At 36.4% G+C, this 72,089-nt stretch overlaps 4 protein-coding genes and 1 non-coding gene across 6 annotated transcripts; 1 reads left to right on the top strand and 4 right to left on the bottom strand.

Annotated features, from left to right (window-relative positions):
- Nucleotides 1-20,707: 20,707 nt before the first annotated feature.
- On the top strand, nt 20,708-23,160 carry LOC110726318 (transcription factor TCP17-like). Of its 2 annotated transcripts, none has more exons than XM_021905773.1 (2): nt 20,708-21,141; nt 21,524-23,160. In XM_021905773.1, exon 2 carries the CDS (start codon nt 21,554-21,556, stop codon nt 22,745-22,747), a length of 1,194 nt encoding a protein of 397 aa, XP_021761465.1. In that variant the 5' UTR covers nt 20,708-21,141; nt 21,524-21,553; the 3' UTR covers nt 22,748-23,160. The 2 variants fall into 2 exon arrangements, with proteins under 2 accessions (XP_021761465.1, XP_021761463.1); XM_021905771.1 differs by having other exon boundaries at nt 20,709-21,141; nt 21,527-23,160.
- A 22,346-nt stretch (nt 23,161-45,506) lies between these two features.
- Nucleotides 45,507-45,578, bottom strand: TRNAT-CGU. The gene has a single exon. It is a non-coding gene; the product is annotated as a tRNA-Thr (tRNA).
- A 1,377-nt stretch (nt 45,579-46,955) lies between these two features.
- Nucleotides 46,956-53,740, bottom strand: LOC110726317 (protein LONGIFOLIA 1-like). Its single transcript, XM_021905770.1, has 5 exons — nt 52,168-53,740; nt 51,589-51,656; nt 49,096-51,120; nt 48,838-48,985; nt 46,956-48,018 (listed from the first exon to the last, which is right to left on the bottom strand). The coding sequence occupies exons 1-5, from the start codon at nt 52,328-52,330 to the stop codon at nt 47,198-47,200; spliced, it is 3,225 nt and encodes a 1,074-aa protein (XP_021761462.1). The 5' UTR covers nt 52,331-53,740; the 3' UTR covers nt 46,956-47,197.
- Nucleotides 53,741-59,711: 5,971 nt separating this feature from the next.
- Nucleotides 59,712-63,381, bottom strand: LOC110726316. Its single transcript, XM_021905769.1, has 6 exons — nt 62,530-63,381; nt 62,338-62,419; nt 61,865-61,931; nt 60,813-61,001; nt 60,606-60,666; nt 59,712-60,312 (listed from the first exon to the last, which is right to left on the bottom strand). The coding sequence occupies exons 1-6, from the start codon at nt 63,344-63,346 to the stop codon at nt 60,122-60,124; spliced, it is 1,407 nt and encodes a 468-aa protein (XP_021761461.1). The 5' UTR covers nt 63,347-63,381; the 3' UTR covers nt 59,712-60,121.
- Nucleotides 63,312-68,412, bottom strand: LOC110726314. Its single transcript, XM_021905768.1, has 2 exons — nt 68,039-68,412; nt 63,312-66,339 (listed from the first exon to the last, which is right to left on the bottom strand). Exon 2 carries the CDS (start codon nt 66,165-66,167, stop codon nt 63,348-63,350), a length of 2,820 nt encoding a protein of 939 aa, XP_021761460.1. The 5' UTR covers nt 66,168-66,339; nt 68,039-68,412; the 3' UTR covers nt 63,312-63,347.
- Nucleotides 68,413-72,089: the final 3,677 nt, after the last annotated feature.

Here is a 72,089-nt window from a genome sequence, read left to right as displayed (position 1 = left end):
AATAGGTACGTGGGGAGTATATATAAGGACGAATGAATAAGATTTGTTGTAGGAAATAAATGATACAATTAGAGTTTACTAAATGATCAAATGTAAAAGTTTTGGGAAATAAAATCTATGTTAATAATCCCAAATTAATTAAATCTATCTTCTACCACTTTTAATAATTCCTGCACTCTAAAGCTATTAGATATTGTATGACATGGTTAATTTATTATTTACGGTTAATCAAGTTAGAGTTCAGAATTTTTTCCTTCAAAGAAAAAAAAAAGTTAGAATTCAGATTTTATTTATTTATTTATTTTTATTTTCCTCTTTATGTGGATTTGTTTCGTTGATTTAGCTAATCTTATCCTATTTGTTTAATTTTTTTTTTTTTTTTTTTTTTTGTAATAACTACTATCAAAATTTTAGGTGTACTTTTTTGTACAAAAAATAGGTTATGTTTTATCTCTCTAATGTGTAATTTTTTTTTTTTGTTTTTTAATAGGATCTCAAATGTGTAATTCAATTACTTCATTTAGTTTTTTGTTTCGAATTGAATGAATGGTCTCTAATTATATTGATATCATTAATATCTTATTAGGTTGTGTATTTGTAAAATTTTACCCCCAAAAAAATGATATTCCTAAAATGCATATATTTTAAAAAAAAATCGAGGTGAATGAATGAATGAATTAATGAACGAGAAAAGGTAATGAAATTAAGGCCATGTTCTTTGGAATAGAAATAGAGCCAAACTGAGCTAATGAGTAATAATATTACTATATTGAAATGAACTCAACTGAGTTGAATTGAACTGAATGGGGCTAAGCTTAGTTGTACTGAACTAAACTAAACTAAACTAACTGAACTACCAAATAATCTAGTTCAAAAGATTGATCAGAGCCTAATTCTTGAAGGGGGTTTAGGAATGGATGGTGCATGAGTTTTTTTTTTATTTATTTATTTATTTATTTTTATTTTTATGGTGTGAGGAATTTTGATGGATGAAATAGTTGGGTAGTGTATCTTTTCTTAATTGTTTGATTTTATTTTATTTTTGTAATTATTACTACCAATATTTTAGTTGTACTTAATATACAAAATTGTGGTTTATATTTTATCTAAAATGTGTAAAAAAATATAGGATGTAAGTTACTTGATCAATTAGTTTTTTTGTTTTTGCTTTTTTAGGGTGTTTAGAGAGTCACAAAGGCAAGTGGTGAGAATCGATCCCAGAATCACCTGAAATTGGGAGGAAAGTTTTAACCAACTGAGCTATTCCTCACTCTCAATTCGTATTTATTTTTAAATGACTGCTTGTCTCTAATTTATTCTGAACCACTAATATCCTATTAGGTTGCATATTTGTAAAATTTATCAAAAAAGAAAAAAATTGATATTCCAAAAATGAATCATTAAAATAATTGGGATAAGAGAAAACACCATAAAAACACGTTCTATATTGAACGGAGATTTGATTTCTAATGGGTCCTCATTAAGGGATTAAAATTGTATCTCTACATATATTAATTGTACTAGGGTGCTAGTGTTATTTGTTACATATCCTCTACTCCACGTGTCATATTTGGTATATGCAAGCATAGACACAGAGGAAGTATAAATGAACCTTCGATATGCATGAGGAAATGAAGTTCGAACAGAATGGGGCTTGGAGAGAACGGAGTGGGGCCCGTTTGGCAGTAAAAAGTGAAGTACTTGCAAAAAAAAGGGGAATCCTCTGTAAAACATTAACATTCCATATCCACTTAGGATTAGAGGTTGTCTCTTCATCCTTCAGCCACTCATCATTGAAAAGCGCTCTATATGCAGATCGTACTAAGTATATTCCATCCTTCTCCAAATCCCAACAAAGGGAATCCTCTTGCAGACGGCTACTTATAGGAATGCTCATGATTTTCCTTGCTCCAAAGGTAGAAATAGGCCTAAAATTCAATATACTCTCCTCATCCTTCTTCATCGGAATAAGAGCTATAAACATTTTATTCAAATATGAGGGCATAGGCATACCTTGTAGAATAGAGAGCACAGTAATAGACACTGAAGGTCCAACAATATTCGATGCCTTTTGATGGAAAAATCTGGTGTTTTTGTCCCCCGCTTCCAACCACAAAACACGAGATCTTTGGCGCCAATATATCTGTAATACCCCGTATTTTTGAAAGGTATTTTCTACATTAAAGAGTATTTGGTCTCGTATTTTTGACGTATTTTCTAAATTAACTATTTTCCTAAAAGAGTATTTTTGTTTTGGAGCCAAAATGATATTTGAATTTTGGCGCCTAAATCATTTGTCTTATTATTTTTAAATAATTAAAATGGATAATCTAATAAATAAAACCATTTTATAGCAATGTTATAAATAGTATTTTCGAAAATTAAATAAATAATAAACCGAAATTATATTCGATTAAAACAAATTAATTAATTTCTTAAACTAATGATATTTCCGGATTTTCATATTAAAAATCTGATTTTTCTTATTTTCATAAAATAAATTAATTTCCTAAACTAATTAAATGTTATTTTCGGATTTTTACAAAATAAAAATTTGATTTTATTTAATATCCTTCTAAGTAAAGTATTTTCATGAAATAAATCAATTTCCTAAACTAATTAAATGATATTTTCAGATTCTTCATAATAAAAATATGATTTTATTTAATACCTTTCTAAACAAATTATTTTCGTGAAATAAATTAATTTCCTAAACTAATTAATAGTATTTTCGGATTCTATATAATAATAATCTGGTTTAATATCTTCCTAAATTAATTATTTTCATGAAAAATATATTTATAAAATATTTTATCTAACCTTTGAAATTGACATAAGAGATCCGAAAATATTAAGCAAATATTTTCGGCCAATCATAGCTTTTCTAAATAATTTTTTAACTTATTTTATTAAAAATAAAAATCCTTTAATATTCCTTATTTCTACTCCTAAATCAAAAATTTATTTGATCTTATTCTATACTTGCATTCCGAGCTCAAAACTTGCCAAACAAGAATTTCATGACCAAAATAAAATCTAATATTCTTCTATACATTTAATTATTTCCTAAACTCTTAAAACCTTAATTTCCATTCTTTGAAATTACCATAAATTATACCACCCTAAATTTCTATAAATTCATCACCTAAACGCCTATAAATACCCCCTCATACCTCTCATATTCTTCACACCAAAAACTAAATTCTCTTCTTCTCTTTTACTCTTCTTTTCCCTCAAACTTTTCTTAATTTTCTTTTCCTCTTTTCTAAAAGAAAATCTGCCCGTATGTCTTTGGAGCCAATTTTCGGGAACTTCTGGTCAGTTTTGGGATTTTACTATTTCACATAAAATTGTTCCTATTGAAATATCCTTGAGTTTAGGCTCAAGAATCACCCAATTCGGAGTTGTATCAAAGGAGTTATGACCTCTTAAAGTTCTACCTATTCTTTCCAACGCAAATTCAATTCTCTTTAATCATATTCCTTTATTTTTTTCATGGTTAGTTTTCTAAAATATAAATACCTATTTCAAAGTTATAATTTTATATTAAAGTATTATTTTAAAATAGTTTTATAGTCCACGCACATTTAGATTTGAGTTTATGTCTAAAGATGTTGTGATAACCGTATGGTTATGTTAATTGCAAGGTGTATTCGTGATTGAATTTTGAAAATGCGAAGTGTTGATTGATATTCGGAATTAAGGTACGTTATATGGTTTGATACCTTCGAAAGTTAATGAAATTATGTTTTAATGAAATTATGTTTTAATGAAATTATGATGTTTCTTGCGAAATTATGACTTATTATGAAATTATGTTTATTAAATTTCTTACGAAATGATGTTTTATTATATTTCATAGAAAATTATATTTTATTATGTTTCGTATGAATTTATACTCCGTATGAAATTATATTTTATTATGTTTCGTATTAATTTATATTCCGTATGAAATTATATTTTATTATGTTTCGTATGAATTTATATTCCGTATGAAAATATATTTTATTATGTTTCGTATGAAATCATGTTTTATTATATTCCGTATGAAATTATGTCTTATTAGTTTTTTATGAAAATTATGTTTCATTATGAATTATGTTTTACGATGGCTTAAAATAGTGATTTTGATTAATCAAAAGAGACTTTGAATTGCAATTAAAATTGTGAAGAAGATTGGATTAAGAATGATTTACAGGTTTCTTGATATTCAAGAATAATGGATTTTAAAAGGTGCTTTTAAGCAAATCAATCGATATGGTTATGAATCCCACTTAGGGAATGGAATAGAGAAGACTATGGACTTTGCATGACCTAGTCTTTCCCCAAGAATAGCCTTGAAATAGTAGGAGACTAGCTTGGGGGGTGTGCACACTTAGTGAGGAATTGGTTTTGGAACGTAATCGATTGAGTTTTAAACTTGTTTTGAAGGAAATGAATTAACTCTTACATGAGTATGGTGATCGGAAGATTGGTTTGGAATTATTGGAATTAAACTTAAATAATTTAAATTGTATTTTACTTTTCTTACACATAATCTAATTAGCATAATTTGCTAATGTGTGCTTTTGTTTTGGCTTTGCCCTGTTTACCATTATGGTAAGCAGTTGAACTTTTCAGGTGGAAGTTGATTGATGCATATGGGAGTCCACGGGAGTTTCACCTAGTTTAGGAAAGAGTTTGATTTTGTTGTGTCAAAATAATGAACAAGTTTTATTTAAAGTTTTATTAATAAAGAATAAAGAATTTCCGCTGCAAAAGTATTTTGAAGAATAAGCCTTGCGTTATCACACGGCGGTAATACGCCCAAGTCTATTTCTACGGTATTTATACGTATTTTTCTACATTTTCCGTAGAAGGAGATTTGGGGGTGTTACAATATCTCTTCATTATACACAAGATTAGCAATGTCACGCATTAGCCTTCGACGTTGCTCAAGCTGGGTAGCAGTTAGCCGCCCCTATTTAGCTTGTTCAAAAGCTTCATCTTCTTATTCAGCTCCCTAAACGCCTCACCAAACTTCTTAGTAATCCACTCCTTCTAGTCTGCCGCACACATACCCAACTTTGACTCAAGAGAAAAGCCACCCAACCAAGCGTTCTCGATCACACCTTCACAGGCCTCATTAGTTTGCCAAATTTGTTCGAACCAAAATGGTTTGTCTTTTGGTTTGTCACTCCCTTTATTGCAAAGCACAAGTTTAATTGGAGCTTGGTCGGACCAATCTCTATCAATGCGGAATAAATGAGCATCTGTAAAGCAATTCATCTAATTTTCTATCACAAGGGCCCTATCAAGCCACCATTGTATGGTTTCACCCTCCTCTCTACCATTATCATAAGTATATTTGTAGCACGAGAAAGGAATATCCCTAAAACCACACACTGCTACAGCCCTCCTAAAGTTCTCCATTTGCCACTCCGCTATATCATTTCCACCCAATTTCTCCGAATCAAACAAAATCTCATTGAAGTCACCCAAGCATACCCACGGTAATTGAGATTGTGAGCAAAGATCCTCAAGTAGCTTCCATGATAAGTGACGATTTTTCACCTTCGGCCAACCATAGAAACCCGTAAGTCTCCACACTCCATCCCCTAGTCCATCTCTAACTTCCACATCAATGTGATGGACAGACATCGTTCTAAGCATAACATCACCACCCTTCCGCCACAACAGATCCAAACCTCCAGACCTCCCCATAGAATCAAGCTCTAACCCCTCAAAATCACCAATCCTCCTACGCACTTTATTAAACTCACTAGAACTCAACTTCGTCTCTGATAAAAAGATCATAGACGGGGACTCTCTCTGAACAAGATCTCCGAGACCACTAACTGCAGAGGGGTTGCCCAGCCCTCTGCAATTAAGGCTTAAGATGCTCATTGAGCTTGGCGGGGTTGCTCATCGGCAACCTCCGCCTCTAGCCATCCATAGAGAAAATTATTCAATTCAACTTTTTGTTCACATTTTGTAAATCATCAGCCTTTTTTCCACCTTCTCTCGCGCGTTTCCCCAGCTCAACCGCATTGTGAACCTCAGTCATAACACTATCTTCCTCCCCTGCCAGCCTCGACACCTTTTTCCAAGTTCTACCCTTTACTGCCGCCTAACCCTCACTTCCTATCTTCCCCGTGAATATGAACGCATCACTATTATTCTTCTCGGTAGTATTAGCTACCACCACATTCTAGGTTACATCCTCCCTACTACTCATCACCTCAGCCAACACCAAAGCACTAGAGGTATGCTTCCAATCCTGCACTTCATTCCCTAAGCTTATGGGCAAACTCTCAACGGTAGTCGATATCTGGTCAGATTATTTTGTTACAAATAGAGCCTTCTTCGCAGAAATAATTTCACCAATTTCCTCCATGTATCTGATTCTCCCCTTTCTCAAGGAAGCCCTCATTTATCTCCCTCATCCTAGCCTGTGTTCTTTGCTTTCCTCCGAGACCAAATTACAATCCCTCTTAGCATGTCCCATAATACCACATGCGAAACAAAAAAAGGCAACCTCTCATACGCAAATTCAACGTGCACCTCCTTCCCTGATTTAACTAGCATACTCTGCGATCTCCGTAAAGGTTTAGTCACATCAAGCATAATTTTCACCTCCTAGAACGTTCCAATCCGAACAAGTCTTCCTCAATTTCAATAAGATCACCCAAATTTGCCACTAGAGCCTTCACGTCATTAAATTATTTGACCTGCAATTGAAAGAGAGATTTTTTATCCTAATCCAGAAAGGAGAATGAATCAGGGAAATTTGGTCCAATTGCTCATTACCTTCGATCTCCTTCAAAATGATTAGCATATTATCGAAACACCACGGACGTCCATTCAATGCCTTCTCCTTATCGCGCCAATGGAAAATTTGTATAGCATACAAATTTGGTCCAAGAACCCTAATCACCAAATTTTTTGAGGGAGCCCAGACTTTCTCCTTCGCCGCCCTAAATGCTTCCACATTGTAAGGACGATCAGTTAAAACCTTCCCAATTAAGAGAAGATCAAAATTACTTATTTGATCAGTTAATTCTACTACTCCTAGATCCACAACTCTAGCATCATCATCTTCTAATCTTAAATTCGAATACTTTGCAATAATCTCCTCTGCCATCTCTACAACAATGCAGAAAAATGATAGAAAAGCCGCACGGGAAACGGCAACAAAGCCCTACTTTCTAGAGAGACAAACCCTTTCTTCCGAGGTGTTGAGGGCATTAACTTGTTGGTTCAGGTACTGGTTTCTGGTGCATAAATTTTAATTTGTTTTAATGGTACATGTATTCTGCTTCATTTACTTGCGGATATATTCTAGAGCATATATTGTTTTTATTTTTTGTTGACAAAAAGCAAGAAACACCTTTGGTTCCAAAAATATCACCAAACATTGAAAGAATTTAGAGAGGAACTATACTTAGCTAATAGGTAAGCTGCATTGTTCCCATTTCTCCTGATGTGAATGAAAGAAATGGAGGGCCCTGCAATACAAAGCTTCTAATATCAGACAGATCACCCCAATAATTGAGCTCTCCTTTGTACTCTTGCATAAAGCAGAACATCTCCCAGGCCATCTCTAAGAATCACTCCAACACTAATATTATGAGGTGTTAAGCAATATCAGCATCTGTAATTAGCTTTATAGCTGGTGCATATATTTTGGTGCTTGTATAGTGTGGTTTCCAGATTTTATGATTGTTGGTCCTTATCTATTCTGGCTGTTACAGTCGTTACTAATGTGCTCATGTGTTATTGTTGATAATGTATCTGCTGAAATAATGTATGTCAACTTTGGGAACAGAACGTCTCACAAATTTGCCCGGTTCCTATTACATGACTGAAGTTTATTTTTGTTGTTTTGTTCATTTTTTCTATGCTTGTATGATGAACGTTATATGTGGGTTCCCGCTTTTGTGAAACATCTATTTTGGGCTGTGATGAAAACAACTCAGCGGGTTAAGAGTATTCACAGGTTTTTCGATGGGTATTTAAGCAAGCACACTCTGTTGTCCGAGTTTGTGAAGAGGTATTGTGATTCCTTGGAGGTTAAATGCACAAGTGGATGACAATAATGATAGGTTTTTGCGTCAAGCATATACTGATTTCCCGGTTGAGTTGTTATTTCAAAAGATATACAAGGATGCCAAATTTAAGGAGGTGTAACGAGAGTGCAGCCGTACTAACAAAGTTATAAAGTACCCGTTGCCATCCTTCACCTCAGCAAGAATCTCCTTTTCTTCTGTACCACCAATCCGGCAAACTTGCACTGGATTTTTTCATAGTAGGATTTCTCTAACAAACAAAATAATAGAAACCAAGATCCAAAATGTAGAAAATCTAAAAAAACATAGCCGATTCCGGTAGGTATTAGTCCTAAAGAAATCTCTAATGATAGGCCCAATCACTTGCAAATAATTCCAACAGGCAGTCATACCATTCCAACACCCATGTCCTACATACCAGCACCCATGTCCTAAATATTGAGCAAGAAAAATGCCCCACTCTCCCACAAAATTCAAGCAAAACAACTAGCAATTGAGATTAAAGCTTCTACGCTTAAATTGAATGTGGTATCCATTATCTAATCTATTTCCTTATAACATAAAATAAACATGTATTACTTAGCCTTTACATTTCATATATCTAGTAGGATGACAGTATTATTTATTTCTCTTCACATATCAATTCTTAATCACATTATCCCTTACACACTGGTTATATGTATACATATGTATATATATATATATGAGTTTTTGTCTTTTTGAAATAACATCCAACAAATATTAAAAAAAATACTCAACATTAAAAGGTTACCAAAAAAAAATGAAGCAAAATAGGAGTATAAACAAAGAGAAAGAAAGAGAGAGAAAGAGAAAGAAAAGGAGTGACCAGTAACCAATGTGTAAGAGTAGATACTTTTATAATAGTAATATAAACAAGCTAGTGAGAGAAAGCATGAGTAGCTGATTGCTAATAGTATAGTAGTGATCACTAATCAGTGAAGTCAAAATATAATTGAAGATGATTGACAAGCAAAAATATTAAAGTATGCTAAGTTGCTAACACACATATTCATTGTTCAAACATAAACACCTTCAAAAATCTTATAAACTTTATTAAATTACACCTAGTCATATCAGTACCTAGCTTTAATTTAATATGATTCAACGTTATATCAAATGCACTCAATTACAAACAATATAAGCAACTTTTCCTCTCTAGCTTCTTTATTGGATGTAACATGTTGATTTTTTACTAGTTTCACTCATAATGTCAGATATTTAATGAAATGAAATAAGTTTAGCATTGAAAAACAATCAAGAAATTATGATGCACAAAATGGCAAATGCAAAAAATTATTGCAACAAATAATTTTTGTTGCCCGTTAGATCTCTAATATTATGGTTGACTGGAAAAAAAGGAAATTCTTGACATTTGCTACCAGTAAAAGAACCTTGGTTGACATTTACTTTACTACCACCCAAATTCCAAAAAAATATATATCACTATTTGCTGCCTTATGTCGTTACTGTTTCTGTTAGTGGGGTTCACTCCAACGGCTAGTTCATAATTCTCCCCATTTAAATACGTTTTTTCAAGCTTTGCTCTGAATCTTTGCTCTGCATAATCTTTCTCATAACAATTGCGTCAAAGAATAACACAATTTCATTCCTACAATCTACTGCGAAATTCATTGAATAAGGTAGTTGGAATTGGCTAGGTTTGATTTGCGAAGGAATATCCAACGGAAAAAAGGTAATTACTTTGTTCAATTCGAACAATTTAGCAAATTAATCTTCAATTAACGGTTTAATCTGTCTGAATTTAGTGTTTAGGAATGATGTATTCTCTATAATCAAATTTGTATTGAAGGAATTTTGTAGTTAATTATAGTAACATAAATTAGGGTTTGTTGTGTAAATTGAAATTAGTTGTTTTTTGTTGGGTGTGAGAATCATGAAATTGATGTTGTAGGTTGGTAATTAATGTATTTGGTAGTGTATTTGTTCATTAATTTGGTCTATTTGCAGGGAATTATGTCTTTGATTAGGTTTTCACCCTCCAAAACACAAGAATTGTGACTGTGGCATTCCCATGGCTAGGCTGACCTCATGGACAAGAGAGAACCCTGGAAGAAATTTCAAAGCATGCAAGTTTTAGTTTTATGATCCAAAAATAGAAACAAGGGGTTGCAAGTGCTTTGAGTGGGTGGATGAAGATGATGCATGGGAGTGATTGGTAAAGGGATGTGATCAATCAATTGATATTGGACAAAAACTAATGAAGGGTGAAATCAACTCACTGAAAAGAGAAGTAGAAGACCTTAGTGGCCAAAGAAGGTGCTTGTTGACTGAGAATGATTATATGAAAGTGAAGTGCAAAGCTCTGACTACTGACAGGAAGAAATACAATAGGGAAAGGAAACAGATCAATGTTGGGGTTAGGTCTGTGGTGTTGGTTTTTGTCATATGTTGTGCTTTGATGATGGTAGAAATGTTAGTCGTGCTTAAATAAGTGTAGGGTAGTTGTTGTTAGTGTTATGTAACTCTACCCAAATAAGTTGGCAGTTTCAACTTGTTGACCTTCAATTATGAATGAAAAATGCAAGCTTTATGAGACAACAAACATAATTTCACATCATTGCAATGTTAACTAGTGCATTACTTACAAAAACTAGCTCAAATAAAGTACTTAGAGATTACAAACAACTATTCATACTTAAAGTTCATAATTCACTAAAACATAAGCTTCAAAAGGTACATAATTCACTTAAACTACTTACTTTTTGCCCTTTGACCTAGCCCATCAGCAACATTAGCAAGATCCTTCTTCAAACACTCCAAGAACCAGTCCTAGGTTTCTTCGTTTTCCACCTCAACTGTGGCCCATGCATATGGAAATATTTTATTATTTCCATCCTTCCCAACAACTACCAGTATTTGACCTGGATAGGCTACTTTCAAATGACATCCATCAAGACCTATCAGAGGCCTACACCCTTTGTTAAAACCAGCCCTCAATGGAGCCAAACAGATTTATATCCTTATGAAGAGAGGAGGTTCTGGTTTATCAACTCCTTCAACAACTACATAAACCCCACTCCCCATAATCCCAAACCATAGAATATTGCTCTAAAGCTGAACCATAAATCATCACCTTAGCCCTGGCTCTTGCTAACCAAGCTTTAAAATACCCAATTTGTATTCCCAGGTCACTCAAAACCCTAGCCCTGAAATTCTTGATTTTCCAGGTGGGATTGCTTCTCCATTCCTCCACATACTTCTCTTCCAAATACTCAACTGTAACTCATGAATTCATCTTTGATCTCATGCACCTGTACTTTAGCCTTAAGTATTTGATTTTCCAAGCACAGCTGGCAAATAATCTCCTTGCAGACACCTTAAATTCACATCTTTTCACTTCTTCACTGCAATTGCATAAAGGCAAGTTGCTTCTCTTAGGATTCCGCTCACAGTTACACCTTCTTCTATAGAAAATAATTATCCTATCCCCTCCATTGTGTAGGTAATAGTACTCATAGTTGTTCTCTATAGCATGTGTTCGCAATGCCTTCCGTAACACATTACTGTTGTTGAACTTGAGCTTGTCAACAAGGACAACTGGCTTCTTAAAGTCAGTGTCTTCTCTGAACCAGGGGCTAGCATCTTCTTCCTCATCTGACCCATGAAGACTTTTGAGTTCATCTGAGTCACTTCCCTATACCTGCAGCTCTAGATCCTTGCAGCCAATGTCTTTCACAAGTTGTTTATGCTCTGAGTGCTTAACTATTTGCTTTGAATTATCACCTTGCTCAACAACCTGTAAACTCTTTTGAACCTCTCCTAATATACCATTTCTTTTTTGTATATTCCATTCTTCCTCTTCCTCTTCACTACCACCCAAATCTTCTTCACCAGCCTTCCACTCAATATCTAAATCACTAAGATCTGATGAAGATGATCCTGATTCTGATCTAGATTCCTCACCCTTAAACAACTTCCTCTTACACTTTGACAATGCTTTTATTTTTTCCTTACCCTTCCCCTTTTCACCCACCTCACCAGATACACCTTTCCCCTTTTCACTCACACCACTCACACCCTGCCCCTTTCCAAAATCTTTGATAAATCTAGGGCTTCTCCTAACCACAGACTGAATTGGCTTTTTTGTTTTGAGTTTTGGCAGAGGTTGGGATACTTTAGGTGGCTCACTCTCAGCACACTTCACAAACCTTGGGCTCCTCCTATTCACTGGCACAATGCTTAGATATGGGGTGTTTTTTGTTTCTGGTGGGCCTTTTAAATTTGATTTAAGCACTGTTGTGTTTGAGATGGGTTGGATTGGGTTGGGTTTGATTGGGATGCTTGTGATCCATTTTCAGTTTCGCCAGGCTCATTTGGTTTTGAAGGGGATGGTTGTGACCAAGATTCAGCAGGGTTAGAATTGGGTGGGTTTGAAATAAGGTCTGTTACGCTAGAATTCAATCTATCCTACTCTTCTAACCCCACTATTTGAAAAAGCTCCACATACCCATCCTTGTGTTTGGCCTCTACGAACCCCCTAACATCTTCCTCATTCACAATCTGCCTTTTCCCATTCGTCCAAGTCTTTCCCTTTTCCTTATACTATATGCTAAATATGTTAGGAACCTCCCATCCCATATCTACAAAACTTTCTGCACAAAGATATCTTAAGTAACCTACTGTTATGTATGACAGTGGGACAAAATATTTCCAATACACAAACCCAATTTCATACACCCAATACTGCCTTCCCCTACAATTCTTTGCCACAAACCCTCCAAATAATCTAAGCTTAATGTCAACAGTTTCTTCATCACCTTCCATATTATTCTACAATTAAAGTAGGTCAAACACACAAATCAACCAATTTTAAATTCAACCATCACAATCCACAAATTAACAATTAAAAACAAACAAAGCATACCACATGATTGTATACCCACACATGATTAATTAATTTCATAATTAGGGTTTAATTAATCAAAGCGCACTAATCTAGGGTTTACAATCAACTTTTTTTCCAAAATTGCCCAAAATTACATAACTTTATTGCAAATAAACCACCATTGTTGGACCACTACAAGTACAAAAGGAGTTCTTACCTGTCAACGAGTGTCAGAAGATTCTTAGACTTCCACTTCAGCAATGGAGATGACGCTAAACCCAGTTGGACCTCCTCTTCCAGTCAAATGCTTATACGCACACAAACCCTAGATATGAGGATAAGTTAGAGAGAGAAAGAAATGGTGCAACTGACAGAGAGAGAAAGAAATGGTGCAACTGACAGAGAGAGAAAGAGAGATTCGTGGATAAAATGGGTATAAAATCTTCAATGGAGTTAATAATGGAGGTTGGGAGTATTGAATGGGAGGAGATAGAGTGAGACGGGGGTAGATACGGGGAGAGAGAAAGTTATGAAGGCTAGTAGTTAATTAGGTGGGCCCTACTAACAACAATATTGACAGAAACCATTAAATGGTAGTGAAATATATATTTTTGGGATTTGGGTGGTAGTAAAGTAAAATAAAGGATTAAACAGGTAGCAAATGTCAACCAATTAAGGTTCTTTTACTGGTAGCAAATGTCAAAATTTCCGAAAAAAATTTCCAAGTCAAAATTTAAAAATAATAATAAAATAATTTAATAGCTACTATCTTCATTGAACGTTATTTTTTTTAGCTTTCATCAAAAGTTACCTCAAAAGTTACTTTACCACCGACAGCTACCTCAAAAGCTAATTTACCACCAACAGCTACCTCAAAAGCTACTTTACCACCAACAGCTACCTCAAAAGCTACTTTACCACCAACTGCTCGCGTCAAAAGCTAACTCACCAAACACTCATATTTTGTAAGGTAGTGCTTTGACTAGGTCCAAAAGCTAAAAGCTACCCCAAAAGCTCTTGACGAACACGCCCATAGTCGGGTGCGTATATGTTGATAGATATTATAGCATGATAATATTTGTCGTAGAATTAGGATATATTTTGTATTCAATTTGAGGAGTTTTCCCAAAATCTAAGCTAACATATGTTGAGTGGGAAAATTTTAACCTTAGCTTGAAACAATTTTATTTATTTTTTGAGTGTGTGTGTGTGTGTGTTTTGTGTGTGTGTCTGTGTGTTTGTGTGTGTGTGTGTGTGTGTGTGTGTGTTCAAATTTAACTAACATAGTTGTTAAAGCTTAAGAGTTTTGATGATGATGAATAAAAGTAAACTTCAACTAATGCAATTTCTCTAAGTGTTTGATTAGAACAGGTGAAGTTGACTTTGGAAGTGGAAGAGTAACCTATATAGGAAGACTCTAGGAGATCTAAAGGAAAGTTAAAGAAAATGGAAGAAGAGTTCCTCACTGGAACTGGCTGTGATCCTTATTAGGAATACGAAGAGAAGTTCCCTAATAGGAGCTTGACAGCAAGCTAAGGAGATTGGCTTGGTCTGTGTTGAAGACACCAAGTTTTATAAGAACTTGGCTTGCGAAGTTCCAGCTAGGAGCTGGAGACTGAAGGACAACATGAACTTAGTTCTGGTCTGCGTGAAGCCCAAGTATCCTTACAATACAACATTTGATAAGATAATCCAACTATAGAAAATAAGTCTTTTTGTTAAGTTTATTTTTCTAAGGATTATTGTAAATATGTTAAGAAAGTTTATGCATGAAATTCATTAGAAGCGTGACAAAGCTTGGCAAGCTTTAAATATGAAAATTTTATAAAAGATAAGTTTTAATTTTATGAAAAGATTTTATTATATAAAATTCGGTTTTACAAAATATTATTCTTTTCATAAATTATATCTTTGATAAGTTTTCTAAAAAGATTTTCTTCTAAAAAAGATTTACATAAAAGTTGTAATTATGAAAACGGTAGTTTTATAATTTCTATCTTTTGAAAACCCTACTTTACAGACGAGTACAACTTGTATATAAAGGAGAATTCATAATTTTCACAACTTGTGAGTTTATGCTTGAAGAATCTAAAGAGTGCTTAATAGTGTAAGTTTGTCAAGTCTAAACTTTGTCATATTAGTTTCGGATTTCATGTGTAGCTTTTTAGTCACATATTAGAGTCAAGAGTTTGTATTGTTTTGGTATTGAATGAGTGTTAAGCATATTGCATGCAAATTGTAGGCTTCAAGGTTGAAGCTGAGTGTGTGAGCATTCAGGGAGTGCTGAGTGAATCTAAGTCAGGGATTTAGGTTGGGTAGAATAGAGTTCTACTGTGTAGCAAGTTCAGTCTGGAACTTGTGAGTAAAGGTCTGATTATAATAGGTTGTAACTTGGAGTGTTTGCCCTATTATAGTGAATTGGTTTGGTGTTTGAAATCCCTTGGAGGGTCGAGGTTTTACTTCCAGTTGGGCGCTCGAAGGTTTCCTCGTAAAATCATGTGTGCATTGTAAGTTCCTTTTATATTCTATTTTAATTCCGCAAAAATAGTCACTAGGAACTCACCTACAATCCAAACCCCCCCCCCTCTTGTATTGTTCGTCTCAACTAACAATAGTAATTGCCTTTAATCTTGCTTTATTCACAATCTTAAGGGTTGTATGTATTTAGTGAACTTCCAAGAAGATCATCAATTAATTGAATCATACATGCATGCATAACATTAAAGATGTGGATTCAATATCCTATATCCTATATATATATTGATCTGCTGTCCTTTAATGTTATGCATGTATGATTACATTTATTGTCCACAATTAACCATTATTGTACTGTTGAATAAGATCACATGTCAAAACATATTTTGTTAGAACTTATATTTAATATAAACACACTTATTTTATCAGAAATAAGACAAGTCGTCGAACCTAGTCTAATTAAGGTGATACAATTCGACTAGAATAGACCCATACCAAAATGTATAGAACCAATTGACTTATTACAAGAACATACATCACCCACAAAAAGAAAAAACCTAAAATCAAATTCAATCCGAACAACTCAGTTGTCACATGACCTGTATAACAGTTAACAAACCACATAAATCAGATATACATAATGGTTGTGATTGACATGGAGTGAGTCATAAATAAAAAAAATTGGGCTAACATAGTAACTATTCATAGTAGCAGAAGAGGGCATCATTCAGTTATGAAAAAACCATGCATGCTAATGCTGCAATTAATCAGAAAAAAACAGTTGAATTGTGGATCTCTGATCATCAGTCAATAATAAGGATGAGAAAGGGAAGACTCAGACAGACAAAGAGAAAGCTGTTTAATTGGTATTCAACCCAGCCCAGGCCAGTAAATTTAATGTCGTCTCTCCCTCCTGCATTCTAAGGCTGCAACTCTCAGTACCGTCCTTTTCCCCTCCTTACTCCTGCTCATTTTACCCCCGCCCTCTAAACATCATCATATCTTTTATGCGCCAAGATTTGAATTTGACTCGAGTTATGCTATATGTAGCCTTAAGGGTTGTGTTATGCGCGAAGATTAAATATTGTTTACAAGTCTCGGTAACTGATAGAGTATAAAATCGAACTTCTACCATCAACTTAACCTTTTGGTTAAGTTGGTCATTTAACAATAATATTTCTATGACACATGCACATGCATTGATGGGTGAGTCGCTATTTATTACTAATATTTCTAGTTATAACATCTTATATATTGGTTTAACTACTTTTATACTATATTAGCTATGTTACTCGTACCTTTTATTTCCCACAAGTAGTACTCGTCTTAGATTTCAACACTCAAATATAATAAGTAGGACACTTTCACTTATGCTGGAGAATTATCTCAAAATAGCTGAGTCAGACACTTGGATATGTATCCATGTCAGGCCAATTTTGAGGGAGTAACAAAATAAGGTAGTGTGAGACAATTTCATCTAGTAAAAAAAATGGTTCTGTTCGTAATTTATGTACATAACAGTTATTGTCTGGGGATCTGGAGACCATTAAATTTGATGACTAAGAGTGTAAGTAGTAGGGTGAGTAAGGTCCCCCCATTGTCACCCCCACCATTTTAGAAGGAAAGAAGAGAAAAAGAAAGAAAAGTAAACAAAAGCAAAAACAACGAGAGCAGCAGTAGCAGCATGGCAGCAAGGTCAGTACTACTTCATCTGCAACTTTCATTTTCTGGGATCTCGAGTTTCGATTAAACGACAAAACATTTCTTCTTTCTAAACACATTTTGTTTACCACCACAATAATACTATCTTTCATCCTTTATTTTACTTTCTTCTCTCTTTTAAGGAAAATTAATTATTATATATATGGAGTATACAAACTATACAGTACATGTTATTTTTAATTAGGGTTTGGTCTCCTTTGAATAGCATAATACTTAATTTCTCTGTTTCACATTACTTATGGTAGTTTGTTAAGAACATTTGTCAATGCATAATTTTTTTTTACAAATTCAATGCATATATAAATAACTTAGATCATGGACGTATATTGCACAATACATAGCATATGATTTTTATATCCTATGTAGGAAATTATGGTCAAAATTAATGTATGGATGTATAAAGCAAAAGTTGAATGTTTCAAGTGTATATTCTTAAAAGAAGGGAATATAAACTAAGCTAAGAGTACGTGTTGCATATATTTAAAAAGAAATGTTAGCTTGTGAAATAATTGAAGTTTTTCATCAAAAGAAATGTTAGCTTGCAAAATAATTGAAGTTTTTCATCAATTGATACTAGTACTATGTAATCTTATCTTTCTTGTACTCTTTCCCTGATCACTAGATCACTTTTTCCCAAGTGAACTTTCCCTCCTTTTCTTTGTGTTGTAGCTTTCTTCCCAAATTTTAACCTAGCAAAAACTGTTTCTTTTTCTCTTCATTTTCTTCTTTATTTTTCTCCATGAACTTTATACTTTTCTTTTTGTTGGGTTTAGGGTACGTATTCTTTTTGAAATGCAGAGTAAAACTTAACGGACTATATGAGTATAATTTTTGTGCATTGTTGTTGTAAGTATCACTTATTCCCTTCGTCCTACAAAAACTTGCTTGAGCCATTTTTGTTTATTTACATACATGTTGTCTCACAAAAAAATACTTATTACTCTCCTAGATTGAGTCTATTTATTAAACAGAACTAAATCACTAATAATATTCTAAAACTATATAATGAGCTTAACGAAAAATGAGAAGTTTTTTGTTGAAATGGATGAGAAATAATTTATTGCCTCGATGGTATATCTAGATCTAGATAGTGTGCGTATGTACATCCGCCACAATATGATTATTATGACACCAATTTTAGCTCATGTGCGATTTATGCCATCGGGTGTACCTTCCTCCATGTATACACACACATAGTACAAACTAATAGAATTGAGAATATGAGTACTCTTTTGGTAAATTTGTCTCCAACACAAATTTGGACACCACTCATATCAATTATTTCACAAATGGTTAAGAATCTATAGTACAACAATGACATGAGATAAGAGATTCTATCAAAATCACACACGTTTGTGGCAAGAATCGTTTTGTACGCTAATTTTACTAAATTATAACTGAAAATATATTAAAGTTTAAATTAAATTGGCCATCTTTTAAAACCCTAAAAGATAAAAATTCCATTAGTCCATGAATTAAATTTCATTGTTATCAATAAAGAAAATTATTATATCACTAAAGGTTTTAGGTTACATCCAAAACCCACACACACCACCACACACAAAAAAAAAAAAAAAAAAAAAAAAAGGAGGAAGAAGAAAAGAAGATAACTGAGTCAGGCCGAGCCTGGATTTCGAGCCAAAGAATTATGCCCAAACCTAGGCATTTTCCAGGCCGGGCTTAGCCAAATCAGCCATTCTTGATCAGCTCTACTCTATATCTCGACCTCATCTCTAAAGCACAAATACAATCTTAATTAGCTTCATCCACATTCTCTATGTACGTGAAAGTCCAAAACCAAGTCCTCTAATTTTAGGGATAGGTTACATTGTTAACATGTTATTGTTATTGTTACCTAGATGAAACTATAAAAGCATTGACATGTTACCGTTGTTATTACCTAGATATATGAAAGATTGAAAGCGTTAACATGTTATCTTTGTTGTTACCTAGATAAAAGCATTATGTTATGACATAATTCTTATCTTGTGCACAAATAGACTCGGAAAAAATATATGCTTAAGTGACAGTTGGATATCTCTCTCAAGTTGGTAACATCCATCAAACTTAGCACACATTTCACATAAAATCCTTCATTTTCTTTTGGGTCCACAACTATCATATCAACCCTTAATATCCTTCCAATTCAATCTTATTGAGAAATCTCTTCCTTTTTCTCTGCTTCCAAATTCAGAAAAAAGGTCTATTTTCTTCTGTCAAATTAGCAAATATATATACAAGTATAATAAAGCTTTGGCATATACATAGTAATTATTATTTAACAATATACATACATTTATAATATATGGTCTGAAGAATTGAAGCTTATTAATAGTAACAGCACTGCATCAAATTGCAAGCTAACTGACACTAATCATTAATGATACCTGAAAAAATATATTAAACAATAATTACAAGTGCTAAACATAGATTGGTGCAACCTAAAATCAGTACTATAACACTATAGTTTAACTCAGATTATGTAGACATAAATTAGCTGCTTGCATGTATACATACATACTGAAATAATGTCATCAACTGCTATAAAGAAAAACAAAGTGGTCCTCTAAAACACTACAAAAAGGAAAGAAAAATACTACCAAAGTTTAGTTTGGTCCCAACTCTACCTACAAAGGTCTGTAAACTGTACCTCACCTATATCTCCTACACCTCTCCGGCTGTTAGCCGCCTCGAATATAATCACAAGCCATGGCTTTAATTTTCCGACCTTGGTAGCTAGCTAAGCTAGCCGCGTATGGGTATGTTATTAATTACATGAGTTAATACGCGTGATTAATGAATTGATTAGCTCGGACGTGATAATGAAGCCAACAAAAATTAAATTCAACAAATTAAAACCAAGAAAAATTTCAATGTCATTATATTATAGTGCAACCAAATTTGAAGATAAGTTCACTAACATCTTAATATCAATAATGTGTGTAGGGACATCCTAGATCTTTCACGAGGAGTCAAAATAATAATTTTGGATGCCAGTGATATCACTAATAAGGTGGGATTTTGAACATTTTTGATATTGACATTTATATAACCAAAAAACAAAATTAGGGTTTTAAAAAAAAAAAAAAAAATAATTTCTTAAATAATCGCCTTTTTTCCTTTTTCTTTTCTCTTTTTTTTTTTTTAATTTTTGGTTATGGGAAGGGTTTATTAGTTATGATGCATAAGTTTGTTCCAAAGAGGTTTAATTAATTGGAACGAAAAAATTAAATAAATTAGTTGTGTAAATTAATTAGAGTCAAGAAAGCATTAGTCCATTATGGTCATTTTCGGTACTACAACATGCATTTGTAGAACGGTCCCCCTAAATGAAAGCTCAGTAACTCTTCCTTCGTCTCTTATAATCAATCAGCAATCATAATGTGAACCATTTTTAGACAAGACATCATACAATGTACACACATTTATATATAATAAATATATACTCGTTTAATTTTGTCCATATATAGCTAGGGTACGTATGTAATCCGTATTTTTACATACGCGCATTTAATTTATTAATGGTAAATAAATACATTATACTATATAGATAGAAACGCGTAAATACAGATAGAATATACGTTACATACCTATACATACATATATACGCGAAGATTAGCTCGCGTGTCAATGTAGACACCACTTGCCACATGGTGGGTATGTATGCCATTCCTTTTCCTTTTTGGACGTGGTAAAAGAATTTTAGGCATCTTCATTCTTCTCTCCTCAGCTTTTCACAAGAGCATGATTTTCTTGAATAATTACCACCTCATCATGACTCTTCTTCCTCTCTCGTTCTTTGTACAATGATAGGAATATTTTGCAGCTTTAGAACCCTCTCCATCTTTCTTTAGTCTCCAATATATATTTACATCACCTTCACTTAGCTTCTTACTGTTATCTCATCAACAACAATTCAACCTCTTAAGTTTGAAGCTCTTCAACCATTTTCCATGTTCGAAGAGCTAGAATCGAGATTCATCGAGATTTTAGTCTTCAGACTGTACAAGTATAGCCTCTACATTTTATGTAAGTTCATCTTTTTAAACCTTAATCTTATTGTACAAAAAGGAAACTTTTGAAGCATATATAAGACATGAATTTTTTATTTGTTTTTTTAAATTTTATTAAAAGCTACATCTGTGTTTGATTTCTTTATGTTTGTTTTATAAATGTAGAGAAATGTTCTTATGTTACTTCAAAGTAATTGAATTATAAATTTATAAACCCTAATTACTGAATTTCAAAGAAAAAAATAGTTTAATTTATTGATTGTGAAGTTCAAGAGCTTAGTTTATTTCTTGTAATTCATTTAAATGCTAATTCTATCTAATTTTCAACTCAAAAATCTATAAATTTGTACCAAAAATGAACTATATAATGATTTTTTTATTTTTTGTTTTCTGGTTAGCAGCATTATGATGAGGAATCATACAAGGAGATGATGAGTTTAAGAGATAAAGACGGTCCTTCGTACACAACGAAGCAAGAGCTAGGAGACTCAAGCAAACTAAGTACAGCAGCTTCTTCAAGTAGTTCAAGGCAATGGTCATCAGGGTTCAAGAATCCAAGGATAGTTCGAGTATCTCGTACCTTTGGAGGCAAAGACCGGCACAGCAAAGTTTGCACCATCAAAGGGTTAAGAGATAGAAGGATTAGGCTCTCGGTACCTACTGCAATCCAACTCTATGATCTCCAAGATAGGCTCGGGTTAAGCCAACCGAGCAAGGTCATTGATTGGCTACTCGATACTACTAAGCATGACATTGATAAGCTCCCTCCATTGCCGGTTATACCAGGAAGTTTTAACCCTTCTCAAGGAGCATATGGAGTCCCACTTTCTTCTTCTTCACCATTTTTTGATGCTAGTTTGTTACCTTCTAGGAAAGAATGTGACATTAATATTAATAGGACTAATGAAGACGTGGATGTGGATGTGGATGAGGAGGATGAATCGCTCGTTGCGAAATTGAAGTATTGGGATTCGAGTTCAATGATGAGATCTAAACAAAAAGGAGTAGATCATCATCATAATGATCAAGGTACTTCTCAAGTTTTAGCTCAAAATTTATTCCCAATTGCAAGTTCAAATAATAGTACTAATAATAATAATAATAATAATAATAATAATAATATATTGCCTCCTCATCATCCTTCCATTTTGAGCAATAATCCTATGTTCAACTATTACCATTTGGAGCCTTCAAATTTATCTTTGTCTCAATTAGGAAGTCTTGGACTTCCTTCGTCTCATAATAATCACCATCAAGGCTCTTCTCAATCAAGCTCGACTCCACAACCTCCATCCTCGCTATCTCTTTCCTCAATGTCTCAATTTTTTCTATGCCCTTCCATGCCAACCACATCGTTTTTCCCTCCTCATCAACAAGCCTCTTTCATGAATAATAGTCATCATCAAGTAGAGAATGACTTAAGACAATTTAACCGTTTCCCTTTGTCAAACACTAGTCCTTTCTCTTCATCTTTCCACAATAACTCGAGTGGATTGGATATGAAACCGGCCTTCCCTTTGAGTATGAATCATGACCCTCATTTGCAACAAAACGATGATCAAAATCGCCAAGGGAAGAGTAGTAGTGGTCATAACCCTTGGAAAGAATCCTCAGGGAACTAATAAATTCGATCTTATGGAAAGAGAATGAGAATGAGAACAAATAGTTATATCTGTTTTTGGATCTCTTCTTGCTTCTAATTTCCGGTCTTCAATAGTGAAGAGAAATGAAATGAATCGAAGCAATTTGTTCTTGGTTGATCATGGTTTATCTCATGAGATTTGCTAGGGTGACTACATTATATGCAAAGATAAGTTTGATGCTTGAAGAAGCTAATAGCAACGACTCCTGTGCTACCAATGCTAAACTCGAAATACAACAAGTAAGTTTTTATTTTTGATCATGTAACTTACATTTAAGCTTTTGTACTAGACATGTTTCTTGAAATTGTGATACAAACTATATATATATAGGTGGAGATCAGATGAGCTTCTCTCTTGCAATGTTATAGACATTACAAGTCATATTTTTTAAAGCAATGTTTTTCTTATATTAATTATTAACCAATGTTTTCTTATAACATGAGTAATGATGTATTGTGATATTGTTTTGACTTATTTGATGTACGTTCGTATTTATATGTAAAGAGATGGACCCCACGAGATATATTAGGGGATTATTATATTTACCTAATTGGGAAGGGTGCAAGTGAAACCTAAAATTATGCAAACACACTAGGTTTCTGATATGCCAAATGAACCATGGTCCATAGGGTTGTTAAAAAAAGTCAAGTCAAGTTTTAAGTGTTTGTCTCTCTGTTTCATTTACTTTCAATCAAATTCAAGTCAAGATTGGTATAAAAAAATTCCGATTCAAGTTTTTTTGTCTCTCTGTTTCGTTTACTTTCAATCAAATTCAAGTCAAGATTGAAACTATAGACACATAATTTGACTCGTGTTTTTCTCACAAACTTGATATAGTGCTTAGGTGAATGAGCTTGATGAGCTTGTTCACGAATTTAAACATATTCCAAAAATAATTAAGAGTTATATATATGAAAAACAATATAAGTATGCATAGAGGAAAACTGTATGGTTAAAACACATCTCATGAAGTTTATTGTATCAAACATTAACTTATATATTAGTCATTCAAACAATTGAATTATCAAATTAAAGATATATATACATGAAACTTCGAGAAACTTCTTAGGAAGAGCTAAATGATATCTTTTTCTTCTTGCAGTAGGTAGTTGCTCAAATCTGTACACTATTTACATAAAGTAGTTTATGGTATTCAAATTTGCTTATTCTTTTTAAGGAAAGAGCTTTCAAATTGTCTTTGTGTTCATTGCTTTCTTCATAACAAATTCCAGCTAAGTTCATGGACTTGTGACATTAATATAAATGTTGACTTTTTTTTTTTTTTTTTTTGAAGACATATAAATGTGGAACTTACGTGCATAAATTTTTATATAGACAAAGCATGCATACTTTGATTACAATCCATAAGCATTCTATTTGTGACTATTAATTGGATTTGTGAATTATTATAATTTGATGGTATTTTTTGCTTTAGTTGTTCTAATAACTCGTATTGAAAACTATATAACAATACCATACATTAAGTAATTTGAAAATTCTAGGGTGATTAACTAGTTTATAAGCCTATAAGGCTATAACTTGAGTTTAGTTTAAGTAACTCTCCGATTTTTAAGGGTTTTTTATGTTTTAATAATTTTCACTCTTATTCATACTCTTTTAATTTAATTAGTCTCTCAGATATTATCTTTTCCTAGCTTCCTTGGTGCATAATAATTAATACGTGGGACAAATTTTCGACCACCTCGATCCTTCATACGTACTCCTTATACAAATACAACCAAATTTAATGTCCTGTTAAGTTTGTTACATGGAAAAGCTCAACCTAAGAAAAAGCATAACTTAATATGAGAAAAATATTGCATACATAGAAATGATAGAATTAATACATTTTCTAGCTGATGTAAAGTATGTAGTTTAATTTTGTTACTTGAAGATGATAGTACTTTCTGTTTATATGTATCCACACTAACACTACTCCCTCTTCTCCCTATATTGATCTTACTACTTCATAAAAATAAAAGTTGTTGGCTAATTAGCTAGTCATCTATATATTGTTGATATTTTATCGTTTTATGAGTCAAATCATTTTTATGTTAAAAGGATATATATACTCCGTATTAGATTACTGATGCACCATAATGGTGCTTACAGTTTAGTTTGTCCCTCAGCTCCCCTACTCGTAATAAAACCATCCATGGCTGATAGCAAGTTAGGGTTACAACACCATACGTAATAGTTTTCTAGACATAATTGACATGAATGAATATTACAACCATTGGGAATCGATTGTAGGCTCCGAGTTCACCCTAATTTGTTGAAATAGATGCAATATTATCATATATATCATTTATTCTTAGCCAACCAGTTGAATATCCATATTTGAAGCTTCACATGTGTTTCGGTTGAAAACAATGGGACCTTGCCGAAGGTCCACTGAAATGGAGAAGACTGGATTCGATCCAAGCTGTGTTGGGCCGAAGGTTTCCTGCACAGTGAACACACGTAAACTAGCCTCGGGGGTGTTTCCGAGGAAGGCCCCTCCGATGCTAAAGTCAGTACAATGTGTAAAAAGGAAGACACTATGCAAGAGAGTTTGTAGCTTGAGGCTTTTGTGGAGTATTTCTCAATGCAAGAATGAGCATATGAATTGGAATAATCAGTGTATGAGATAATGTATGTGATGTTGTATGTGATCTTGTGTCTGATCTCCTTTGAATGTGTTAATATGAGGGCTTTTATACCTCATCATACTTGGAGAGGTTGGGCTTTAGCCCAATTGGCTTACTTTGTGGGCTGACTTTTGACTTTTGAGCAATTGGAGAGTTGAACCTTGACCTTGGGCTTTTAATTGGATCATTTAGTGCTCAGGCCCAATTTTGACTAAATTGGACCCAAACAACTTGCCCCCCAGACCCGATTTGGAAGAATGACGGGTCGGGTTTGATTTAACTCAGAAAAGGAGGGAAGTAAATGATTTAATTGATCCAAAAATTTGAATTTAAACCGTAATTAATGAGATAACAACGGTTAATGATTTGCGGAAGTTGGACGGATAATGGGCGGTTTAATCACAAGACGTGTGTTTAATGGTTACTTAGTGGGTACTTAAGAGAAATTAAAGCACAGACTCTTCGTATCCCGTACCTGGAGATATAAACAGAGGCGCGTCATTCTCCTCACTTATTCACCAACACAAACCCAGAATTCTTCGAGAGAGAAACCAAGAACCCGCATCAAAACTTCGCAAATTCCCCCGAGCATTGAGCTTAGAAACTGAGACTTGCCACTACGAACTCGTAAATCGGCAACTTTCGCTTCAGATTAAGGTAAATTCCTTTGATTTCAGTTTATTTTTCTTCGAATTCGAACTCCTTCCCCTTTTCTTTCGACTTTTCTCTTCGAAATAATCCATGGCAAGAGGAGTTAGAGGTAGAGCCCGTGCTCCAAGAAGAGCAAGGCCGATTCCCGATCCTAGGAATAGGATTGGGACCTGGAATGGTCGAAGGCCGGAGTCTGACCCTGCTGAAGGGATTAGGGCGACTCCCCTTTCCTCGGCTCCTCCTCAAAGAACGGATGAGCCGAGTGCTTCTGGACGGGATGATGAAATTCCCGCTGTCCTTTGGGATATCCTCCCTGGGTTTTCAGAGTGGGAGAATGCCGAAGTCGCTTCGGCCATGATAAAGAACCGCCCCTACTCATGGTGGGTAGAGAACGCCGATCAATATCGATTTGCTGAGCAAATTGAGTTGCACTACGGCATTTCTGAAGCTGATGGATATTGGTGCCGAATGCCCTCAGCATCCGATAGAATCCATCGTCCACCCCCGGGGTATGTGGGGGTGTACACGAGACAGCTTCAGTATGGGCTGAGGTTCCCTTTGGACGTTTTCGTCCGAGACTTGCTGATCCATTACAACATTTCCCTATGTCAGCTAACCCCCACCAGCATCCGAAGGGTGATGACATACTTATGGGTCTGCAAGTTCTTCAAATACGTGCCGAACCTGCACTGCTTCAGAAAGCTCCATCGGCTAGTGCCAAATATTCAGAGTGGGCACGGAAGCCATGGTTCTGGGTGGTATCGGATTGAGTCCCGGCCCCAATACTTGACCATGTGGCCAAATGACTCTTCAGACAAGGACTGGAGAGGTCAATGGATTTGGGTTAGGGCACCCATAGATCCGGGCCACCCTTGCGTCTTCAGCGCTCCCCGGTACTTAGCTGAGCCTGATCCCGAAATGGGAAGTCTAGGTCCCCCCGCAGATAACGGGGCGGATCCGAACCTGGATCAGCAACATATCTTCGGCAAGCTGCCGAACCCGGGGGGGAGTGGTCGAATGCAGCATATCCCGGAGACTTGGCTCCCCGATACGCATTACGTTTTCCAAGAGAATATGCTAGCAGCTGTTGGCCTCAGCCGAAAGTTTAAGGATGGTAAGCTTCTTCGGCTGGGGCCGAGGCTTTTAACTACCTCTTTTTCTTCTCTCGCTTTGCTTTTTTATGCTGTGCCAACATATCTGAGCTAAACTTTTTCCCTTTCCTTTTTTCAGAGCGGGACGAGACCAACGTTGGTATTAACTACGCTCGTCTTGGTGTTAACCGAGAGCGAGTTGTAACTGAACGGGCCCCGTCTATCACTGAGCCGAGGCATAGGGAAGTTCATCTGGATTCTTCCCACTTCCAGATTGAGGCTGTTGCTCTGTATCAGAGGCAGAAGCCTTGGTGGAAGAAGAGAGACCCTTGGTTTCAGCTGCTGAACGAAGAAGCTGAAGCTGCCCGCACAGCCGAAGAGGTTGCACGGGTACTTGAGGCTTGTGAAGGAGGAGAAGGGTCCTCCAGAGCTGCTGAAGCCGAAGCTGCAGCTAGAGCAGCTGAAGAAGACGAGGCTTTGCTGAAAACCTCGGTGAGTTTTCATTTCTTCTTTTTCTTTTCTTTTTTTTTTTTTTTTTTTTTTTTACTCACACTCTTCTTCCCCCCTGTCTGTTACAGTCTGAAGAGAGTAACAGACACAGAGAAGGCAAAGCTCCTGTTCGTCCCGAAGATCAAATACAAGAGTCTTCAGACTCAGATATGGACGAGCAGCCTCTTCTGAAAAGGCGCCGAAGGATGGCCATCATCGGCCCTCATGACTTTCAGCAGAGGCCGATGACCATCGGCGTCGCAATAAGGGAACCTGAGGAAGGCAATGGATCGCCGAGGGTTCCCCAGCCAACACCCCAATCTCCTCAAAAGACCCCTCCGCCACCTCCTGAGATGGAGGTGGATCAGAGAACTCCCGAACCTAAGGGAGGGGTCCAAGAAGAAATCAAGGAGAGTGCTGCTGAGCACGAAAATAAAGATGCCGTGATGTCCAGTGCTGAGGGCTTCACGGCAGATATCGCCAGAGAGGTTGAGGCTTTCGTCCTCACCCCTGAAGAAGAGGAGGTCATAGTACTTGACTCCTCTGAGAAGGATGATGCTGAGACAACCAAAGCTAATCAAGCTCCATCGTCGTCCTTCCCTTCTTTCCAGACTCTGCATTCTGGAGAAATGGGTTTCTCGGCCCCCCGAATTCCAATCCCAGATCACATCTGGGACCTCATATGGGGTCAAAACCGAGAAGGAGCTGAAGCCTACTTCGGCAGTTTTGCTGGCATGTCCGAAGTAGACAGGGCAAGGATCTGGTCGCTGAAGGCCACTGCTGGGATGGGCGAATCCAGTAGATCAGTTCCTGACCCAGCCAGGTCTAACCAACTGCTGATGATGCAGGTAATTTTCCTTCATTTCCTCCGAAATTCAGCTCTATTTTTTTTTTTCTTATTACTTTTTTTTTTTTTGTCTTCCTGTTTTCAGTTCGTGCACAATCAGACTCTCACTGTAGAGCTGATAGATACCCTACAAGATAGGGTAGACGCTGCTGTGCACGAAAGGAAGGTGGCTGAAGAGGAAGTTAAGCTTGCTAAGCTGAAGCAAGCAGCAGCTGAAGAGAAGCAGCAGGAGGTTGAGGAGTACGGTAAAAAAGCTGCCGAAGCTCTGAAAACCTTCTGCGATGCTATGGAGATGGAGGTTTTTCCCCCACTGATGGAAGGGGAAAAATTCCTCCAGGAGCATATGGGAGTGGACGTCTCCAAATTCAAGGCTGCCGTTGAGAGCCGAATTCAAGAAGGAACTGCTGCACAAGCTGAAGTGCAGCAGCGTCTAGAGGCTCTTGAAGCCAGCCGAATGGCTGCTGAAGAGTTGCTCCTGGCCAAAGACGTCCAACTCTCAGAGGCTGCTGCTGCTGCTGAAGCCCAAAGAGCTAAATTCCAAGAGGCTGAGGATCAACTGCTGATCCAGAAAGTTGAAGTGGCCCAAGCTCAGACAAAGGCTTTCCAAATTCAGCAAGAGCTGAATGAGCTGAAGGGTTCCTCCTCCAAAGTCGCTGATGAGCTGAAGAAATCCAAGGAAGACTTGGAGGAGACCCAGAAGAAGCTGGCTGATGCTGAGGCTTCACTCAAGGTCCGTGTTTATACCCAAGAGGAATATGAGATGGGTTTCAGAAACGGATTCCGAGTATGCCGAAGAGTCTGCCTTCATGCTGAGCCGAAACTGGACTGGTCTAAATGTGCTGAGTGGGTCCAGAATCCCGAAGACCCTCACATGAAGTATGCAACTCCAGCTGAAGCTGAAATTCTTAAGGCTGAGGAAGCCGAAGAGGAAGCTGAAAGACTGGAGTTGGAAGCTGAGCAGAGGGAAAGGGAGGCTCGGCAAAGTGCAAAGCCCGCCTCTTCTGCTGCTGGGGCTGAGGCCACCATGGGACTCAACGCTGATCAGTCTGATCCCCCGGCTGAAGCATAGGAACTCGGGCAGTCGTCTTCAGAATCTTGCGGTTCATCATGTGCTTAACTTTAGACTTGCCGCTTTCTGAGTTTTTTGCCTTGTTTTTTGCTTCAGCTTGCCTTGTCGTACAGCAGTTTTATTTTTTTTGCTTATGTACGTATTTCGGCAGCTGTTATTTTCCGCTTGTGGGCGGCTGCCGATACTGAATTATTGAACTTGTAGCTCAATTTTTTTTTTCTTCAGTTGCTTTATTTTTGAATGCTTTACTGTTTCTTTTCTTCAACTCTGCCGAACATAGCTGCACTGCATGCTTCTTGCCCCCACAGAAATTGAAGTATGACTTTAGTTGAATAAGCAATTTCTGAACTTCTTCAAAATGGATATCCGAAACACAGGGCCAACTGAAGGCAATGCTTCTGGGATACAAGTCTTACTGAAGATTGACTGTCTGAAAGTTGGATATCCGAAACACAGGGCCAACTGAAGGCAATGCTTGGGATATTAGCTTTCTGGGACTAACCTCTTTAGAACAAGTCTTACTGAAATTTGACTTCAGCTGAAAGACCAGCGTTCTTAAAGAAGACGCATATCCGAAACACAGGGCCAACTTAAGGCAATGTTTCGGATAATGGCTCTCTGGGATACAAGGCTCAGTTAAGGCAATATCCCAGGATTGTCCATGGACTCATGTCTTTGGAGAACAGGTCTTACTGATGTTTGATTTCAGCTGAAAGACCAGTGTTCTTTAAAAAGACTGAGTTTTGTAAGCCATCTGAAACCCAGTTACCCGAAGGCAAAGGTTTCAGACGAGGCTGATTTAAAAAGGCTGTTATCCTTGATTTTCTGTCTATCTTTGAAAAATGGATACCCGAAACACAGGGCCAACTTAAGGCAATGTTTCGGATAATGGCTCTCTGGGATACAAGGCTCAGTTAAGGCAATATCCCAGAATTGTCCATGGACTCATGTCTTTGGAGAACAAGTCTTACTGAAGTTTGACTTCAGCTGAAAGACCAGTGTTCTTTAAAAAGACTGAGTTTTGTAAGCCATCTGAAACCCAGTTACCCGAAGGCGAAGGTTTCAGACGAGGCTGATTTAAAAATTTTCAACTGTTGCTGTTATCCTTGATTTTCTGTCTATCTTTGAAAAATGGATACCCGAAACACAGGGCCAACTTAAGGCAATGTTTCGGATAATGGCTCTCTGGGATACAAGGCTCAGTTAAGGCAATATCCCAGAATTGTCCATGGACTCATGTCTTTGGAGAACAAGTCTTACTGAAGTTTGACTTCAGCTGAAAGACCGGTGTTCTTTAAAAAGACAGGTTTTGTCAGCAATCTGAAACCCAGTTACCCGAAGGCGAAGGCTTCAGACGAGGCTGAATAAAAAACCCTCAAAGAGTAGATAGAACAAAGAAAATTTTGAAAGGATAAAAAGTTGTAAATTTTATATAAATGGCGGCTCCAAGGCCTGTCATTAGTTCAAAATGTACTTACAAAGATTGTTCTGCCCCGAAGGGTTTACACATGGTATTTTTTCAGTACATCAGCATTCCAGTGATTCTTCAACTCAGTTCCATCCAACTGCCGAAGTCGGTATGTCCCTGGCTGAAGCTCATCATAAATTTCATAAGGTCCCTCCCATGTAGCTGAGAGCTTCCCATGGATTCGGCCTTTCTGAACTGCAGCAGCATTCCGAAGGACAAGATCCCCAATTTTGAGAGGCCTTGCATGCACCCTTCGGTTATAAAATTTGCTGACTCTCTGCTTATAGGCCGCCATTTTATCTCGAGCTGAGTCTCTTACTTCGTCGAGGAAGTCGAGAGATTCCCTCATCAGTTGCTCATTCTCAGCCGAGAAATGGTGCACTCGAAGGCTCTCAGAGCCAATTTCCACTGGAAGGACGGCTTCGGCACCATACACCAGTTCAAAAGGTGAGTGGCCCGTTGCCTCTTTTTCAGTTGTCCGAAGGGACCAAAGGGTTCCAGGGAGCTCCTCTAGCCATTTGGACTTTTGATCTTCCACCCTCTTCTTGAGGGCACTTAAGATCTGTTTATTTGCTGCTTCGGCTTGTCCGTTACTCTGCGGGTGGCATACCGCTGAAAATGCCAGTTTTATGCCGAACTGATCTGTATATCGCTTCAGCGGTAAGTTGTCAAATTGCCTCCCATGATCGAAAACAAATACTCTCGGGATGCCAAAGCGAGTGATGATATTCTGCCAGATAAATTTTCTGACAGTTTGCTCTGTAATGTTCGAGGCTGCTTCGGCCTCGATCCATTTACTGAAGTAGTCGACACCAACTATCAGCCATTTTTTCTGGTACACAGCCTCTGGAAATGGTCCCAGTATATCCAGTCCCCATTGGGCAAACGGGAGTGGATTAAGGATCGGCTGAAGATCCCTTGCTGGCTGATGGATAACTGGAGCATATTTTTGACATTTTTCGCATTTCCGAACCAGCTCCTTAGCATCTGCGATCATGGTGGGCCAGTAATATCCAGCCCTCAATGCCTTGTGGGCTAAGGTTCTTCCCCCAATGTGGTTCCCACAGATGCCGAGGTGAATCTCCCGCAGGATATAATCTGCATCTGTTGGTCCCACGCATTTCAGCAATGGGGCTGAGAAGGACTTTTTCAGAAGTTCCCCCCTGAAGACAATGAACCTAGAGCTGGTTCTCTTCATTTTGGAGGCCAAAGCTTTGTCCTCAGGAGTTTCTCCCCGAAGCTTAAAAGCTAAAATGGGTTCCATCCAACTAGGCTCTGGGTCGGCGCAGCACACTTCAGGTGCTTCGTCGACACTTCTTACTCGACGCACTTCTACATATACAGACCTGTTCAGCTCGGTAAAAGATGAACTAGCAAGTTTGGAGAGTGCATCGGCCTGAGTATTCTGACCCCTTGGGATCAGCTGAACCTCAAAAGTTTTCAGCTCTGCAATGACTGATTTGATCTTGGCAAGATAAGCTATCATGGAGGGCTCTTTGGCCTCATAGCTGCCACTGATCTGATATGCAACTAGCTGAGAGTCTGTTTTTAAGCAGACATGATCGGCTTCCAAGGAGATGCATAATTGTAGGCCGGCGATTGCTGCCTCATATTCGGCTTCATTGTTCGAGGCCTTAAAAGAAAATTTTAGTGCATACTCAAAGGATTTGCCTTCGGGAGAAGTTATCACTACTCCTGCCCCCGAACCGTTTTCGGTGGAAGACCCATCCGTAAACACGGTCCAGACTTTCTTTTCACTGTCCAGCACTTCTTGGTATGAGCATTCGGCCAAGAAATCCGCCAGGGCTTGAGCCTTGATGGCAGCCCTCGGACGGTAGCTGATGCTGAATTCGGTGAGCTCAAAAGCCCACTTGGCTAGTCTACCGGATTTTTCAACCTTGCCAAGAACTTTTTCCAACGGCTGATCAGTTAAGACCACTATCTGATGGCAATCAAAATAGGGCCTCAGCTTCCGAGCAGCTACCACTACCGCGAAAGCAACTTTCTCGAGTAGAGGATAGCGGGTCTCGGCATCCGTCAGTGTATGACTGACGAAATAAATCGGTTGCTGACTCTTACTCTCTTCCCTCAGCAATACTGCGCTGATGGTGGCTGGGCTAACGGCCACATATAGGTATAGAGTTTCTCCTTCAACTGGGCTAGCCAGCGTTGGGAGTTGAGCCAGATGCTCCCGAAGCTGTTGAAAGGCGTCTTTTTGCTCTTCCTCCCAAACAAGCTCTTTTGTTTTCGGGAGTTTCAGGGCTTTGAAGAAGGGTAACCCCTTATCCGAAGCTCTAGAAATGAACCTCGAAAGGGCTGCCATTCTTCCGGTGAGCCGCTGAACATCCCTCTTCGTTTTCGGCTCAGGAAGGTCGAGCGCCGCTTTGACTTTAGAGGGATTGGCATCAATCCCCCTTTTGCTGACCATGAAACCCAGGAATTTCCCTGACTTCACGCCGAAGACACACTTCTTCGGATTCAGCTTCATTTGATGCTTTCTCAAGGTGGCGAAAGTTTCAGCCAGGTCCTTTACATGGTCCTCTAGTTTTTTGCTTTTGACGATTGAATCGTCAACATAGACTTCCATGTTTCGGCCCTTTTGATCGGCGAAAACTTGATCCACCAGCCTTTGATAGGTTGCCCCCGCATTTTTCAATCCGAAGGGCATCATTTTGTAATTATACACCCCAGCGTTCGTGACGAATGCTGTCTTGGCCCGATCGTCGGGGTGCATAAAGATCTGATGATACCCCGAGAATGCGTCCATGAAACTAAGCAAGGCATGGCCACTTGTCGAATCGACTAGCTGATCGATTCTTGGCAAGGGATAGAAATCCTTTGGACAAGCCTTATTTAGGTCCGTGAAGTCAACGCACATCCTCCAGGTACCATTGGGCTTCTGAACCATCACCACATTTGCCAGCCATTCCGGATATTGGCAAGGTTCAATGAATCCTGCCTCCAATAATTTTTTGACTTCGGCTGCGATGTCTCGGTTCTTATTGGCGGAGTAATTCCGCTTCTTTTGCTTAACTGGTCGACACGCTGGGTCAACATTAAGCTTATGGGAGATGAGGTCTGAACTTATCCCGGGCATATCAGCTGCCGAGAAAGCAAACACATCTCTGTTATCCCGAAGGAGCTGAATAAGTTCACAACGGGTGTCAGGATCGAGGTCCATCCCGATTGTTACACATTTCTCAGCATCTCCTTCGGCCAACTCAACTGTTTCAGTCTGTTGGTCCATGTCCATTGCCGATGGACTGGACTCTTCAGAATCTGGTCTGCTGCCAATGTCAGCAGGTGTCCCAGTCTTTGTGTTCTTCGGCTGGCTCTCTGAGTCTTTCGGCTCAGATGAAGAGTCAACCTTTTCCCTTTCGGGACCTTTTTCTCTGGGCACTGATCCTTGGGCCGAAGCACTTAGGCCTTTCGGCTTTTTTGCGCTTGGCTCTCTTTCTTTTTCTTTCTCCTCCTCATCCTTGTCGTTATCTGGGCGACTACTGGATGGCTTGAGGTAGTTGCACCTTCGGGCGTCCTTCTGGTTGCCCTGTATCCTTTCGGGGAAGCCGGCGTCTGAGACGTAAATCATCAGCTGATGATAAGTTGAGACGACCCCTTGGATCTCGTGAATTATGGGTCTCCCCAAAATCACGTTGTACACTGAAGGAGCGTCGATGACCAAAAACTCAATCATGACGTTCCGGGCTGCCTCATCGCAACCGATGGTGACAGGAAGTGTCACCTTCCCATCTGGATAAGTTGAAGCCCCATTGAACCCGGATACCGGATAGGGTACCGGCGTAAGGTGTTTGGGCTTCAGCTTAATTTGGTTGTAGGCCTTTCGGAACAGAATGTTTGCTCCGCTGCCACCGTCAACAAGGACCTTACTGACGTCGTGGTTGGCCACCGTGGCGATGATCACCATCGGATCCTCGTGAGGGAACGTAATCCCCCGGCAGTCGGCGGCTGTGAACGTCATGTTCGGCACCGGCGACTGGGGAGATTGAATGTCAGCGTTGTTCACCTGGTGAGTCAAAGCTCTAAGGTGACGCTTGTGCTCCCTCCGAGAGTATATTCCTCCCGAGATAACATTGATCGGAGGGAATTTCCCCTCCGGTTTTTTACTGTTTTTCCGAGGGAAATCAAGGTCCTGCCGAGGGTCCTTTGCTAACCTTTCGGATTCTTTTTTCTCGCGGTGATCCGCGATGTATTTTTTCAAGTATCCCTTCCGGACCATGTCTTCTATCTGGTCCTTCAGCTGGATACACTCTTCAGTGTTGTGGCCCGAAGACTCGTGGAATTCACACCACTGATTTTTATTTTTTCGCTGATACCACTCTGGGAGTGGTCTCGGCTTTCGGTAACTCTGCTCCTCCTTCGTCACACTGTAAATTTTGGCGCGTGGAAGAGAGAGCGGAGTGTAGGACTCGTATCTGCCTGTGTATGAGGCAAACCTGTCCTTCTTTAGGTCGCTGGCCGAAGATGGCTCCGAGGCCTTTGATTTTCCCTTTGCCTTATGGCCTTGGCCTTCAGACAAGGGTATTTGCCTCTGTTTCCCTCCCCCGGATTGAGGTTGGGTTTTTGCTTTATTCCATTCTTCGGCTCGGATGAACTTATCCGAAGCACTAAGAGCTTCCTCCAAGGTCTGCGGGGTATGCATGACCATGAAGTCTAGGAATTTTCCTGGCTGAAGGCCATTTTGCATTGCAAAAACAGCTAGCCCCTGGTCCAGCTGAGAGACGCTTGATGACTCGTTACTGAAACGGGTCAGGTAGTCTCGGAGGCTTTCAGTTTCCCCCTGTTGCAGACCCATGAGCTCTGCGGTAGTCTTCTCTCGGCGGTTTGCCGTGGAAAACTTGCTCCTGAACTTGGAGGACAGATCATCCCAACCTGTTATGGAGCCTTGCCTTACTCCCTTGGAGATCCACGCTTGCGCGACCCCCTTGAGAGTGGTTGGGAAATATTTGCACCAAGTCGCCTCGGATCTAGGGCAAAGATGCATATGAGTCTCATACGAGGCCACGTGGTCCTTCGGATCCGTGGTCCCGTCATATGTGATATGCGACGGTATTTTAACCGTGGGTACGCGCTCTTCCAGTATCCATTGCTCGAATGGTGAACTAGCGGGAAGCATAATGGCCTTGCCCTTGTTCCTGGCCGAAGGGACCGCGCTCCGCCCTCTTAGAGAGGTAGGAGTGGTTTTCGTCCCTGGCTGGGAAGTCTGGGCCTCGGCTGCAGGGAACGTGAGGCGACTACGCACGCTCGGTTCCTGGCCGCCGAGTCGGTCAAGGACGCTTCTGCGAGCAGTCTCAGGTTCCCGGCGAGTAGATTCTGGCCGAGAAGCTGAGCTGCTGCTCTTATGCGCTGCTGGTCTTGAGGATGAGGATCCTTTAAATAATTGAGAGTTCTTCTTCCTCTGTTTTTCATTTTTCCAAGAATCCTCCTCCCACTCTTCCAGTTCCCGGAAGGAAGGAAGCTTCCCACCGTCATGGTCTAACTTCCTCCGCTGATGCCGGGTATGCGGAGGAGTTCGATCACGAGGCGGTGGCATATTCTGTGCCCTCATTGCCTCCATGAGTACTGCCAGCGCTCTTGCCACCTCTTCCGAACTGGGCCCCGTCAAAGGGGTCCCCGGCCGAGTGTGGGCATGAGGCCGTGCAGCCGATGGTTGGCTTCGGGACACCGAATATGTCCTATGATCAGACTGACCCCTGCTAGACCGAGAGTGGTCCGGCCTATATTGGGAGTCATGCATTATAGGAGATAGGGAATCCTCCTTGTGTGATCCTCCCCCCGAGCCGGCACCCTTGGGAGAGTTCCGGTCCGGCGTGGGCGATGGTGTAGGGGTTTTAGGCTTTTCGCCCGCTCCTTGACGGAGGCTTTTGCTCTTGCGGTTCTTAGCCATGGCTGCTAAGACAATTGCAAGATGATCTTGGTTAGGAATTTGGCTTAAAGATTTTTGAAAGTCTTCCCCACAGACGGCGCCAAATTGTTTCGGTTGAAAACAATGGGACCTTGCCGAAGGTCCACTGAAATGGAGAAGACTGGATTCGATCCAAGCTGTGTTGGGCCGAAGGTTTCCTGCACAGTGAACACACGTAAACTAGCCTCGGGGGTGTTTCCGAGGAAGGCCCCTCCGATGCTAAAGTCAGTACAATGTGTAAAAAGGAAGACACTATGCAAGAGAGTTTGTAGCTTGAGGCTTTTGTGGAGTATTTCTCAATGCAAGAATGAGCATATGAATTGGAATAATCAGTGTATGAGATAATGTATGTGATGTTGTATGTGATCTTGTGTCTGATCTCCTTTGAATGTGTTAATATGAGGGCTTTTATACCTCATCATACTTGGAGAGGTTGGGCTTTAGCCCAATTGGCTTACTTTGTGGGCTGACTTTTGACTTTTGAGCAATTGGAGAGTTGAACCTTGACCTTGGGCTTTTAATTGGATCATTTAGTGCTCAGGCCCAATTTTGACTAAATTGGACCCAAACAACATGTATGTTGTGGTAACTGCTAAGCATAAATCCTTTGACCTATGATGAGAATGAAAGTAATAACATACATATATCTTTTTTGTTTCGTTCTCTCTAAATGATCTAATTTAATAATTTTAGATTATTTAAGCATTTGACCCCCTTTTGTATTGCACTATTAAGATTACTTTGTACTTCCTATTAAATACCAATCAATTTTAAATTTATATAAAAAGAATCTTATAAATTGAACCGGCACACTAATGATAGTAACTATATTACCCTCCTGTGTATAACTAATAATTGTCTTGTTATTATGATTTAAAAAGTATTGTGACTTCTAAATCTATAGCTAGACCGAGAATAGAGGGAGTATATTTGTAGTCTCGTAACATTTGTTTTGTTGCAGTATCATTACCTGTTTGAGTTGTTTATTATTTTCTTAAATTTTTTTATATTTATAACTATTATATTTTGTTTTTGTCAAAGCTACCTTTGATGTCTAGGACGCCGGGGTAGATTTTAAGATTTTGTCACATCACTACCGTATCATAACCATGACAGCATGCCACTCGTCTTATATCATTAAACTTGTGATGTCGCCTACATTTTTGCCATGACGTTGATGTCTAAATTGTTTGTTTCACTCTTCAATTAAATTTTAGAATATAATATAATTGAGGTAAAACTTAGGTCCATAATCAAATCTACATGCATGTTTTGATTAATATAAAATTCTAATTTGCCGTTAACATGTGCATGTATGTATGTATCATATAGATCTAATCAACTTTTACATCTTATTCATTCTAGGTTTATAACATTTTACTTTAGTGAAGATATTTATAATATTTTTCATGTTAATCTGGTGAAGAATAAGCTCCAAACCTACTTCTCTAAATTTTGATCTTTACTTATATATTTTGAAAATAGGTAAAGAGTTATAAATTTATAACAATTGCAAGTATGGCACAATATGTATAGTCAAATAAGTCAATATATAATTTATGTAGTCTTTTCAAGGGGTGTAAACTTTGATGGTGCATAGATCACATGCGTTCGTGTAAGATTCAGGTTGATCTGTGAGATGTTATATAAAGTACTACTTTGTATTAGTTATGCTAATATATATACGCAATTACGCATGCAGAATGTAGATCTTGATTGTCATCTGATCTTTGGATATATAAAACATCCTACGGACACTAGTACTTACTATTAGTGTTGATAATAATGAAACAGGAATATATACAAACAAAAACAAATTAGGTAAAGATAAATGTCTAAACATTTTTGGCGAGAATTTAAAAGTTACGAAGTACCCTATTTACTTTTGTTTGGATAAAGTTGAGAAGTTTACTGCATAGCATGACTAGCTAGTTACAATCATTAGTGCTGATAATTGGTTCTGAACTTTGAACTTTATTAGTTGTACTATATATATGCATTATAGAGTACGTCCTAATGAGTGGAACGTGTTAGCTTAGTTATGTGGCTAGAGTATCTACGAGCATACCAAGTACTGTACGTATGTTCAAGGCTTCAAGCATATTACTTGTACTCCGTAGTCCGTAATAATGATTATTGTAAATATTATTATTCCTTATTTGCCGAATTTAACTTAAAAAGCTCTCATAAAAAATTAAAAATATAAGTCAGATAAAACTGATAAGAATTAAGAAATCGATTTAGGGAGTACCAGACATCTGAACTTAAAACCTCGGCTCGTTTCATCACTTACCGTACACAACTTTTTCTAGCCCAAACAATCTTCGGTTTTGATACCACTTCTTTTGGCAAACTCAGATAGAAAAATAAGGCAATTTAAATATAGTCGAAAAAAAATGGATAAGAAGTATGTGTAACCTATTCACCTAATATATACTTGTACTCCATATTAATTATTAGTTACCTTATCGCTGTTCTTTTGGCGCAGTAGGACAACCTTTTTCTATACACATGAGAAATTTTTGCCAATAAATTATCAATATTCATTCACATGTAAGAAGATAACATGCAACATTATTGCCAATCAGCTATAAATTTAATGAGGCCAATGTTTTACCAACTGCAAGCTCGCTCGTATATTAATCCTATCTAAAGAAACTGGTGATGACAAGTCTTGAATCAGGTGCTGTCGCTCGCATGCTTATATTTTGTTCGAATGTTGTTATCTACGACAATTTTTTTACAAGTTTATATAAGTGAAAATCATATGAATGTATATATAGCACACCCGACCTTTAACAATAATAAATACTAAAAGAGTATGTATGATGATCAATACATACGAATATTCGATGAAAAAATAAAGACATAGACATGCATATTCGATCTTAACTAAACCTTAAGTATCACCAATCAATATCTTAAACATTAAGCTAGTTTGACATCTATATATAAAATAAAACATTTATAAATGAACATATTGGGATATATGTTGGGAATTCGATAATTGTGTATATTATGAAAAGATATCTTAGAATATATTGTGAATCATCTTAGGAATATTTGGCCTTGCCCACCAAGCTTACCTAGCTATATATATATATGTATGCGGTCATTTTGTGATGAATGAGAAATACAGTGAAATATACGTTGAGAGTAATTTAACATGGTATCAGAGCCTGAGTAAGATCCAAAAATTTTTCAACGTTATTTTTCATAGACATCGTTCATTACTGTGAGTTTTATTGCGAGGGTTCACATATTCAATTTTTTTTTTTTTTACTTTTCGGTGTGTGTATCTTTGAGTGATGACGGGTGGAGATGGAGGCAAGCCGAAGGTTGATCTAACCTATCACCTAGGCTTTATATATTGTGAAAGTCAGTCAACTTTATATATTGCACAGAATATGTTGTTCCACGAACGGACGAAACATATTGAAGCAGATTGTCATTTTGTTAGGGATGCGATTACTGATGGAACAATTAAACCTTCGTATGTCTCTACGACGGTTCAGTTGGCCGATAATTTTTTTTACTAAGGCTTTGGGAAAATTCAAGTTCGAGTTTCTTTTCCGCCAAGTTGGGTGTCCGAGATCCGTACGCTCCAACTTGAGGGGGTATTGGGATTATTTTGGGAATATGATAATTGTGTGTATTTTGAAAAGATATCTTCGAATATATTGTGAAATATCTTAGGAATATTTGGCCTTACCCACTAAGCATACCTAGCTATAAATATATGTATTCGGCCGTTTTGTGATGAATGAGAAATACAGTGAAATATACTTTGAGATTAATTTAATAGAACGAGTCAAAAGATAAAATTAAAGGTTTTTTTTTTTTTTTTTTTTTTTTGACAAGATCAACATCTTTATGATTAATTTGGTCCCTAGCAATTTTGAAAATTGACAATATATAATAAATGCATTTTGAGCATGTATACTCGTAATACTTTGATTCCAAGTAGTTGAGTTATCTCACATCAACAAGAAAGCGTAGATTCGATATCGCCGACTATATACAACAAAATTTATTGAGATAAAACCTAATATTGAAAAATAAATACTAAAATAATAATATCATACAATATAACTAGCTGAAGATATGATCACATAACCTGATATACATTTTAAACGTGTTTAGGCTTTCAGTGGTGTAAGATTCAAGCTTGGTCTGGTTAACTAAAGTCAAGAATTAGGTAAATTATTTACATAAATGTCAAACCATTCTGATCATAAAAAAGAATATATTGTAATTCATTTAGGGTCATAGTATGTAGCCAATGTATTAGGACATAATATGCAGGAGTGTTTTCATGTTTATGTGTGACATATTCGACAAAATTAGTTGTTCTGTGTGTTTATAATTGTTTCGTTTTTTGCATATCTAGTAAATTATTAGGAATTTTTCAAATTATGAAGATAAAATTTGATTTCAAATCTACCCTCAAGAACCTCAAAGTAATTACTCTCATAATTTTAAAATATAGAATAATTATTTGCCAATTAGGTCATAGTAATTTAATTATGTATTTTTTGGGTAGATATAGTAATTACAAGGGAACTATTAGACTTAAACCAAACATAAATGCATTGATTCCTAAAAGGAAAGTAGACACTACCACTCCCTTAATACCTTTAGTTCCCAATTTGTTTTTCTTGTACAGTTTTCAGTGTGATATTGTAACTAAATTATCTCAAATCATGTATTCTCTCTATTTTATAATGTTAGTCTCATTTACATATATCGATACAAATCTTTGATCGCAAATACCTTTAAATATTAGCAAAAATTATATATAAAAAAAATAAAAAATAAAAATTTAAATATTGATAATGTACTCTCGAGACGAATAAAACTAGATATCATATGAATATGTTTATTCTTATATATAGAGAGATCGAAATGGGACTAACAAACAAAAATGAAGATTTTAAATGTAGAAGATTTTTTCTAATTTTTAATAGTCAAAAAATTTTACATGAGACTAACTAACAGAAATAAATGGAGTATTACAAAATATAGAATTATTATTTGAAAACTAAAATCAAGATATATTTATAAAACGATCCCGCATGACTATGTTTTGAACAAAATATAAAAAGAAAACCGTTAAAATATCATATTCAATTTCCATTGAAATCTCTTAGAATCGATTTTACAGGTGACAAATTAAACAAAGAAACATGGACAGAGCACGTAAACTACAAGTAAATATAATTTAAAAATTACTCCCTTTGAATTTTTTTAAATTCAAAATTCATAAAGTTATATATACTACCTTTACCCCTATAGACATGTATTTTGCCAAATGCCCATATCAATCTTTTGAACGGTACATCTATCTATATATATTAAAAGGCGTTTTTTAAAATTGTCTATATGTCATGTGTACTCCTTCTTACACAAGTATCACGCCACATCATCATTCAATAACCTTTAGCATCAATGCACAATATTAAATGCATACAAAGAGATTTGAACCCCAAACCTCATTGAATGAAACCATATGTATGTACCATCTTAGCTAGAAATAAATCATGCTTAATTAATCCACATTAATGTTTAAATACATACAAGTATTAGAATGTACAATTTAAAATATATATATATACATATATATATATATATATATATATCCAAAATAAGTTATTATTGTCATAGCATTCTAATTTACTTAAAAAAAATCAACAAGACTTTTAAAACATCTAATATAAAAGTAAAAATAAAAAATGAAATTATTCAAAGTATCACCTGGAACAAAGCCCGGGTCACACACTAGTAATTGAATTAAATGTATATAAATCTATAACTTATACTAAAGTAATTATAAATGACATCACCGCTGCCATGTGTTAGCTCCTTATAAGAAAATTTCCCTCCAAAATTATAAATGACATCATCCTTTTTTTTCTCCATTTTGAGATAAAGCTAATGTTTGAAAAAGTAGATTAAAGCCCTGTCTTTTGAGCTTCTAGGTACAGCAGAGCAGGGGTTAGTAGAGAAGACACACTGCAGAGTAGAGTAGAGCAGATTTCAGCAAAGTAGAATAGAGCAGAGCAAAGCAGATTTCAGCAGAACAACTCAAAAGAACAGGGCCTAAAAACTTTTATGACTAAATTTACTAACTACAAAATTTCCTATGGAGGTAAAAAAAAAAATAATAAAATTGGTTATTGGTCTCTTCCGTTTTCCTTCTTTCTTCCTATATAGATTTTTTTTTCCTACTTTTTATTAGTGATGGTATGAGTTTGAATTTTATACTCTTTATTAATTTTTCAAATTTTATATAATGAATCAAAAACCACTAAACTGATAGATGCTAACATTTCTTTAATTTTATTTTAATAATGAAGTTAATTAGAATATTTAACGTAATTTTTTTTATTTTAGCTCAATTTTTATTAATAAGAGAGATCATTATTTATTATGTTTTCTCTTATATTATTTATATTACGCTTCCTCAAAAAAAAAATATTTATATTGCACACATAAGAGCAAAAGTTATATTACTAAAAGCGTGTATCGCACTGGACTAACCTAGTTTTATAAGACTTTCAACTACATAACATGTGAATATTTAACATAATTTCCCAAAAACTTAAAATTTATAATTTAAAAGAAAAAATATATATCTACAGTGCTACACTCTCAGTACGTGGGACTGCTCGGTTGGTTAAGCTTCTTCTCCAATTCTAAATAATCCTGGGATCGATTCTCATCACCCGCCTTTAAAACACTCTAGACACCAAAAATTAAAACACTAGTACATACACTCTCAGAAAGCAATCCAAAGCATGCCACCGTTCTGTACTTGCCTGTTGCCTCACATACGTAATGCAGTACTATTGCTCACTGGAATAAAATGGACAGTTTAGAGTTCCGTGTTCATCTAACATCTTCTCTCCTCCGCCGAAATTTAGAGGGGCGGGGCCGCGGGGACGGTGGTGTGAGGGCCGGAGGATTGTTAGACCATATCCACAGATAACATGCTAGAGATAGACAACACCTATAGTCTTTTTCAACAAATTTAAGTCTTTTGTTAGTTATTTGATCTTTTAATGGGAGATTTCTTATGAATAGGAGCAATTTTAATTATTGAATCTATTGTTTTAGTGGCTAAATCATAACATACATTTTGTCTATCTTTAATTTAATGGCGAAATCAATACATTATAAATTTATAAGGAAGTAGTCAGGTAGGGATGTTTTTGAGCTTAAAACAATTCATTCTCACTTTCAACTTATTTTAAAATTTGACCTAGCTTCAAAAATTATAACCACTTTATGTTAGCATATTTGTATGACTATCATACCTTTTGCTATTTCTTTTGAGGTTCTTAGCAAGTGTACATATATTTTAATAGTAATTTTAATTTAAGTTAGAGATTATATTATACTTTTATATATTAAATACAATTGTTAACAAAATTTGAGCTTGTTCACGGCTTTTCGAGCTGAAATTAGTTGTGTTGTGGGTCATATATCTCAACCTAGAAAAGTACATGTGTAACTTTACTCTAACTCGGATCAAAAGAAAAGTGTAATCATTATTTCAAAACAGTTGGAATCAAGTAGTAATTCCTGCCATCCAATAAGAAAAGAATGAAGCAAAACCTATATAGTACATGTATCATGTATGCTTAAGATCACCCTGTAATTAATTTCCTTGACTACTAGGTATGTAGTACAATACTCGTAATACAGGTGCACCGTGCACCCTAATTAATATTTCAAAGCAAGGCTGAGAACTGAAAAGGAAGTATTGACGACCTATTTTAGATTACTTTTGTGGACCGTGCATTTGATTATGATGATAGATATAGTGATATACGCATATATGACTGTTTATGAATGATTCGCTATATTATAGTTTGATACACTCAAAGTCATATATGGTGGCTCAGTCTTTATGCATTAGAGGACGATCTAAATTTGTTATTATCTTGACTATGTATAGAAAAACAAAGGATCACATGTATTGTCTTGTTTTATTGTAGCTTTGTAATATAAGCCTTGCTCTTATAGTCCAATTTTTGAAAAAGTGCAAAAATTGCTACATAATGCATAATGTGCATATCATGGTGGACGGAAGGGAGAGAATATTGCACCTCCAAAGGGCATGCTTTTGATGATAGGAGCAATTTCGAACGTACTTTTGTATACGGCAAAATTTGTACATAAACTCTAAAATTAACTACATGCATGGTATTGGGTTAAGATTTAATAATCGGAAGTTAACTAATACCGAGTAATATAATTGTATAGGCCAGGGTTAAGCTTAATACTTAATGAATCCGAATAGTATTATGATTTACACTAACTTTAACATTACACTAGTAATCTTACTTGTAATTAGATCATATGCTACTACCTAGCTATTGAATCGCCGAAATTTAATCTTAAAAAATGATTAAAAGATTCATATGACCAATCAGAATTAATTTTTTTTTAAAGGGGAATAAAAGTTTATATATACAAGTATTATTTGAAATTTCAAGAATCTAACCCAAAAAAAAAAAGGAAAAAGAATGAATGGTAGCAAAAATTTGAGGAAAACACAAATACGTAGCCCCCGGCGAGGATCGAACTCGCGGCCTTTCGCTTACGAAGCGAACGCACTACCACTATGCTACGGAGGCATTTGTTAATTGAACATTCTTTAAATATAAAAATTCTTTTTTAACAATGTTTTGCGTTGCAAATAACTCACTTTCTACTTGGGCCTTGACCCACAAATTGTACCACTAAATTGAGTAAATTCATATTTAATGTCTCGGGATCTACTAAAAACCATCGTTATGGGAGTTTCCAAAGTTTTAGTTCTAATCGTAAGGTTAGTTTTTTTGCTAGCATGGTTAAATTTGAAAATCCTTGTTTATCACCAACTTTTCTAATCCTACACATAAAACATTTACAAATTATATATTAATAAATTACAACGTCGTACAATACAATTACAAAGTAATATAAAATTCCTAACTCTTTTATGTCTCAACACTCTCCCTCAAGTTAGAGCATGTATATCTTAAACGCTTGACTTAGACAATAAAATAAATTTCAAAATGCACTTAGCATCATTGTCCCCTTGATTTGATCTATTTGCTATATTCTTGACAAAGTATAAAAAATAACAATTGACATTATGGGTGTATACTACTAATTTTTACTTATTTATTTATTTTTAAATCTTTATTCTAGGATTGAGGGTTTTTCTCAAACCCACAGTCCCACATCCCCTAGGGTTATAGTCATGAATTTTAAGACATCCATTCTTTATGGTTATCATACTTGATACATGTATGTTTCAGATTTATCTAGTTTAACCCCAACGCCCCAATAATTTAAAGTCTTTGTTGAAAATTCATGAGCATGAGTTTCAAAGAGAGAGCTTTGTCAGGTACTCTAATAAGTTATTCTTTGATAGACGTACTCTTCAAAAAGGCGGTCATATAATGTTGCCTATGTTTATGGCCAGGCCAGTGAAGCTGGAGGGGTAAGGGTGTGTAGTTTGGGGAAGCTACAAGATGGTCATTATGGACAAGAAGGGCGGAGATGGTGAGGCCGGTGGGCAAAAGCAGGCGGAGGAGGCAATGTTCAGCATTCAAAGGTTTGGGCTAAACACCCCTTTTTCAAAATCACTACTACACACCCCTATATATTTGGCTGGCATCATTCCTTCAAGAAATATTGCAATCATGGAGCGAAAATTGATCTGAATATTTCCTAGAAAGAAAACGCTTCACATACTGATTGCAGACTCGCTGTACATTGCAGTCCCTTCGAAACTTCATGACAGTTTTTTCACATTTACCTGATTGTAATCCCTTTGAAACTTACGAAGATTTTTTTTACCTGGAGATTGCAGAACTTCCTTTGGCTATGTAGATATGTAGATGAATAGATCACATTTAAACTAGAGTTGATGAAATAGTAGAAAAGTACATGATCAAAACCTTGTACACAGTCTCAACAGAAGCAAAAGATAAAAGAAGAAAAGACTTCAAATAGACTGATTCTGAAGAAACTTTGTGCTGTAATATAATTTATTAACATTAGATACTCTATACAATCCGCTGAAGAACATGAGGTGTTAATGAAACAAGTATTTTAGTTCCTATCCGTGGCTTTCTTAGTTTACGCCTTATACATAAAATAAAAAAATAAAAAAAATTAATCATGATGATAGAAGCATCAAAAGGGTAAGGTAAACATTCAGGGGTAAGACGAAAAGTAAAAAAAAAAAAAAAAAGGGTTGTTACTAGGAAAAAAGTTGCCTGCATCGCCTATTAGGCTTACGTCGATGGCAAGCTGACTCACCAATAACGATCTCATTTACCAAGTCTTTGAATATGGATCGCTCTATATCGAGGACAACATTGGAAAATTCACCTCGGAAATCCGTCCAACTATCTGATCTATGCATAACATCCTCCCACAAGATGCATTTCAACCCATCCTCCTCCTCCTCTAAACTGAGATCCTGCTTTTTAACTTGAAGCAATTCTATCTCGGAGCACAACTCTCTCAGAAGCTTCTGAGCATTAAGGGTCTTCTTAGCAAGTTTTGCAGGCTTCAACCAAGGCTCACTAGGTTGGCCCATAATGGCCAACTTTCCGGTGAGAATTTCATTCACAGCATCAAATATGAGTTTGCGGTGAAATTTTTCAGGCTTGGTTTTGCTGAGAGAAACCTCATCAACATTCCCTCCTTTGGCAAGCAAACTGCTTGCTTTTGTCTGCTCTAAAACATAAAACAGTTCTGGGTTGATAGGATGGCCAGATGGGTGGAGTTGGAAGGCTGTGAAACCCGAACTAAGTTCTCTGAGTAGGAGACCTGAAGCCAAGAGTATCTCAGATATGTATCTGTGGTCTGGATTAGTGTTCTCACACAGTGAGGCAATGTAATCTGTCTGGGCTTCATCATGAGTTGAGTTCAATCGTCTGAGCTTCTGAACCAAGTTGTCAATGCTCTGTAATTTCTTACGACTAATCTCAGAAGGAAGCTCCAAAACTGTGTTCTGAGTAGAAATCTCATCTACGGTACTCCACAACTCTGTCTCAGCATCATTTGATTCAGCAACTACATTTGTGCCATGAACACAGGGAACCAATCAGTGGGTTGTAGGAGAAAAATTTTTAAAAAAATAAATTATATAGGAATTTACCAAAAAAAAGTGGGGGGTGGGGTGGGGGGTGGAATTTCACTCGGTGGCTTCTAATTCTTGCACTTTCCATACGGTGGAAATTTTTTTGCTCATATTCTAAAGTGATCCTCTACTTTTGCATATATCTCTAACGTGCCCTCATATAGTCATATATCTGTTTTATGGCTAACTTTTGTTGTTTTATTTAAGTTAATATAAATAATAAAAGCATTACCTTTCAGCTAGAGATAAGTTATTTTGGCCCTTTTGGGTGGGTTGTTTTATACAAGTCATGTCAGAATTAAGCAAAAAACACAAAAAAATACATTTCTGTCCAGATATTACAATTAGCATAACATTTAAACCAATTTCAAGCATGACAAAGATCCTGTTTTAATGCCATACAAAGTTCATCGTTACTATGTAATCATCTTTATTCATTTAAGTGAATTCTGAGTCTTCATAAAAGGTTATAATTGCAGTATAACAAAAATATGCTGGCAAATCCTATGCACCTCAATGCAGAAACTACCATCTCAGGCCTCCTAGAAAAAGGAATGTGAGTATTTGACAATGAGTAAACCTACTGAATCAAAACTACAAAAGGACAGTGGCAAGAAAATTTTGGCTGCAAGCATCAATAGATGCAGCAGCTAGAAACCCATAATTTACCTTCGCAGGTATTTATATGGCAATGGAAAAAAGAAAAAAAATTAAAAAGGAAAAAAAAACCATTAAAAGGAATAAATCTTCACCTTTGAAGGCATCTATAGTTTGTTTAACAGGAGATGGAGAGCCTTCCATGTATGCAGAAGAGTCGAGCACTGAAACAGGACTTGGCTGTCCAGGGGCAAAAGCAGGATATTCCATCGTGCTCTCTTCTATCAACCTTAAGCTTAAGTCCTGAAACATATTATATATGTACATCCTTAGCCAAATGATCAGCAGATTAGAATGGTCCAAAAAGGCCGTCTCATGGTCATAAAAAGATCAAAAAAAAAAAAAAAACTTACTTCCTTTATTTCTTCAGAAACCCAACACTTATCCCCAGAAGGACTCTGAAAGACGGCTACATCCACAGGCTGCTTGGTGCTGGTGCTTTCTGTATCCATTCTAGGCTCCAAATTGGCGTCAGATTGCACATATACATTATCTTCTTGGCAGCACAAATTCCTGGATTCGCTACATTTTTCACTTGATTGATCATCAATTTGCTGCACACTGCTGGTCTTGGTTAATCGGCGTCTCCCACCTGGGGAGCTAGATTCAGTTGTCTGCCTGCTAGGTTGCCTTCTAGATTTGTTTGAATCGGCAGGTGGGGTTGGAGGACGGGATCTCTTGTCAAGCTCCAGCTTCTTCTGTTGCAATCTAGGGCTTATGGATCCCGAATTTTTTGATGAATTTGCAGTACTATCTTTGGCTATCTGTGATGATCTTGATGAAGATGGAGCCACTTTCAAGTTTCTATTATTAATTTTCTTATCAGAAGTAACAGCCTGATTTATGCGACTATCTTTAATAGTCTGATCCTTGGGTATTTTGCTACCAACTGAATTCTTCCTGTGAGATGCACCATCGCTGCTCTGGGGCCTTTGAAGAGAAGACAAGCCATCAATCGGGATGATGGAGGAAGCAGGAATGCTAGATTTCTGGACAAGCTTAGCAGGCTTCATAATAACAATTGGGGATTCAAATGCTTTTGATGTGCCACTTCCCTTTTGTTTGGAAGCAGTAGCTCTATTAGTGCGGAAGTCATGGGAGCTCCCAGCATTCGTCTCAGAACCAATTCTATTGCCATGGTCCCTCTTGTTTCCCAAATTAAAAGAATACTCATCTTTCGAGGCCTCCAATATACCCTTTACTTGCATTGCTTCCAGTATCTGCTTTAGGGCTCGAAGATCCTTTCCAGATTGTTTGAACTCAATATCTTTCAACCGTTTCTCCATTTCACCAAGAACTGAAGGGGAAGTGCTTGATGTGCTCGGTGAGGATTTTATTTGTTTTGAAGCTTGCTTTGGAGAAGCTCGACTTCCATCCAGATTCTTCCACGGTGCTGTTTCAATAGGAATTTTCGAAGTAGGAATCGGTTTCATGACTGTATCAGAATTCTTCCACCTTGGTGAAGTTGACTCCTTCCTTGTGCTCCTTGGCGATTTGGGAAGACGAACTGGCCGGCTTACATCAGGTACTCTTAATGGTGCTAAAGAGGGACCATTGTCTTCAAGGAACATCTTTATTGGCCCCAATTGACTTTCATTGGAACGTTTAGAATCGGGCAACAAATCAAGGCCCATGAGTTTAGCTACCACACTAGAGGGACGTGACTGATTATTTAATGGCTGTAGTGCATTTTTAGCTCTTTCATTAGAGCTGTCGCTACTTAATTTTGAATCAGTATTGGAGCTCCTTGCTGAACTTTCTCTACTGTCCAAAGAAAACCTTGGAAGATCTTTAATCTTGCGATTTATCTCTCTCCCATCATAAGAAAATCTAGGAGCATCTCTTGGTATTGGAAAGAAAGATTCTTCCTGTGACTCATGCGATAATCTCGGTTGTTCATTTTCATTATAGTTCAACCTAGCATCACGAAGTTTAGCAAGAACTCTTAAAGATTCCTTAATGTCAGCTGTCATGTTATTCCCCTTCATCCCAACTCCTAATGATCCATCCACTGATTTTGACAACTGCTGAGGTCTTGGGGAATCACCATGTTTCAAACTGCAGCCTGATCTATCCTCCTTAGCAGTGGTCTGAACTGGTAGACCACGAGAGTCTCTGTACATTGAATCCTTAACCACATCCCGAATATCAACAGAAAGCCTTCCCATCCTGGGACTAGCACTTGTCTGGCTTATGACAGGGTCTCTTGAAGGAGTCTCGGGAAAAATAATTCGATCCATGGAAGACGGCTCTGGTTGTCCTGTTCTGCCACAATCTAGGGAGGAAAATGATGATGATCGTGATGAAGAGGAAAAGGAGGCTCTTGATGATTCAGTGGATCCTCGTTTTTCATTTGCATTTTTGTTTAGATTCTTTTCCTGCAACCACAAAGCTAAATTATTCAATCTTAATTGATAAAAATTGATAACAAATGCAAATTGGAGCCTACATTGAGTATCCTCAGATGACTATACTCAAAGCTAATTGTAAAGTAGTGTTAAAACTCCAAAGTGTCAACATAATGAACTGCACTTGATAAATTCACAGCTAATAATATTTTGTTGAAGTTGATTAATCATGAATTCAAGCATTTGCCATCTCAAGGAGCTTGTTGAGGAGTATAAATCTAAAACGTTCCACCCCTTCATCATAACACTATATCATTCAATTTCCCTCACCGTGATTAAGTTTTAAGACTGGCATCTCTGTTCATCTATAATAATCGTGTGGCACAGGTCGCACACCCACCACGTGAACAAAATTAAGCATAGACATAACAAACTGCACATAGATGAAACAAATTTAACAAAGATAATAGAAAAGGTAGCCAAGTTGATATCCAGTACCAGTGTTTCACGATTGTATGCATTACTAGAATCAGCATCCAGGTCTTCATTGCTACATTCAGAATTGCCTGTAGAAAAGGGCGATAGATGATTAAAACATGGTACAGCATTGAGCATTTGGCAGGGGGGCAGGCAGGGTGGGTAGATGATACACCACAGGTATACAATCTATCAAAATTAGCACCATCCTTCCACCCTACCCTCGCCGTGAACCCGTGATATAAAAAATGTAAATAGTAATTAATATGAGAAACGAATTACATCAAGAATTCAAGATTGTGTATGGGTAATAGCAAAAACCACCAAATCAACAGAAGGTAGAATCCAAGTAATTATGACATTCTAACTTCTAAAAGTCCTATTTGCAAAAATCCAACCATAGGCACAAACAATAATGACAACCAAAACAAGACAATATTAAAGGACAGCAGGTTACCAAATATAAAGAAGAATTATACGAAGTATAAATGAGCATACAACATAAGAGAAGACATAATCAATCTAACAAATAGCAATGAAAGAGACAAAGATACAATTAAAAAAAATCCAAATCAACACCAAAATGCAATTACAGACTACCTGCTGGAGGAAGAGGAGGAGGAAGGAGCCTCCGTGGGTTTGGCCGCCTCCCGGAGATGAGCTGTTGGCGGTCAAAGATTTGGAAAATTCCAGTCATACATCCAATTTGCTTCTGCAAATCTGGATTTTCATCTGCCAATGAATGCAACAATTTTGCAGCCATGGCACCCAAAAAACAAATACAAAACACAACTACCACTTCTTCAAAATCACACACAATCCAAATACCCTAACCAATCCTTGATATACTTTTCCCTGTATTCTTTAGGATAATGTTTTATGCCATTTTCCTCCAAATTCAGCAAAATCAAAAACCCCACCACCTCCTCTAATCTGAGTACAGAAATGTCAGACCCTCAGAATTTGGGAGTGGGGACAAACTATTACTCCTCAGTAATTAAGCTTGAAATTTGTCCTGAATAACCAAATTTAACACTCTTAAATTCAGATTTTAATCATTAAAATGCCAGAATTTCAACCTCCAACCACCCAAAAATTAAAACCCTAGAAATCACTTCTTCATTACCAACCTTCCAGTCCAAAATAGCAAAATCAGTACAAATCAGTTAATCTATCTTCAAAATTAAGCAAGCTAGAATTCAGTAACCCCAGTAGTAATGTCTCCACCTACCAATTTGTGTAAAAAACAACCAAATGCAGGCTTTTACTGTACCAATTTTCTGGGTTTTTTGACCTGAAACTTAACTACCCAGTACAAATTACAGGAAAATAAGAGATACCCAGATGAGCAAAATCAATTAGCTCAACTGGGTATCTAAAAAAAAGCCCAGAAATTTGACTTATAGCTCATTAAGTGAAGAACTATCAAAACCCTTAGAATGCAAGGAAAAATCAAACTCAAAATAAAAACTTTAAGGAAGAATAACTGCAGATCCAAGAAGAAATGTTTGAGTTTGATTTGCGCAGAACACAAAAATAAATGACAACCAAAAGACAGAGAAAATGACAGAAAATGAAGAATTGAAGAATTGTTAATTCAGAGAATATGGAATACAGAGTACTCTGCCTCTACCCATGTGGTGCAGAGCAGGTGATTGGCTTTGATAAATAAATTGAAAAATAAAAATGGGAAATTTCTTTAGTTATGAAAAAACAAAAAGGGATTAAATTAGTGAAATCTAATGCATGGGATTTATCTGAAGGAAGAAGAATCTGTGGAGAGAGATGATCTCTTCCATGTGGGATGATTATATGGGTGGGGTCATAGAGGTACCTGCATGGGCATGTGAAGCTGTCAGTTGGAAGAGAGAAAGTGTGTCTTTGTGTGTGATAAAACATCTTAATTAGTAGGGTGTACCTTTTTTATTTTATTTGTTTCTTTATTTTATGAGAAGGAAACTCACTCGAAAATGAACAAGATTATGGAATAGATATCTAAAAGTATTTGTTTGATTGAAAAAATAAAATATACTACTCCTTCCGTTCCATAATTAAGCTTTTACTTTTTATTTCGGATGTGTCATAATGATATTTCTACTTTTTGTTTTAATTCCTTGCATATTCTCATTGTTTTTTCATATTATCTTCGTTTTAATGGTCCCAAACTCCCAATCCAAAAAAGATAGTCTCAATGTACTTTATTTCAAAATATTATTGTAAGTGGTTTCAATGTACTTTATTGCAAATGTAATTTATCTCAAGATTCTTCCTTACCTTAATTTACACAAAAGTTATTGCAAATGTAATTTATCTCAATATTTTTCCCTTACCTTAATTTACACAAAAGAATCCAAATATGAACATCATCATGAAACGGATGGAGTACGAATTATTATACTCGCTCTATTTTTATATTATTAAAAACTTATCACTTCGTTTTTTTTAAGTGTTACATATTGAATGGCACATAGTTTTTATTGACTTGAATATAAAAAGATGTAAATTAAGGGTTTATTCTGTTCACCTTATTTTTACTTATTTAGTTTAGAGAATATAATTAGCACGACATAACCATAATCCACTTATGCTTTCTACAATTATTATTATTATTATTATTATTATTATTATTATTATTATTATTATTATTATTATTATTATTATTATTATTTTGTTTTGAAAGAAGCCCTAAAGGACATTAAATTTCATTAAATAAAGCCATACGACATCTATACTTGGCAATTAACGATAATGAAAACAGATTTAACCAAATCAAACAAGAATTAATTGGGGAAGGGCTAAGAATTCAAATACATAGATATAACACTTCGAGGCATTCTCAATTCTTTGTCTCATACAACTTTTTGAGTGGATCTGTCGCCGCTTCATAATTTTGTGAGAAAGAAAATTCTTGTGCTGATTTCGTAACCCGAATATGAACCATAATCAATTGTAGCCCTGCACAACTAGAGACCCTATTAAGCGCAAATAAAACCTTGTCTTTCGAAAGAGATCGAAAAAACTTTGTCTTTCAAAGGAGATAAACCCTTTCTTTCAAGAGAGACAATAATTTTTCTATTATTATTATTATTATTGTTATTATTATTATTATTATATACTAATTTTCGGGGCCCTTAGCCGTCGCCTACCTTGCATCGGCCCAGCCCCGCCACTGATCTCACTTTAACTTTTGCATGATTCATATACAGAGTACGCTACTTTATGCTCCATTAGTGTTTTATACTAGAGGTGATCACGATTGATCCGCCCCAGCCTTAGAAATGCTCCGATTTGGCAAAAAAAATAAAAAATTGGGTCTACAGTAGGGGCTTAAGCTAACTGTTTTTTTTTTCTTTTCTTTTTTTGAGCAACTTAAAATTATTTTGGACCAGCTCGCAAATGCCTCGAAAGCTCGCTACCAAAAGTGCAGGTTTGGGCACCAATTTTTTGGCCTGAACTAAGGCTTAGCCAAATTTGAATGTTTCTCTCTAAATGAATAATGGGATTACAAGTTTACGACGATGAATAAATGGGGTTACTCTTATAGTATATAAGTTGAGTCATTTTTTTTTTAATCAAAATTAACTTTAAAAAATAGGGGTTACTCAAATGAACAAATGAGATTACATTTTTTTTTGGAATAATTGATATTACTCATATAATGAATTTGGATTATTCATATAAATAAAATAAGGCTACTCTTATGAATAAATGATGTTACTTATACGAATGATAAAAGCTTTTTTTATAACATATATAGTTACACACAAGACTTACTAAATTTCATTAGGAAAATTTGGTAAAAAATATTCCAACTGTGAACCATTTGCTTTAAATAATATCAATTTTGGATTATTTTCAAATAATCCGAACTTTAGGAGTCATTCGCTTTCTTTGGGTCCCAACCGGTCATCAACCTACTATAACAAATTCTAGGGACACATTGTGTGGCAACACATGTTTGGTCAAAACAACAACAACAAAGCCTTAATCCCAAAATAATTTGGTCCGGACGTGATTGGTCAAAAAAAAATTTTAAAAACAAATTAAAAATAAATAAATCCAGTGACCACCTCCCTTCCTCCACCACCGTCAGCCATCCTACTCCCCACAACCACCAACAAAACCTTCCCTTCTTCCACCATTATTTTCCCCTTTTCCAATCCCTCCCCCTCCCCTTGCACAGCCTCCGACACCACCTCCTCCCCTTGCCCAACCCCCACACTGTCCCCTCGCCATTAACCATCGCCCCTCTCCCTTTTTTACATTTCTCCACTTTTCGGTGCAAAGGGGTGGGGAGGATAGGGGTTGTCAATGGTTGGAAAAGTCGGGGAAAGGGAGAGGGGTTGATGGTTTAGGGGTGGTGCTGGGAGAGGCGGTGGTTGGGATGGAGGCAAAGGGTGGTGGGGGGTTTTGACCGAAATCAAAGTGAAGAAAAAAAATACTCACTTAACTGATTATCAATCAACTAGGTCCAAAGGTAGCAAATAATCCCCAAAATTCGGAGTATTTACAAATAATCCAAAGTTAAAATTATTTAAGAATGGGTAAAAATTGAAACTATTTTTACCAAATATTCCATATCATTACAATTTTTCTCTTTTTCTTTTTAGATACTAAATTGACAAGAGAGTTTTTTATACATAAATATAATGGCTCATTTCCTAGCTTACGTTCTACTGAAAACAACTATTCAACCATTTTATGTGGATAAACAGTTCCATATTACTCCATATAATTTTATTTTTTCGAAACTTGCCACTTGATTACTTTATGAGTTAATATAAGGTCAAGCATTTTAAATAAAGTCATAGAATAAAATATAGAGTAAAGCCGAAAAAAAAAAACAACTTATTATAAGTATGTATTGTTAAAAGAAAAGTATTAATAAATTATTTCAGATAAAATTTTCACAGAAATTCAAAAAATCAAGGTTGGATGAATTAGAGGTAGTAATTGGATTGTTCGATATGAGTTTGTCCATTAGAGATCCTCATATGGATAATATTTGAGTGAGAAGACTATTCTTTCAAGTATTTGATCAAGTTTGGATCTATTGCGCCAATTAGTTATTTGTGGAAAACAAATCAATTTAACTTTTTGACAGGAGCAAATCAATTTAACTTATACTTTATTTGATTGTGAATTAGATCAAGTAAATTTCACCAATCAATTACAAGTCATTTCATTTATATACAATTCAAGATTTGAGAGTGGGTCACCAATTCGGGTTGGATCAGGTTTGTCGGGCTTAGATGAATTCCTAATATAATAGTTGTAGAGTAAAATGTATCTTATAACTAATAAAATAATCATATATACATTAATTTTAATTTTCTTTATCGGTAAAGTATTAGGCTTTGTTATATAATCTCTACATAAACCGTCTTTTGCGACTCTCAAAAAAAAAAATTCTTAATAACCCTTTGCCGAAGGGTGAATACTCAATAGTCAAGGGGAGGTAGAATGGTAGGTAATGGTATGACTTAAAAAAAATGAATTAAACATGAAAACATCACCACAAATAAGATGAATACTGTATATATGCAAGAGTTCAACTAGTCAAATAACATGTTAGAACGATTAATTCCAACTCAAAATCTCTATTTATTGCAAGGGAACTTAACTTATCCTATTTCTCATTGATTGGTACATGATGGCCTACCTTTCTTTTGTAACCGCTTTACCCCACTAATCTCATTATTATAAGATAGGCATAAATCATTATTGCATGATTAAATAGCTAGTGAATTGAAAAGAATTTTGTGTCACAAAAAAGACTTGAAAAGAGTTCATTATTTTATATTTTTATTTGTATCATCCAAATAACCCAATGTCACAAATAATGAGTGATCATTTAATCCTTTCAAGTCTTTCCAAATCCAGTCAAATAATTGGTAACCCAGTAAAAGGCAACTTTTTTTAGTTTTTACAAAGTTGTAAACATTAACTAATCATTGCACAAGAAAGAAAATTATTGTATATCCTAAAAGAATTAAGTGATTAAACCTTTACAAGAACAAGTGATTCTTAAAGCTAAAGTTTGCTACACAACCATACCTTGAGACGTACTGGAGTAGTAATGCCATATACAAGTATAAGGAAACTTTGCTGTAGTAGCAACTAGCAACTTGCTACTACATTGTCTGCATGGCATAATTCTATAGTATTATACTTACAATAGTCAATAGAGTTGCTAGGTGAATGATTGACAGATGACGATAGTTTTGAGAGAAGACTATTCTAACTATTGTGCACCTCTTATTTATTTTTATTTTTTTTTTTAAAAAAAACAATGATTGCTATACGAATATACGATAGATGACTTCTAGAAAAATAGATATGCCTTAGCATAATTGCTAATTAATCAATATCGTAATGAGTCATAAATAAATATAATAATGTATGAGAGAGCTCTTATGAATAGTGTGAAAACATTTATACCCCTTAAAATATTTGTTTACATACTTACCCCTATTTATAAGTTTAAGAAGCTCTTTTTTTCTTAAATAAAAATGTTTGTTTACATATTTGCCCCCATTTATAAGTTTAAGAAATTTGTTTTCTCTTATTATTAATACATTTCCCTAATAAGTACTCCTAGGTAGTAGTATATCAACATTCAAATTAAAAAAAAAAAAAAAAAAAAAAGATATTATATCAAACATTTGCATTTCAAAATCTAAACATTTACCTTTCTAGAATTTGATACTTTTTGTCACTTCCTCACTAAATTTAAATTAACTCTACTAAAGTTTCTAAGAATGTTGCACGGTTACAAAATCTAACACATTTATCGTCTATATGCAAATAACTATAATAAAATACCATATAAATTCATTAGGCCCAATTATAAAAACTCTTTTTCAAAGTGCGTGCCAGAATTTCTAGTAAAACCAAAATATTAAGATAACACATATATGACCCTTACATAGGTTTAAGATTATAGAAAGGGTTGGAGTTATATGATGGCATTTGAAATTGTTTGTAAACAAAACAATCATAATTTATTTAAGTAAGAGAAACAATAATAATGGTTAGTTATTTTCGGATCACTTTATATAAAATAAGAAAATAAGAGTTGTATAAACCACTGTAAGTTACCTTATTAAGTACTTAGCTAAGACTCTAAGAGGGTCGAGTTTTGGACTTGGAGGTGCTTTGCATACATTTCTTCCCTCTTATTCTCCTCGATGTCTAGCTTTTTTTCTTTGAATTTGAGGTTCAAAAATACATGAACTCTAGGAATTTTTTTAAAAAAAATGAATGCGATGAAAGCAAATACTTGCATACAATGATATATATTTTTTTTTTTTCGGTGAAGGCATACAATGATATTAAAATAAGGTTCGGTTCGTATTGAACCAGGCTGGATTGACCTTTTACCCGCCCCGTTCCACAGACCCACCCATAACAGTTCGCGCCATGGAACAGACCTATAAAAACTGAGGTAAGCTTTTGGTGGCATGAGAAACTCAAAAAATCGAAGTTAACAGCCAATAAAGACTTTTTTTCCAGCAGTACTAGTAAAGAATGTAGCTTTCTCTAGCATCTACATCAAAGGGGTAGTTCGATATGACATATTGCTTAGTATTAGCTCAGCTGGCAAAATTAACAACCCCAAAAGAAAACAAGATCACAATAATAATTTTTTAAGGCAAACATGTTGAAACATTCATGCACATATTCCATACGCAAAACTATGCATTTCGTAATTAAATACTCCGTAGTATACAATATATATATATATATATATATATATATATATATATATATATATATATATATATATATATATATATGCATGGTCCAAAATTACTAGTCATTTTCATGAAGGGAAATCAAGGTGGAAGATTCATAATATAGTTGATTTGCTGAGAAAACTTTACATCTCTTTCAAGCAGGATTTTATACATTATGGTATTCTACTTCCATCATAATTACACAATTATTGTCATAATCATGATTAACAACAATCCAAACAAAAGTAACCATGTGCAAACTTGATTTCGGTTTGTGCCGTTGTGCCTGCAATATTCCGGCATGTTACCTGTGCAACCAAATTAGACTTTGTTTGCAGCACAGGACAGCAGGACATTATAAAAGAAGGTACAAACTGTAAGCTCATTATAATAGTACATAGGGAGAAAAAAAAATCAGCCGCATTGAAATTACAGGTTCGGTTCAACTCCGTGGCAGCTCTCTTAATAAGAGGCTTAGCAGCATATTATACGTTTTGACAATGAATTACAGCTTTTTATCACGATCCAGTTAAAAGAATAAATTAAAAGCCTATGATCTATGATTTACTTGTACATTTCTGTCACAAAATAATACGACTATAAAACCTAAAGTACAAAAATGAGGGCCACCATCGAGAATAGGCAGTAATAGCACTGCTCAGATGTGAGTGAGGCCTCTAAGGACTAAGGGTACATGTTCAACAAACTGGCAGCAACAAATAAATGACAAACTAAAGTCTGTCAGCCCCTGAAGGCGCCAAATATCTTACAAAAATTCAACCAGCTTTTAGCAGAATGTTACTACCAAGATGGTGCTATGAGCCAGGGGCAATATTTGAATTTTCTTCTTGCCTTCCATAATTACCAACAATTTTAGAATAAAAGTTCCAAGACCTGCTTGCAATGGAGATGGGCCTTTGACCAAATGGATTTTCCTGGATGAATTTCTGGACATTCTCAGCCTCTGCCAGTCTTTCAAGATATTTACGAAGATCACCACCAGGCCCTATCATAATTTCAAATCATGAAACAAGCATTACACAATACTATAGAGTACAGATAATTCTACCTTAAATACGAAAATTGAAGGGGTAATGGCAGCAAATGTACTCGTATTAATTAATACAGAACAGAACAGAACCAACAAGAGGAGCTGACACGTGTATTTGAAATAAAACCAACCACTAAATATAGATCCAACCCAGGTGGACCAACAATAATATAGCATGTCAAATGATTATCAAGCAGTACACTGAAACAAATACTATCCAGTTTCTATAAAGGTTGAGGTAATATTACCTAGTGAATAATCACCAGCATTCTTGTAACTGTATGGACGCGGAAATATGGCTGTATTGGGCTGAACAACAGATGTACCAAAAAAGGTAAAGAGTATTAGAATAGTATCAGAGGTGACCTGACGATGATTGATGAATAAAACACTGATCCAATGAAAGCCTATTCTGTGAACATATTTGAAGACAATGTATATACTTTAGCACTTACAGGATTCCGTAAAGCCTTGTATGGTGAATCATCCAACAATACTGTATTTGTTTCATTATAATATCCAGCATTCCAAGGAAGGTGTGACCCCTTGGTGTCCCACCACAGGTACTTAAGTTCCTTTAGAACAAGGGGCTTATCACTGTTTTCAAGGGTTTTGTATTCTGTAGCAGTACAATGGGATTGGTCCTGGAAAGAGTTTCTCGCTTAGTCAGTCAGAAACCAAACTACAAAGGCCGCATTGAAAAAGGCATAAAAGTATAAAACTATAATTGTGAGAGAATGTAACAATGAGAATTAAGTATCAAGATCAAACTAGAATCAAGATACAACATACAGATTGCAGAATCTTTTTTATTTGAAAAACAATGTGCCACTAATATTTGGACATAATGAAGTCAGCCTCTTAAGCAGATTCAGAATAATAACTGTATGTTTTAACTTATTCTCAGCAAGAAATCCATCTTAAGATAAAAAAAATTCCCCCATAAGCAGCTAATCAACCACTTAAACTAAATGTTGAAAAATAAACTCATAAAAATATAAAGAAAAGTGGTAAAGTTCAGTCTCTAACATCAAGTTAAAAAAAAAAAAAAAGCAGATTTCATGACACTGCAGCACAACCACGGCAGCTTTCAGTATGGACTGTAAATTCTGCTAGTCATAGGTAGAAGTTGTAAATGCGCATGACCTTACACCCAACTAGTCAGGAGTCACAGGCAAGCTGTTTTCTAAATTATCACACACTGAAGAATTTGCCAATTTTTCCTTCCTTCAGGAGGAACAACTAACTAAAAAAAGCTTCCTTCACATCTTCGGATTTCTCATGGCATATCTTAAATATAGTTTTCCCTCGTATATATCATGGAGTAGAACAGAAAGTAACAGTCACAATACCAGAAACAGAATTGTAGCATCTATACACAGTATCTTACTTTATCATAAATTGGCAAGATTTTACAAATAGAACACTAATTGAAAAGACAAGCAAATCATTATAAAATATATAAACTCCATTGTTGGAACTCCATTGTTGGATATTAATGTCTTACCCAACAGAAACGTAACCTATCCTTGGAATCCTCCAAGAGAAAGTCTACCACCTTCTTCAAGTTCTGCCTGCAAGAAAAATAAGAGATCCATAAGGTAATCAATCAGATTACTATTGCTAGAAACAAGAATGAGAATATATACTCCTTGGGCAGATATAACAGCAGCCACATCAAGAATAATCAACAGCTATTTGTAACAGCATAGCTACATTGAATTTCATAGACACAAGGCAATAACAAAGACATTTATTGAAACTTCATAAACAAATACCTTTGAATTCAAATTATAGATAGTTTTACAGATGAGGATCTAATAAACTACTAAGCCTTGTCAAATTAGATATGATTATAAATTACAAGGCACTGAATACAACACTGGAGAAAACCAAATGAATACTTTGCAACAGATTCAATCAAGGAGAAAAAAACCTCATAATCCACAAAAGATGAGTGATACTGATGGAGATAATTACCTGGTTCTTGATGACCAAATGCCCACATCAAATCTTTCAAAGCAGAACTGCAGAAATTCATCGCAGAAAGGACGTTTGAAAACTGGAATTACAACGGAAAAGTGTCAGACATAAATATGAAATCAATCAAAATAAGTAGAATAACACAAAATTAAGGTGATGAATAAGTGAGATTAGGTAAAACTCTTTGACCTGCTTTTGTTGCCACCCTTGTATCCGGCTTATATCGATGACTATAACCCACAACTATGTCAACCAGTATCCCATTCACATCAAGGACAAGAAGCTTTCTTCTACAAATAGGCGCTACTCCTTTTAATGACGATGGCAAAGCTTGCTGTTTCACAGGATTGTCACACACAGGCACATTTTCTAAATGGTTATTTTTTGAAGCATTAATCTTATCGACTGGAACACCAGTTACAGACACGATATTTGGGATACTCAAAGAAGTCTCTACCAAAGAATTGATTGGCATCACTTGTTTAGAGGAATCAGCTACATCTCCTTCCAAGGGTTCTTCAATAGTTGCAGATTTAGAGCGCTTTTTTTTATTCTTCTTCGCCTTCTTTTTTAATGAATGGCCATCCATGAGCACATTCTCCAAATCATTATTATTAGAAGTGCTCAACTTCAAATCAACTGGAACACCAGATACAGACACAAAATTTGGATTGCTAATAGAAGTCTCTACCACAGAACAGATAGGAGTCCCCAATTTTGAGGCATCAGTTACCTCTACCTCCATGGTTTCTTCACAAGATGTATCAGGTCTCTTTCTTTTACGCTTCTTTACTTTCTTTTTAACTGGCTGGTCACGCATAAGTACATTCTCCAAATCATTATTTTTGGAAGCACTTGTCTCCATTTCAACTGGAACTCCAGATAAAGACAAGGTATTTGCATCACTCAAAGAAGTATCTAGCAGAGAACTGATTTGCATCCCTTGTTTTGAGGAATCAGCTACCTCTTCTTTCATTGGTTCTTCACAAGATGCACTTGTTTCCATTTTAGAGCGCTTTTTTTTTATTCCTCTTTGCCTGCTCTTTTTTAATCTTCTTCTTTACCTGCTTTTTGACTGTATCTTCATCCACGAGCACATTCTCCAAATCATTATTATTGGAAGCACTCATCTTCACATCAGCTGGAATATCAGATACAGACACAATCTCTGGATTGCTCAAGGAAGTCCTCACCAAAGAACAGACAGGGGTATCCAGTTTCAAATCATTACATACCTCTCCCTTCCTGGTTTCTTCACATGAAGCATCAGGGCTCTTTTTTTTACGCTTCTTCCTAAACTTCTTTTTAACTGGATGGTCATGCATGAGCACATTCTCCAAACCATTATTTATGGAAGCACTCATCTCCATATCAACTGGAACACTAGAAACATTCACAATATTTGGCTTACTCAATGAACTGTCTACCAAAGAACAGAATTCCATGCCCTGTTTTGAGACATCAATTCCCTCTTCTCTCGTAGGTTCTTCACAAGATATAGGCTGCCTTTTTTTACTCTTCTTCCTACAATAGGTTTTTATTGATGGTGTCAATTCAACAGCTTCATCTTTACCCTCCTGACCTAAATCAATGGGTGCTTCAACATTGGCTTCTTGTACTAACATCATCCGATCAGTAGCCGATGGAGAAACAAGGTGCTTTCCACCTGAATATGTTGAGCCCAATTCCAGAGCATCCTGACTACTAGAAGCTGCCCCCTCTGAACTATCTACTGCAACACTGTCTGTTGCTAATATCTCTTCAATTTGGTTAGCATGACTAGGTTGTAAAGCACATTTTGCAGTATCAGCTTCATTTTTCTTCCCCTCAATCCCAATATTTGAACCACAACCGCCATTGGCATGCTGTTCAAGCTGCAAACCTTGAGTAACCACTTTTTCATCTGTTTGAGGTGTCATCAGCTTGGAATCATTATGTTCACAAGAGCGAGTGTTCACTGAAGTTTCTTCACCGTTTGTCCGCTGTTGGTCAGTCACGTGATACATAGGCTTCTCGTACCTGTAAGAACGACGATCTGGATACTGAAATTGCACAACATTGTGGGACCTACCTCCATATAAGTCAATCCGAGAATCGCATCTCCTAAACTTCCGGCTATGAAAATCATCTTGTAAGTTGATGGGAGACCTACTCCTGCTTCTTTGCCTTTTGAATGGCCGACTCCATAAACTAACATTCTCATGTCCTTTAGCAGAATTACAAAAACTCCTATTTTTTTCTCCGGAAACTTCACAATTGAGCCCATCAACACGTCGCATGTCAAACCAATCATCAGATGTTTTTAGACTGCTTTCACCTAACGAACTTTGATAGTTCTTGAAATCAGCAGGATCTTGAGCCATCGTTGTATTGGTGTATTGATTTGCCACACCAAAATACCCAGAATCTCGAGCAGCTTCTGTGTTTGGTTTTTCATTCCAGTTAGAGGTAGAAGTAGCATATTCATGAAATCCATGTAGATATCTGCACAGTTCTCCACGGGTACATCTACCCTTCGTAAACTGAAGGCAAACCTCTCGTATTGGCTTGTCGCAACCAAAATTACCAGCCAACCTGTTTCTCTGCCTCTCATATGACCAACTTCTTGCAGTTACATCCATTTCTTCTCTGCTACCAGCCAACTGCACGCCATCCTTTGTCAACCATGCTTTGTTTTGCTCACAGAAAGCATGTGTGTCACAACATGGTTGGTTTGCATAGTTATTGTGATCGTGATTTTGAGATATCCTAAAATTGGTAGCTTTACTGCCATCAACGAAATGTGGAGATCTTGAAGTTCCAGAAACTACTTGACGTTGTTCAGCACTCCATGAATCAGACCTCGGTCTATCATACACAGTAACAGGGTGCAAATGTAAACAAGATGATCCACGATAACATCTTCCCCTGAGGTAATTTCGGCAGGGCGAATTTCCCCTGGACTCCCTCGAAAAAGTACCAGTTCTCAAAAGATTATGCATATTTTCTCCGTCATGGTCTTGAGATGTCCTCAAAGTGACATCTCGACTTCTCTCACCAGAACCAGGATAATTAAAAGTTTCTGTGATTCCTTGATGATGTTGAGTATTCAAATCATGTCTGGAACTGGCATGCGTATTGACTGGGTGCCAACGTTTGCATGATGCTCCAAAATCACATTTGCCTCTGAGGAAATGCTGACAAGGAGATCTGCTCCTGCATTCTCTTGAAAAAGACATGATCGTAAAATTAGTTTCCTTATTTGCTTCAACGTGCTCCAGAGAAATCCTTCCAAAGTTGTCTCTATTCCTTCCATCAAAACCAGGATCTCTTACTGCTCTGTCTACTTGCTGCTGCTCTACTCTCGAATTATGAAAACTGGTCATTTCAGGGTGCAAATATGGGCAAGATACTCCACGGTAGCACCTTCCACTCTGAAATCTACGGCAAGGAGACCTGCTCCTGCAACCTCTTGATGAAAATTTAGCTGTGGAACCAGCTTCTTCATTTGTTCTATATAATTGTGAGTTTCCTACGGTTGAAACAGCACCCAACTCTTCTGGCTCATTCTGACAGAACCTGGATTTATCATGTTCATCAGATTCAGAGTGTAAAAATCTACAAAATGCTCCACGAGTACAGTTGCCTCGTAAGTTGTCACGACATAAAGGCATTTGAACCTTATCATGTCTTAATTGATCGCCACCAATTCTCCTGGGGCACCATCGTTCTTCTGGATCCCGTTCCAAATGAGCACCATTGCTGTTTACTGTACCATTAGGTTGTGTGTGGAGTTGGCTGATATGCTGCTCCTGATACGAAGGTCTTTCAGAAACAGTTTGCTCCATTCTAGATCTCACTTGACAGCCAAAAGTCTAATGCTTGCTCTGTCATAAGAAGAGGGTACTTATCCAGCATTCTATTTTGCTTAAATTGCCAGCCCAAACTTGGTGAATCCCTCCACCTATTAATTACAGTTGCTTGAGTTTGGAAGAATATCAAGTTACCACCATACAATCTCTATCCAAACAAAGAAACATGAAACAAAGTGTAATTAGGAAGGGAAATACAGTGAGATTTTCAGATCAATTGATGTATAATGTACAGAGATCAGAAGCAGCTAAATTAGGACTAACCAAGAGTTCTTCTACTAAAAAGACAAACAGAGAAAAATATAAGCAAATGTAGAAGCATGCAAAAGCAATCTGAACCTTCGGAGTGGAGAACGCCTTCTCCATTATTTAAGTCCCAATATTACAGAAGTAAACCAATTTTAAGTACAAACATTTGACTATGGATAACAATAGCAAAACCTGGTACATAGATAATTTCACCTAAAGTACACATGTTGCATTCTTTACACTTCAGACAAGTATGGTTACTTTGGTCAGTCAGATACCTTATTATACGACGAAAAGATGTACGAACATTTTGCCTTGGAAGAAAAAATTAGAATTTGGTACCTTGACTCTAAATTGCACCTAAACAAACCAATGTTGCAGTCTTCACGCTTTGAGATTTATAAGTTTACTTAGGAAGTTAAACACCTTAATTTACAACGAATGTTAAAAAACACACGGATATTTCATATGCACAAACACTTAGCTGAGGATGACAATGCTAAAACCAGGTTTATCGACTCTTTATACATCGAAAGTACTCATGTCGCATTGCCACACTCTTCACACTTTGATTTGGGTATGTTACTTGAGAGTTGAGAAGTTACACCTTAATTTACAACAAAAACATAAATGTTACGTAAGATAGCTGTGTCCAATTCTTGGACAATACAAAGATGTTGGATCAGGGGTGGTAACAACCTAACAAGGTAAGTAGAGATTGAACTAAGGGTAGCACTGTAGCAGATATAGCTCAGCTCAACTTACTTCAGGTAGTCAAAATTGAAATTTTAGGCTCAACTCAATTTGAAATTGAAATTGAAATTGATTTGAACCTGAGCTCAAGACGAGCTCCACTAACAAAACACAAGTAAAATAATATACTCACTTAAGTCACAATATTTCTAACTTATTTTCCAAAATTTTAAGATTCTTATAGTATCGTGTCAAAATCAACATTGTTAATCATACATCAATGCTTATCTATTCCATGCAATTGATATATTTAATCCAGTTCATGAGCTTTTATGCCAAGCTCAGCTTTCATTATAGCTCAACTATTCCATATAATTTATATATTTAAGCTAGTTCGCGAGCTTTTATGCCAAGCTCGGCAATGCCTAGCACATCTCATTAACGTCCCAAGCCAAGCTTTAACCAAATCGAACTCAGATCGGTTATGAGTACATAAAATTTAGCTCGTTATTATCGTTAAATTTATTACTAATTGAGTTATAGTCAAGTCTAATAGATCTAAACATTGAGGAATGTTAAGGTTTTTTGTTCATCTATCTCTAATTGATCAAACCAAAACCCCTTCCCTTCAAAAATCCCAATCTATAAATAAATGTAAATCAAACTCGCAAATTCGAAAATTCACAAATTCACAAATGCAATTGCATAACCTTAAACAAATTAAAATAAACCTAGAAATGAAATCAGCGGAATATAACACAGTATATACTAAGATTCGAATCCATACCAAAAGTTCAGGACCACAAAATCAAAATTTCACCATTTTTACCCCAATTTCAGAAATTCCAGAAATCATCAAATCAATTGAAAAATAACCATCAAATAAAAAGAGAGAAAGAGCGTACCGAAATCAATTGAATCTTCAAATCATCGAAACACTTGAAGACGAAAATCGAGTAAGAAAAACTAGAGATTAATGGATAAAATTAGGGAGAAAAAGGAGTAATTGAGGGTTTTGGTAATGTCAATCAGCCATTAAAGAGGGAAGAAAAGCTTGAAAGGGAACAGAAAGTACGGGGTTCAGGTTAAGGATACGGCTTATGGTTAACCCTAGTAATGTTTCATACATTCATAGTTTCATACACAACGTTTAGACAAAAGCCCAAACTCTTTTGCTTCCCTAGTTGCTGCATTTGGATTTTTTTTGTAACAAGTTGAATTTGACTGATTCCGATTTTATATTCGACTCATTTTACAATACCGTCTATATGTACGTGAGTTTAAATTTCATGTGTATCGGATTTAAAGCTTTGTGTTAAGGTTTAAGGGAGAGTTTGGTTTGTAAAGGAGAAAGGGGAAAAGAAAGCAACTCACAATTTAAATTTCTTTTAAGTTGGTTTTTAAAAAGTTGGGTTATATAAAAAAGGAAGAGGAAAGAGAAACAAACTACTTCATGTTTCCTTCATCTCTTTTTGTTGGTTTGTTATGGATTATTTTTCTTTGGTATGTCCTTTTAAGGTTTTTTTAATTGTATTATTGGGGAACTTACAACCCCATTTGCTATCTCCCTCTCTTACCTCATCAAATCACTTGCAAGAGTTGAGAGCTTGTAACTCCATGTACACAATGAAGATAATAAAGTTAACTTTACTCTATAAAACAATAAAGATTGAACAGATTTTTATTAAATAAAATAATAATAATATATATATAAAAAAAAGATAAACAGAGAGATTATACCACATTTAACCATTTGTTTATGTTACTTTTGCTTCTTGCCCATATACATATCATGAAATTTTGAAATGTTAAACAACTTTCTTTACTCATTCAGTTGCCAAATAAATACTCCATTTTCCCTAAACGACATAGAAAAATATATGCCCAATTTTCAATTTCAATATTTATATATTCAGTAATGGTATTCCAGTCCCATATTATATTTTATTTCACTCTATAATACTTCAATTGGTAAAGCTAATCAAATTGGGTCCACCCCGGTTTTTGGGTAGGCCATGGCATAACTTTTAGCCCGAAGTCAACCTTATTTTTTTTTGGTCGGGCCATGGGCTAACACTTTTAACTTTTTCGGTTGTTTTTTTATAGCTTGGTCCACCCCAAAATACTGGGTTTGGGCAAGGTTTTTTCAGCCCGATCCAACCTAACAGGCTTATTATTAGCCTCCATCCCGCCCAATTATTACCTCTGTAATACCTCACTTGCATATATTTTTAATCAATTAAAACAACTTGTGTAGGACTATGTGTCCACCTCAATGGGGCATTTATTTTTAGATGATAGGAGCATTTCTTTATTACCCAACTAGGTTAGTCCCTTGCGATGCAAATTTAAATAATAAAAAATTTACTTATAAGTGTGTAATATAAATATTTTAAGCAAAATATAATAAATCGTGATCCCTCTTGTTAGATTAATTGAGCTAAAATGAAGGATATGATGTTAAATATTCTAATTATCTTCATATCTGTATTAAAATTTTTAAAATGTTGGCTTTCGTTTTTGATTCATTATAGGAAATTTGATAAATTAATAAAGGGTGGAAAATCCAAACTCTACAGTCACTAATAAAATGCAGGAGATTGTTTTTAAAAAAAAAAAAAAAAACAACCTATGTGGGAGGAAAAGAAGGTTGTGAAAGAGACCAATTGTCAATTATTTTTATTCCATAGGAATAAAAATTGTGTATTTAGTCATAAAAGCTTTTAGAAAAATGTATAATTAACCAATCATTTTCAAACATTAGTTTTAACTTGAAAAGGAGAAAAAAAAAGAAAGAAATATGCCAATAATTGGTTTGGAGGGAAATTATTTTAAAAGAAGCTACCACGTGGATAGTTATGATGTCAGCAGTAATTACTTTGGTATTTCCTCCATCTCTTAATGATAGTCCTTTTTGTTGAAATTTCACGGGAATTAAGAAACTTAAATAAAATGTAGTAAAAGTATATTAAAAAGGTAAATTTACATGGGATATATAAAAAATAGAGAGAGAAAGTAATAAAAGTAATGTGAAAATGCAAAATTTACATGGGGAATCTAGTTTTGCACAAATATTGTTGCAAATTGGAGGGAATTTTGGTAAAAAATTAATATTAATGGTTTTTGGAAAAAGCAAATGAGAGTATTAGCTATAGATAGATTATGCTCTGTCTAATTTTTTTTTTATTCTTTTGTCTCCCCTATTTTCACTTTCTTTAAAAAGTTTGAATGTTCTACTAATGATAATTAATATCAATATATATACATATATACATTTGATTAGGGGATTTCTCCCGCCACGTGGACCAACCAGAGCCCGCCACGTGTCACCTCGTGAGAGGTCCAAGGTGGACCAATCAGGCCCAAATACCTAGGCAAGCCCAGTCAATCCTAGGTTTCTGAAAACCTAATGCTGAGCACATATATCTAGACCCTATAAAAGGGAGATGTTCCCTCTGAGGAACATCATTGAGAAATTCCAAAACACACGTGTACATTGACTGCTGCGCATTAATCCCAATATTAACTGCACTCCTCGAGAGCTAAGGCTCGGATATTGAGACTGTCTCAGACAATCAGATGATCACTCCCCTTTCGAAAGGAGCCTGATCCCCTTTACTTTCTGCATCTTTACTTCCGAACACGTTCTAACTTGATCGTCGGTGGCGGAACTCCCACCCACATAAGTCTTCGTTGTTTTGCAGGTACAGGCATCTAGAGGTCAGTCTTGGTGTTGTAACTCTCCTGCAGGACATCCAAAAAACCCCGAAACATTTGGCGCCGTCTGTGGGGAGAGTACTTCTAAGATGACTTCACAAGAACTTGTACCACCTCTTAATGAGAAATGGCCTATGGCCGATGTCCAGGTCTATACAGATCGGGATACAGATGACGACTGTGAGGTCGACACACACACTGCCCCTGACGGGTCCCTAAGAACTCGGCGCATCCGTCCCCTTGAAAGGAAGGAACGGACTGTCGAACAGGCGGTCCCTAGTGAACCAGCCGGCCAGCTGGTCGGTCAACCTCAGGCGGCCGAAGGCTTCGTCCCCATCACCAGAAACGAGCTCATGACCCTCATGAAAAGTTCAAAAGGGAGATTAAGAACCTGATTGACAAACGGACGGCTGTTTCCACCAGGGACCAGTCGTCCAAGAAGCCCTCTCATTCTGGGAGGAATAAACCGGCCAAAGACCGAGAGGCCACTCCTTACCCTAAACCTAGGGAGGGGCAGAGGCCCTTGTTAAATTTGGCCAAATTCCTGTTCCCTGAGCCAGGGAAGAGGAAGGCCATCCGGCATGTACAATCGGATGGATCAAAGAAAACTTATTCTGATGCTCGGATGTTAATCCAGCAGAAGAAGAACATGCAACTGTTAGAGTTGGCTTCCACATCGAACTTGCAAGACAGCTTTCAGAATACCTCAATGAGGTATTCACAATCAAATTAAGAGAACCAGACAGGCGGCTTGTTTGCCCACTCTAGTCCTCAGATGCTCCATGCGGCCTCGTATGTGCCTCAACAACCATACATGCCGTATGGACAACATTACATGCAGCTGACCCTCTGTGGGGGGTAGGTGGCACATAATTCCCAGCCTTTGGACTGGCAACTCCGACTACTAAGACTAGGGGAACAGTCCTCTGCTTTTTCCAAGGAAATAACAGAGGCTGCCCAGCTGGCCAAGGTGAAAAATGTGTTGGTAGGTGCCTATGACGGTACCACCAACCCAGAAGACCACCTGATGGCATACACCAACCTACATATTTAATGTGAATTAAATGTGTAGTAAAAGTTATTTATGTTTGACTATGATAATAGAAATAAACACTTAATTTTGAAACGGAGGGAATAATAAATAAACCTATAGGTGATTGATAAATTTCATATTGTAGTTTGTATGGAGCAGTTAATTATAAATCTATGATGGGAACATGAGTAGAGACTAGAGAGAGT

This window comes from Chenopodium quinoa, unplaced genomic scaffold (genome assembly GCF_001683475.1).
Source record: "Chenopodium quinoa cultivar QQ74 unplaced genomic scaffold, ASM168347v1, whole genome shotgun sequence".
Classification (NCBI taxonomy): Eukaryota; Viridiplantae; Streptophyta; class Magnoliopsida; order Caryophyllales; family Amaranthaceae; genus Chenopodium; species Chenopodium quinoa.
The sequence above is the reverse complement of the archived record's forward strand: the minus strand, read 5'-3'. Positions and strand labels throughout refer to the sequence as shown.

Coding starts and splice junctions, on each gene's coding strand:
- LOC110726318 (XM_021905773.1), top strand. CDS start 21,554: ATGATGAGTTTAAGAGATAAAGACGGTCCTTCGTACACAACGAAGCAA.
- LOC110726317 (XM_021905770.1), bottom strand. CDS start 52,330: ATGGCTGCAAAATTGTTGCATTCATTGGCAGATGAAAATCCAGATTTG. Junction 51,121..51,588: donor CATACAATCGTGAAACACTG/GTACTGGATATC, acceptor TTGTGGTTGCAG/GAAAAGAATCTAAACAAAAA. Junction 48,986..49,095: donor TTTCTGAAGAAATAAAGGAA/GTAAGTTTTTTT, acceptor AATATGTTTCAG/GACTTAAGCTTAAGGTTGAT.
- LOC110726316 (XM_021905769.1), bottom strand. CDS start 63,346: ATGGAAACAAGTGCATCTTGTGAAGAACCAATGAAAGAAGAGGTAGCT. Junction 61,932..62,337: donor ATTTGGTCATCAAGAACCAG/GTAATTATCTCC, acceptor TTTTTCTTGCAG/GCAGAACTTGAAGAAGGTGG. Junction 60,313..60,605: donor TGCTGGTGATTATTCACTAG/GTAATATTACCT, acceptor AAATTATGATAG/GGCCTGGTGGTGATCTTCGT.
- LOC110726314 (XM_021905768.1), bottom strand. CDS start 66,167: ATGGAGCAAACTGTTTCTGAAAGACCTTCGTATCAGGAGCAGCATATC.